Source organism: Mus caroli, unplaced genomic scaffold (assembly GCF_978045245.1).
Source record: "Mus caroli unplaced genomic scaffold, Mus_caroli_1 scaffold_7, whole genome shotgun sequence".
NCBI lineage: Eukaryota > Metazoa > Chordata > Mammalia > Rodentia > Muridae > Mus > Mus caroli.
The window spans coordinates 26,026,827-26,087,774 of NW_028227262.1; the positions used below are offsets into that span (position 1 = coordinate 26,026,827).

The 60,948-nt window shown below is 45.6% G+C and overlaps 3 protein-coding genes across 3 annotated transcripts in view; 1 reads left to right on the plus strand and 2 right to left on the minus strand.

Annotated features, from left to right (window-relative positions):
* Necap1 (NECAP endocytosis associated 1) overlaps positions 1-5,239 on the minus strand; it is a 14,420-nt gene extending 9,181 nt beyond the window's left edge. Inside the window, exon 1 of the mRNA XM_021164978.3 lies at positions 5,115-5,239. Within this exon, the coding sequence (XP_021020637.2) occupies positions 5,115-5,209 (95 nt within the window). The 5' untranslated portion in view covers positions 5,210-5,239. The remainder of the gene's footprint in view (positions 1-5,114) is intronic.
* Positions 5,240-21,479: 16,240 nt separating this feature from the next.
* Positions 21,480-29,778, plus strand: C3ar1 (complement C3a receptor 1). The gene is made up of 2 exons (XM_021165848.2): positions 21,480-21,655; positions 26,300-29,778. The coding sequence occupies exon 2, from the start codon at positions 26,308-26,310 to the stop codon at positions 27,739-27,741; it is 1,434 nt and encodes a 477-aa protein (XP_021021507.2). The 5' UTR covers positions 21,480-21,655; positions 26,300-26,307; the 3' UTR covers positions 27,742-29,778.
* Positions 29,779-32,103: 2,325 nt separating this feature from the next.
* Positions 32,104-59,575, minus strand: Foxj2 (forkhead box J2). Its single transcript, XM_085839961.1, has 11 exons — positions 58,503-59,575; positions 50,843-51,189; positions 47,766-47,840; positions 46,304-46,372; positions 46,008-46,148; positions 45,428-45,623; positions 41,059-41,442; positions 40,590-40,691; positions 39,605-39,814; positions 38,732-38,830; positions 32,104-34,673 (listed from the first exon to the last, which is right to left on the minus strand). The coding sequence occupies exons 2-11, from the start codon at positions 51,173-51,175 to the stop codon at positions 34,585-34,587; spliced, it is 1,698 nt and encodes a 565-aa protein (XP_085696087.1). The 5' UTR covers positions 51,176-51,189; positions 58,503-59,575; the 3' UTR covers positions 32,104-34,584.
* Between the last annotated feature and the right edge of the window lie 1,373 nt (positions 59,576-60,948).

Consider the following 60,948-nt stretch of genomic DNA (forward strand, 5'->3'; position numbering starts at 1 on the left):
GATGCAGGCACACCTCTGATTCAGTCACCCTACTGTACATAGTAAGCCCATTTCAAAAACCAAAATTCTAAAACTGTACTTTCTCCTACAGTGGTACTCTCCTGCCTAGAGGGTGTTACTTAATGATGCTTCATTACTGAGGGAACAGCAAAGTGCATCTGCGGCTCCCAATCACTAACTATGGCTTATCACTCACTGACTCCAGCCAGTATCCACACTGTAGGTACTGATGAAGTGGCAGGCACTACTCTAGATGGCTGGGCTGTAACAGCGAACAAACCGCTCTTCCCCTCTGAACGTTTACAACAGAAGGAAACATACACAACAGCGGTACCTCAGGTTATTTGGTTAAGGTGAGAGGGAAATACAGAGGCAGGTAAGCAGTCGAGGAGGACAGGGGGACAGGTTACAGGTTCAAGGGTAACCAGGAAGCTGAGGGCGAAGCTCAGAGGTCAAAGCTTGTTTAGCAAGCACCACGCCCTAGGGTTCACACACACACACACACACACACAAGGAGGAGAAGTCAAGGTCGGCCTCACCAAGAATGTGAATGTTAGGCAAAAATGTAGAGCAAACGGTAGCACAAAGGTTGTAAAGATAACCACCAGCTTTTAGACTGGATCTGAGGACTGCTCCATAGGAAGGAATCCAGGCCTGGCCCTGGAAACATGGCCAGCAGCTCGAGAAGAACGTGGTGGCAGTTTCCTTTGGGTGCCTGAGAGGAACGTGCTCTAAGCACAGTGCGAACAAAGGTGCTGAGGTGAGAGCATGCTTGCTGTCCGGGTCTAAGGACGAGGAAGCTGCTGTTCTTGCAAGAAGCCAAAATGGCTCATTGGTTAAGAGCACTGACTACTCTTCCCAAGATCCTGAGTTCAAATCCCAGCTACCACATGGTGGCTCACAACCATCTGTAATGAGATTTGATGCCCTCTGCTGGAGTGTCTGAAGACAGCTACAGTGTACTCACATAATAAATAAATAAATCTTACACACACACACACACACACACACACACACACACAAAGAAGCCAGCTGGGAAGCAAAAGAAAGGCAGACTACGTAGGCCCTTGCAAGCCATCCAAAGCCTGGCCATTCCTAACTAAGTGAAAACTGGCTAGGCCAGGTTTTAGACAGGTCTGCGACTCAGCCATCCCTGTACTTTACAGCCATGACTTTGTCTGCTGTGAGGAAGAGATGGAGGGCTGTGATGGCAGAAGCAGGGCACTTAGTTAAGAACCACTTCAGTGAGTCATGAGAGGGGCTCGGTGGAGACAGGAGCACAAGCTACTAACAAGATTGTGGACTCTAGAGTAAAGGCAGCAGGATTTTCTAATGAGGTGTGGGCCAGGAGCAAGAGAGGTCAGGGAGAGCTCCAAGCTTCTTAAGACCTGAGCAACAAGGTACCAACGACTAAACTAAGGAAAGCTTGTTGTGGACACTACCTGGGAGGATGGAGGTTGAATTCTGAATATGCTGAATTTCAGGTGTCTAATAGGTGTTTTCAAGGAAAGATGAGGAGCAGACAGCTGAGAAAGTAAGAACAGGGTTCAGGAAAAACATCTAAAATGCAAACACCACTGTCACAATAATAATTTATCTCTTATGAACCTGAAGACTTCAAAGTGTGGTGCGCATGCCTAAAATCCTTTGGAAGTTAAAAGCAAGATCAGAGGGAGAGGGAGGCTTGCCTCAGCTACAACATTAAGGCCCTGCCTCAAAACAAAAATACAAAAACAAACAAATAAAAAAAAACGACCAATACTTGCTGGGAAGAAAAGTAAAAAGAGAAAGTTTAACAAGATACTATGTTAAAAGAAAATCAAGCAAAAACATAGGTTTTTGTCTCTGTAGTGTTTAGGATCAAACCCAGGTCCTTGAGTGTGCTAGCTCAGCCCCTACCACTTAGCCCACAGCCCCAGCCGAGCTTCTCAACAGGACCGTAAGATAAATGCTTTCATCTCCTTCTCTCTTGATGTTCTGCCTTCAAAGACTATAAGTACCTGAATCTAATCCGGAGTAGAACATTTTACACGTCCTCATGAATTAACTTTTAAAATAAATGTGCTTGCTTGCTTATTTTGGGGGGGTTGGGGGTACATGTAAGCCATGATACACACGTGGAAATCAGATGACAACTTATGGGCAGGTAGGTATCTCATCATTTTTATCTTTTGTATCTTGTCCTTAAATAGCAAACAAATTTTCAATCAATAAATGATACGTGGCAGCAGTTTCCTTCATCCTTGATTCTTAATCCCTCTCCCTCTCCAAAACCAAGACTAAAGAATTCTTGAATTTGCTGGTCTCCAAACAACACTAAAACCTAACCTCACTGGCCAGGTGTGGTGGTGAAAGCACTGAGTCCCAACAGTTGGGCAGCACATCTCCAGGAGTTTGGAGCCGCAGGACTCTACTGTGAGACCCTGTGTAAAGCATACATAAAACCTACCTCACAAGTTTTCATTTACCTAACCAGGTGAATGTATCTTGCATGCTAAGAATAAATATGTTTATTTCCGAAGATGAGAAGATTAAAGTTCAGTAAGTGACTTTCCTACAAAATAAAAGGTTAAATGTATTTGCTTTTATGTTATTGGGGGGAGGGGCAAAGGTTTTCTTTTTTTTTTTTTTTAATTTATTTATGCATGTGTACAGGTGATTGTCAAGGCCAGACAGTATCAGATCCCCTGGAACTGGAGTTACAGCAGTTTTGAACCTCCCACTGTATGTGCTGGAAATGGAACCTAGGCCCTCTACAAAGAGCAGCAGTGCTCTTAACCACTGAGCCATCTCTGCAGTCCAGTTCTTGTTTCAGAGGTTCAGACAGAGCCTCCTGCAGCCAAGGATGGCCTTACTGATCCTGATCCGCAAATACCTCCATCTCTCAAGTGCTGAGATCAGAGGTACGTGTCACCACTCACCGCTGCAAACTTCATTTTTGACTTTTCAGTCACTATACTGTAAGAGTGGGTAACGATAGGATGCCCCTTGGATAATAAGAAATATCAAAATAAGCATAGGAAACAGAAAAATTAAGAAACTGCTTTAATGGGATGCTGTAGTGACCTGATAAGAGGATAAAAACTATGAAATAAATGAGACTGTAGACAGAGGCAGGGAGGCTTGAAGTAAAAGAAAAATAGAAGACTTCAATGGACCTTAACCCCTAGAGAGACTCCTTTACTTAGCAGTTCAGCCACTGCTAGCTTATGTGATTGGGTTGGCTGGATAATCCAATATCTTCTTGTTGAATGTATTATCCATGTATGTGTATGTATGTGAGCCATGCCATAACACATATGTGGCAGGCAGAAGACAATATGTAAAGTCACTGCTTTCTTCCCTTTCCATGGATTTGGGAGATCATATGCTGGTTTTTCAGCCCTCACAGTAAGCACTTTACCTGAGATGGGCTCCAATTTCTTTTTCCAGTGAGCATTTGCTGAGTGCCTACTATGTGCAAGACACTATGCTGGTCCTTCCAGTCCCCACAGATACAGTTTAACAAGACTTCATTCAGGCTGTTCATTCTATCCTGGAGATCAGAAGACTGGACATTAAAGCAGAGATAGAGATGAACATAAAGTGCTATGGAAGTCCACAGAGAGCTGGCCTGAACCCAAGACTCAGGTAGAGTGATGTGTAAGCTAAATCATAACATGGTACCTATGACTACCATCATGCTGAGTTTCAGTCATGGTCAATGTGAATGGCAGCTCCTTTACCAAAAGATATACAACTCGTAGGGCCCACTGCACAGGTCTGTACAAAACAACTCATCAATGCTGAATGACCCTCTGGTTAGGAAGCGAAATGGAGATGTGGAGAAGGTAACTTTCCAGCAAGAGAAAAACCATGAAGGTATGTCAGTCAGAAAAGGGGTACTACTAGTACTGTATTTTTATAACGCTTTAGTTAGCCTACATTCTTTTATTTAACTCTAAAAAAAAAAAAAAAAAAAAAAACCTGTGAAGGGGTTGGGGAAATGGCTCAGTAGTTAAGAACACTTGTTGCTCCTGCAGAAGTTGTTGCCAGCACCCAGATGATGGTTCACCAACATCAGTGACTCCAGTTCCTGGAGATCTGATGTCTCACAACATCACTCTGACCTCTGTGAGCACAAGGTCTACACACTCATACAGACAGACAAAACACCCATACACATACCTATAAAACAAATAAAAACCTGTGAGGTACACAAGGCGTGCACAGTCTTCTTACAGTACTTCTCCTGTTTTACAAATGAGAACCCTTAAGGCCTGGAGAAGAAAAAGATTGATTGGCTCATAAATTACACAGCTATTTAGTGTCGAGGGCTCAGACCTAAAGAGTTTTCAACACAAATCCCAGTGAATTCTCTTTGAACTCCTTAACATCCTACAACAGCCCAAAACCTCAATCACTGGATTACAAGGTTGTCAGGCCTTACAAGAGGAAAAAAAAAAAAAAATGCTGCACTGACTCTGGAAAAGCTAGAAGAGAGGTGACTGGATTGATAGGAAGGCAGAAATCCCTACATAATCAATGGGGGAGGGGGGGGGGGTTTACACACACACACAAAATGAAAAGACGCAATAGCTCATCACTGGAATACGGGATCTTAACGTGTGCCTACTGCACACCCCCCCCCCCAAAAAAAAAAAAACCCTAAAGGATGATGACACTTGGCGAGAATGACAACAGTATCAATTATAATAAATCATCCAAACAGTGAACAGCAAAACTACCATTCCCGACAAGTGTCAGGAGGGATCAGAAGCGCGGGGGAGGAGGAGCGTGCCGTGTGCGTGTGCGGACGCGCGCGTGGAGGATTACAAGCCAAAGGTCGCAGCAAGAGTAACAGATGGAGCAGGCATGAATGGATTGCGGATGACGAGGAGCAGACGATGTCTCGGGGGGGATGGGGAGGAGAGGTGGAAAGACGCATGACGGCAGGAAGAAAAGAAAACAAAATCAGAGTTCCAGCAAAACAGAAAAGTAGACGGAGCCGCCGGCAGCCGGGGTGGCAGGCTAACTAAGGGACCTCTACGGCGGCAGCGGCTCGAGCCGATGGCTGCTGCCCAAGGACACAACCGTCACCCCGGCGGGCGCCGGCTGCAAATCCCCCTGGGTACCTGTAACCGCGGTTGGAGGCCCGCGGCGGAATCCGGTAGACGCTGACGTCGGGCTTCACACACAGCACAGACTCATATTCCAGCTCGGTCGCCATCTTGGCTCCGCTAGCGCCGCGGGGGCGGGGCACGGGTGGGGGCGGGCTGAGACGCCGACGGCTTCCTCCGCGTCACTTCCGCTCGGGTACAGCTTCGAGGTTAACCTCTAGGTGGCGCAAAACCTGTTACGATCTGGAAACGCAGATGCGCCTGGCTCGCCATCTTGAGTAACGGCAAAGACGGGCTCAGTGGTTTAGAGCACTTGCCTAACAAGGCCTCGGGTTGGGCTCTTTCCCCAGCGAAAAATTAAAAATAAAAATTCAGTTCTCTTTTACCTACCTTCAAACGGTAACCAGAAAAAAAAAAAGTCACTGAATATACGAAAATAAAACAGAGGTTGGACAAAATGAATCTCTGCTTTCTCATTCTGTTCTCAAAAGCAAGTGTCCAATGCATAATCTATTAAGTGCTACCATGGGGTTGTTTTATTTTGTTTTGGTTTTTGCAATTTTGGAGGTTTTGTTGGTGACTTCTCCATATTAAAATGACCTGATTACAGTGCTAAATGCTATCTAACATCCCTCAGCATTAGTAGCCCAGCTGGCTACACATCACGATGAGTACTAAACAGCTGCTCTATCCACAAATATGTTCTTTGTGCACTCGCAAATAAATGTAAGCTTACAACAGTGTAACTTAGAAACGTTTTAGATGGCACTGACTTCAAGTGGCAAAACCAAGTCTGATCTTATCTTGTCCCCCCAAAACACCAGTAGCAGCCTCTTTCATTGCATTCTATCGACTGGTTGACTTATGCTCCTGATTGGTCTGCTTTGCCTAGAAAAGTCAGTTCTTAAAGTCAATAAGAATTAGATGTGGCTGGTAAGGATGTAGAGACTGGCTACGGTTGCCAGGACTATAAATTGATCCAACACTGCTTTGAAGGGACATTTAGCAGAACTCTCCAAATATTAAGTGAGTGTAGCCTTTAACAGTTCCACTAGCTTTTTGTTTGTTCATGTTTGTTTATTTGGAGACAGAGTTTCAATGTAGTCCAGGCTGGCCCTCATCTCATTATGTACTAAAGAATGACTTTGAACTTCTAATCCTCCTGCCACCATAGTATTAGAATTACAGGCATGTGTCACCATACTCTTTTCTTTTTTCTTTTTTTTTTTCTTTTCTTTTTTTCAGTGTTTTGGATCATATCCAGGGTTTCGTGAGAACTAGGCAAGCATTCTATCAACTTAGCTACATCCCCAACCAAAAACTTTTTTTTCTGTCATATACTTCTCCAACACATGTTATAAAGAGAATGCATACACTGTGGATGGAGACATAAAAGAGAAAACAGACAGAAAAATGGTCTTTTTCTAAACCTATGATCTCAGCGGAAGCCTCGGTCATGTTACTATACCACATTGAACTCTTTCGTTTCCTCTTTCTGTATCAGCAGTGCTGACAATCGCTTACTGAGGCCCCAGCCCCTGGTTCACCTTTCAAGTGCTCTGTATTTTTTTCTCTCCAAATCCGGTCATCCTAGAGACTTCTGGTTTCACATAGTTAGCTCTCCCTAATCTTACACTCCTTCTTGCCACATGTAAGGCATGATATACGATAACCACTTGCAGCTTATTCCAAGAATTTTTAGTTTGTTTATTATTTTAAAACCAACAAACATAATACGGGATATTAGCAAAATAATGAGGAAATACACACTGGCCTCTTCTACACGTGCAGCACGCCATTTTCCATGGTCTTACAGAGTCCTCTCTGATTTAGATGGCCATATTATCCTATTTTTCCTGGTGGTGGTTTGTTTGTGGCAGCATCTCATTCTCTAGGCCAGGCTTCTTCTGTTTCTGCTTCCTAAGTGCTATTACAGGTGCAAACACACTCACCTCCATACTTACTTCTACTTCTGAACACGTATGTCCACATATGTTTCTCACTTACTCCTTAGTAAGATCTTGAAGTCTAATTTAAATATCACTGTCTCTGGGATTTGTTCCTCATCTTCTGTTTGCTTGCTTGTTTGTTTTTAATGTACGAGTGCTTGTCTATGGGTACCACAGAGACCAGAGGAAAGCACTGGATTTCCTCAAGGTGGAGTTACAGATGACGATGCTTGGAACCAAACCCAGGTTACATGGCATGGCTTGGCTTTTCCCTTCTTTCCTCCTTTATTCCCCTTTGAGCATCAGCTGAGGTTTTACAGCTCCCCTGCTCTGATGTTTTTCTTTTAAACCAATAATACCGTCCTGTGCTTCCATCTGAGTCAGCCCTTAAATTCTTATATTATGAGGTACCCTAAAGGAGTTCCCAGTTGCCCCCATATCACTGGTCTTCAGCACAATTTCTAGTATATCATAAGAATTGTAGATATATTTGTATTATATCATCATTACAACCTGATTAGCATTTGTTCAAATCTCAATCAAAATAATTAAGAATGCCTTGACTGTGACATTAATCCCAGCACCCAGGAAGCCCAAGCCAGCAGAACTTGATGAGTTTAAGGCCGACCTGGGCTACATAGTGAACACCTGTCTGGTTGGGGAATGGGGGGATGTTAGGGTGCCTTAACTAGAATTCACTTCTACCCACCACTGGAGGACAGTAGCTTACATAGCTCACAGGTTCAGATTAGCTGCTGAAAAAAAAAAAAAATCTCTCTTCTGTGTGACTTCCCAACTGTATGTGATTTAGCCAAGTTGTAGGAAAACACTTTTCTTGGAAACAATGTCACCTTGCCCATTTCAAACTGTGATTACTTTTAATGCAATGTAACCATGAAAATGAGTCGCATATTTATTTACTTTTTCAATCATCTTTACCCACACACAAAAAGTTATTTTTAACAAGTTTATAAATTCTGACTTACACCTTTGTCCAGAACAACATTATCAATGGTATTTATTAGGGTATAATATTCCTAACTCTTGAGGCTGGAGAGATGGCTAAGCAGTTAAGAGCTACTTTTCCAGATAGACCCAGGTTCAATTCCCACCACCCAGATGGCAGTTCACAGCTGTCTGTAACCCAATTCCAGGGGATCCAACACCCTCACACAGACACACATGCAGGCAAAACACCAAAGCTCATAAGATAAAAATAAACCATTTAAAAAGAGAAAGAAAAAACTTCCCAACACCTGATACTGTTTTATTTAAAATAAAAATTATGATAAGATTTGAATCACTGTTTGTATATATTTCCTAGCTCAAATGGCCCTGAGTGGCATTTAGTATAAATCTTGCATCTTATATGGAAAAGACTTGCATATTGGTCATAACAATTTATTTGTCTAAAAACATAGTTTGGTGAAGCAGCCAGGGTCAGAATCTCATATGTCATAATTGGTTGTTGTTGTTGTTGTTGTTGTTGTTGCTGTTGCTGCTGCTGTTGCTGCTGTTGTTGTTGTTATTGTTGTTGTTTTTTGAGACAGGGTTTCTCTGTTTAGCCCTGGCTGTCCTGGAGCTTGTTCTGTAGACCAAACTGGCCTCACAGAGGATTCTCAGAGATCCATCTGCCTCTGCTTCCTGAGTGCTGGGATCAAAGGCATGTGCCACCACACCTGACTTGTCTCATAATTTTTGAAGTAATATTTTTTACCACATGGCACTATGCCATCTGGGCAGCACACAAGATGCTAGTTACAGGATCGTATACATAAACTTTTCATGTAAAATAAGCCAAAAGTTATTTCTCAAGTATAAAAAGTGTAGAGTCTGTTTCCAAGGTGTTGCCGGATCCTCTGAAGTTGGCAGTCACGTTAACCAACACAACATTCTATGTGCAGACTTAGCTACACATAGAAAACTTAGAAGGGGACACACAGCCAGCGTCGGTAACCAACTGGGAAACACATTTGAAAAGAGACCATGAAAACGAAACTTAACTCCTCTTTAAGCATGTCTGCACAGGATCTTTATGGTATACGTGTACTAGATGTATAATTCCAAATACTTTTAGTAGAAACCTGGACCTGCAAGATGAATGAGTGGCTACCTCACCTACCATGCAAGTCCAATGACCTAAGTTCGACCCTTAGAGCCCACAGTAGACAGATGCAGACAATGACAGCCAGCCCTGTGCTTCACAGCACAGCCGAAACAAGAGAGACCCTGCCTCAGAAAGGTGGAAAGAGAGAAGCAACTCTTGAAAGCTGTCCTTTGACCTTGCCACACAGGGAAGGTCAAATTAAAATTCAACACATGAACAAGTCAACAAGTACATGTAGGAAACAGGACATCAGCCCTAGCATAGGTCCATGTAATGGAAATTAAACAGTGGAGAGTGTCAGCCATTGACCTAAATGTAGCCACTCTTACTTCTTACACACCAACATTGTGCTGTAGTTACTGAGTCAGGTTAAACTAGCCCAGCCTGCAACTCTCAGTTGATAATCTCTAAATCTGAGGAGTAATTTGTTTGTTTGCAACATCCTGAGCAGCACATGGGGAACTGAGAAGTATTTAGCCAGGAGCTCAAAATGACCTTGAGTCCCAGTCCTTTGAGTCAAACCCATCTTTGCCTATGTGGAGAAAAACGAGATCAGGTCATTAAAAAGCCGAAGACTCTGTCTCAGTTGGGGACACTGGCTTAAAGTCGAAAATGAGAAGTTAGGATTCTGTTTCCTGACGATTTCAGGAAAACCCATCCTCTTGCTCTGCCGCAGCGACTGCAAAGGATGATTCAGACCCAGGAGGCTTGAGACTGTGATTCACCCTCTAAGAATCCCCATAACAAAAACGTGAGGCATGTCTCAAGCGCTAGCTGCAATTAGAAGAGTAAGGCACTAAACCTAGCATTTGCTTTTCACACCAACTGTAGCCATTCCTTACTATGCCATGAAACTGGTGGAGTCAGAGTAAGGGTGCGTCATTAAGAAAATATGTCTTTCCAGAGTAATGCTTGCTGCATGAACAGTCTTACACGCTGTGGTTCAGAGCTTTGATTATCAGGAAAATTCTTTTAAATGTTCTTACCACATTTGTTTATGCAAGTGTGTGCCCACATGTGTATGTGTGTGCTGGGCCTTAAGTGCGGAGGTCAGAGGATAACTTGTGGGGAATTACTTCTCTCCTTCCTCCATGTGGGTTCTGGGGATCAAACTCAATTTGTCAGACTCGGCAGCAAGTGGCCTTACCCACTGAGCTACCATGCCAGTCCTACAATAGAGTTTCTTTAAAGGTATCTGTTAAACAGAGGTTTTGAGACAAAGGCTAAGATGTTGTGGACCAGGAGGCCCCCCACCCTTCTCTTCCAGACAGGAGCTCCCATTTGCAAAAGCCCACTGAGATAGGCCTCAAAAACCACTCAGGCAATACCCCAGCACATTACCACATCCCCTCCCTTCCTCTATAAAAAGTCCCTACCCCAATGCAGGCATGTGACTTTCCTGACCACCCGTGTGATCAGTGAATCCTATGGCTGAGAGATTAAGAGCACTGGATGCTCTATCAAAGGATCCTGGATTCAATTCCTAGTACCTACATAGTGGCTCATACTCCCTCTTACGGATTCTGCAGGCCCCAGGTACACAGTGATATGCAGATGATAGAACCTAGTGGGGAAACCCCCACTCAATTCCCGATTCGGAGTGCACCCAAAAAAATCACGAAGGACCATCTTGATGTAATTACATGAGGTCGTTTAATTACGGAGCTCCGGACCGTCACGCATCCCACACAGGAGATAACGGATGTCGGCCACGAGGCTCGAAAGCTAGGGGTTTTTATGGGGTAAGAGGCTTAGGGGTGTGGAATTCAGCATAGCAACACACTATTGGCAACATCAGCAGAAAAATTACATGTATGTGCAGGGTGTCAGAGTTCTGTGAGTTGCTGACTCAGTTCAGATAGCCCTGTTATGTCTTCACATTCCCCTTTATCTTATGGTCAAGATGTTCCCAGGAATGTTTTAACTACGGGGCATACCCAGGTTTGTTTTTCTTTTTCCTCAGCCCCAGGCAGCCTCTAGGCTCACAAACAACCAGCAATTTCTGAGTACTTTATATGACTTACAGGTCTTGGAATTTCATCTTTCTTTCACAGACAGCCCAGATGCCAGTGTAGCTGTTATCCCAGGGGCCAGCCTCCATCTTCACCTGGCAGCAGAACCAGGCAAAGTCATCCATATGGTACTGGCTTGAGAGCATGAAAAACGCACGATTTGGGGGCTTGTGGAGATTTGCTGCACAGTTTCAGAGTAGCTGAGGCCAGACAGTGAATAGGAGGATCAGAGTCTGTCAGGCAGAACTAGGGGGACATTTTTAAAGACAAGTTCTCTATGTAGCCTGGAAATCACTGTGTAGCCCAGGCTGGTCTTGAGTTCACAAGGATTCTTCCTCCTGACTCTGCCTCCTAAGTGCAGGATTAAAGTTGTATGCCACCACACCCGGCTCCACTAAAATGTCTTATTTATGATGATGCTAACGCTTTTGTTTTGTTTTGTTTGCTCTTTTATTTAATTATTTTAATTTTTGAACAATTTTATTCATCAATTTGTGCTACCACTAGGTTTCACTATAATTGTATAGAAAACTAAACTGTTAATACTTTTGTTTTGTTTTGTTTTGTTTTGTTTTGTTTTGTTTTGTTTTGTTTTGTTTTTCGAGACAGGGTTCCTCTGTATAGCTCTGACTGTCCTGGAACTCACTTTGTAGACCAGGCTGGCCTCGAACTCAGAAATCCGCCTGCCTCGGCCTCCCGAGTGCTGGGATTAAAGGCGTGCTCCACCGTGCCTGGCTAAACTGTTAACACTTTGGGAAGGAAAGAGATAGACTTTCTAATCTGCATCCTTAAGGGATATGGGTTTTAACTAAACCCCATTAGTCACTGATTTTACTAAAAGGATGCAATTAACTTTGGGGAAAATAACAGTCCACGAAATACTGACAACAAGATAATGATTTTGAATTAATAATCAACTTCTTTGATTAATTTTAACACTCATAAGTAACATAAACTGTGTGCCTACGTGCTGGCTGTTTTCAGCAATTCGCGTGTATTTATTAATTTATTCCTCATAACCCTATGGTGTGCATAATAAGTATCCGCTGAATCTATCATTATCCATTCTGGATATTTGGAACCACTGGAGATATTCCGGAGGGGTGTTTAATATGAGGACTTGGTTACAAAAGGCACCCAAAGTCTACAAGAATAAGAAGGGAGAATGGTATTTTCAAAGCATCAGTAGCTGCTTCTTTAGAATTGGAAGTGGAGAGTGGGGTGGGGGCAGTCAACCTGGAATGGGTGAGCATAACCTTGTGTTGGAGACTTGCTGCCCCTCAGCAGGGATCTGGGAGCTGCTGGCCAGCTGCTGGAAGAAGCAGTAATTCTGCTAGAGCCCACAGTTGCCACCAGGTGTCACTTCACTGTAGGCACCCACAGAAGTGCCCGCTGAAGTCTGTTTATTTTTTAGTCTTTGTATCTTTATTCATTTATAGTGTGTTTCTTTTTATTTTTTCAAATTATTTTATTTTACATTGTGGGTGTTTTGCATGCATGTATGTCTACACACCAGTGCATGACCCAAAGGTCAGAAGAAGGCATCTGATTCCCATGGAACTGGAGATACAGAAGGTTTTGAGACGCCATGTGGGTTCTGGGAATTAAACCTGGGTTCTCTGGAAGAACAGCCAGTGCTCTTAACCTCTGAGCCATCTCTCCAGTCCCTGTTATGTATTTCTATGTGGTACAGGGAATCAGACCCATGCAGATTTGCCTTGCAAATGCTTGTAACTGCTCTTCCACTGAGCTATACCTAAACCCTATTTTACTTGGTTTTGTTTGCCAGATCTCATGTATCTCAGACTGGCCCCAAACTACCTATATAGCCAACTTTAGGTCCTCCGGCCTTTACCCACTGGGATTATAGGTATAGTGAATCACCCTTGGCTCTTTTTGTCTGGTTTTTGGTTCTGGGTTGTTTTTTGGTTGGTTGGTTGGTTGGTTGGTTGGTTTGGCTTGGTTTTTTTGCAGTCTTGTTTTTATCAAACAGGGTTTCTCTGTATATCCCTGGCTGTCCTGAAACTCATTCTGTATACCAGGCTGACATCAAACTCACAGAAATTTACTTGCCTCTACCTACCATGTGCTGGGATTAAAGGCATGACTCTTCAAGCCACCAAGCTTGGCTCATTCTTTTACTTTTAAAACAGATTTACAAGCTAGAGGTATTGGCATATGCTTATAGAGACACAAAGGATTTGAGGCTCATAGTCATCATTGGCTACATAAGCCAGGCCCTCCTTGGGATGCATCAAGAGCTTATCTCAACACACACACACACACACACACACACACACACACCTGCATTCAGGCTGAAGCAAGATCACAAGTCCAAGGCCAAAGACCAGATATGGAGTCTGTCTTGACAAAACAAACAGGCAAACAAGAGGCGAGCATTTCTAGGGGTTTCACAGGTGACCAGGAAGAGGATGGTAGGCTTGCTGTGGACAGCTCTCAGACACATTCTTGTTTCACAGGACAGGAAATGAAAGAGAACTAACTGCACAGCCTACGACACTGAGTGATGGGGCTGCCTAGCTTCTCTCCCTACCATGAGTTCTTAGGCTCCCTGCATCAGCCAAATCACCTTATTCAAACCACTCTCTGAAGTCCACACCCAAAGGCTTACACACACACACACACATACACACACACACACACACACACACACACACATACACACACACACACACATACACACACACACACACACATACACACACACACACACATACACACACACACACACACACACACATACACACACACACACATACACACACACACACACACACACACACACACACGGTAATCATCCACTCTGTTTAATTGTATGCCTAAATAATAGCAAAAAGAAAAAAGCGTCTAGGTCGAGCATCTAGGTCAGTGTCAAGTAGCCATTACCATAGCTGGAAGTCATATCCCATCTCCTAACCCCTAGTCTCCTGTTCTTTTCTCTTCCAGTTTTGATCGCTTTCCATGTTGCTCCTTGTGAATCAGCCACAGTACCGTAGGCCGTCCACAGTCTTTGCACTGCTATGTTTGATTTAGAAGATAGATTACTCCATACAAGCTCATCCATCTACTCACTTCTCACATTCAAATCTAGAGTGTATTTGCTTTTGATTTTCAGAGAAAACAGGCTACGAAGACTATGATTAATTTAATTCTTTTCTGGGAGAATGAACTGTACTTAGCGCTCTAGCACTGACAATGTGAAGTTAATTGATAACTCCTAAAAGGTATTAATGTGACTCTGTGTGTACGTTCAAATTTTCATTTCTCCTCTTCTCCACGCCCCCCCCCCAAAAAAACCCATCTGGTCTCTGCTCTGGAATTTAAATTTGGATATTCAAAAGAAAAGAAAACAGAACCAAACAACATAACTTCCCCAGGGTTCTTCACAGTTTACCACAAAGCAGATAGAAGCATGAAAATCATCAAAAACAGGAACATTTCACAAGGCAGTCTCAATAATTTGCTTACTGAGGCTAGGGATGTGGCTCAGTGGTGAAAGAGTTGCTCAACACATACAAGACTGTGGGTTCCACCCTCAGCACTACAAAAACAAAAATAGTAATGTCTTATACTTGGAAAGTAATAGAAAGAGGACCTAGAATTCAGTCATCCTTGGCTACAAAGGCCAAGCTGGGATACAAGAAATCTCACTTCAAAGCAAAGGGGAACAAAGTTTCTTAAGCAGAGCATGGTGGTAGACATGTAAAATTGCAGCTACTTACTGAGAGCTCATGACCAACCTGAGAAACAAAGTAACGGCCAGACTGATACTAACAGTAATAATAATAAAGTAATAATTTCCTTAATTATCTGAAAAAACGAAACTGGAAGCTCCCGTGTTTTGAATTGCTGCATGTTCTTTTTAAAGATGTATTTATCTTTTGTCTCATGTATATGAGTGTTTTACCTGCATGTATGTCATACGTGCACAGTACTGTTGAAAGCCAGAGGAGGGCGACAGATACCATGGAACAGTAGTTACAGAAGATTGTGTGCTGCTGTGTGGGTGCTGGAAACTGAACCTGGGTCCTCTGCAAAAACAGCAAGTGCACTTAACTGCCAAGCCATCTCTCCAGTCTCTGTTTCATAGTCTTTAAAAAACCATAAATCAATAAAGCTGTCTCTGCTCCAGAAACCATTGTAAGGAGTCATATTTATTAACTCTTCGTATTATGTTCAGAAATCATTTTACTGTTTGACAGACAGCTAGTCTTTCCTACATTAATGCTCCCAAAGTATATTGCGCAGCCCGAGAGACCCCTCCTACAGTGTAGTTAAAGGCTCTCTTGGAGCTTCAGCATCTCCCACAATGAAGCTAGGGGTATCAAAAGCAGAGTCAGAGAACACAGTTATGGTAATGAAGCAGTAGCTTCCTCTTGTTTGTTAGTGGGTTTAACTGTGCAGCCTCTACTGGCATCCAACTCACCGTCCCATGCATCACCCTCCCAAACAGTGTGATTACCCACAGGGATAGGTTTGCCCACTATCCCTGTGTAGAAAAAGATACTCTCAGCACTGTTTCTGGGAGTAAAAACTGGTGACATTCTAGTAGAAATTTTCATATCTTTCAAAAATTATGGATCTAGAGATACAATGGCTCAGCATTTAACAGCACTTGCGGATCTTGCAAAGGACCTGGATTTGGTTCCCAGCACCCACATGTAACTTCAGATCCAGAGGAGTCAACATCTTCTTCTGGCCTTTGAGGGAAACAGGCACAGATACTGTGTGCAAAACACACTTCATTGACTTGAGGCGTCTCAGGAATCTCAGGTGTTAGCTGAACAGGTCTTATCAGGAGAAAGGAAATTGATCTTCTAATCTAATTGAGGCTATGTGACACTCCTCAGGTAGAACCAATGTGTGGCCTTAGAATTCCCCAGACAAGGTCAAAGAAAGAGAAACCCCTGCTAGTAAAGGGAGTCTCCCACATTATGCCGAGCCCAGAGGCTATCAGGTCGTGATGGACTTCAACCTTAATTAGCAGAGTTTTCCCACAAAACCACGTCTCATAAAACAAACCAAGCAGAAAGTGGTTGATTTCTTGTATAACAGTCACACCACCATTACATATCTTGCCACACTGGTCATCATTGTAGTTCACAGGGCTCACAGCTGGGTAAAATTATTGATGGCCATCTCCCCACCTCCCAACAACCTACGTAGCACCTTCCAGTGTTAGGAAAGCTAGCCAGCAATGAGGAAGCTTGCCGGTCAGTACCAACTTGATTTCTCCATGTTCTGTAGCCAATGTGGTGTCTTCAACAAGGGAGTCTTCCCATCAGGTACCAGAGAGCTACTGAGAACAATAGCAATTGCTTGTACATACCTGGTACTATAAATGTGTTCGAGAACCCATAGTTGGGAAGCACACAGCGTCTGGGATTAGACCTATTAAATGGACATAATATCAAACCTCCCTCTAAGTTCTTATCTGCCTATAGATCAGTAAAACTCCCAGTCCTCATCAGAGAACTTTCTTTGTGCAGTATATGGAGGTTAATGCAGAAGCTCACAATAGTCAAAGCACAGACAATCAGTGTCGTGGAGAGCTCAGTCACACATAGAACATTTATATCACCTCGCATCCTCTCCCCAAGGCTCAGGGACCATCACAGAAGACAGGCCAGAAAGACTGTAAGAGCCAGAGGTATGGGAGGGCAAGACCAAAACAGTATCTTCTGGGCAGACAGGAGTTCAGCACACATGCGCTCCCAGCAGCTGTGGCTGCCTGAACAAGATCCAGTCAGCCAAAAGAGGGCATCAGATCCCCTGAAATAGGAACAGCATTGTGAACTGCACTGGGAATTGAACCCAGGTCCTCTGTGAGAACAGACAGTGCTCTTAACACTTGAGCCATCTCTCCAAGTCCTGGAAGAAATTTTAAAGTATGGTTTATCCTGGTATGGAAAAATAAGTGAAAGAAATATGATTTAGAAACAAGTTTTATTCACTTTTTGTTGTTGTGATAAAGCACTATGACCAGGGCAATTTACAAAAGGAAGAGTATATTTTAGGCTCAGGGTTCTAGGGGGTTAGAATCCATGATAGAACAAAGATGGCAGATGGTAGTTAGCTGAAGCAGAAGCTGAGAGCTCACCTCTCTAACTACCAACAGGGAGTGGAGAAAGTTATTCCAAATGGAGTCTTTTTGAAACCTCAAAGCCCACTCTCCAGTCACCCACTTCCTCCATCAAAGTCACACCCCCAAAGTCCTCCCCAAAAGACCCCCAAAGTCCTCCCCAAAAGGCCACTAAGTGGGGACCAAGTATTCAAATGCCCTCAACTTAAAGGGGACAAAACATTCAGACAAAAACATGGAAGACGTTAGAGAAATGGCTGAGTAGGTTACTAAACAATCTTGAAGAGCAAAGTTTGGGTCCCAACTCTTGTATGAAAAGCTGGGCCTATCCCTGCACACACCTGTAATCCTAAAGAGTCTGGGGATAATAGAATTCTGGGGCTTGCAGGGTGCACAGCCTAGCTTCCGGTTCACTGACAGACCCAGACTCAAAAACAGTGAGTAGAGAGTTACGGAGCCAAATGCCTGACACCCAACATTTTCCTCTAGTCTCTCCAAGCACACCCAGAGGCACACACAGCCACGCACACACACATACATACACACATATCTCACACACATGTGCACATTCACTCTCGAATGCACACCCACCCAAATAAAAATTTAAAAGATTAAAAACTACATGAAGTGGAAGTCCATGTGCGTGTTTGTATGGTATGTAAATGTTGCTTGTTGTGTTTGTATTTATTAAAAAGGTAGAGAAGTCATGCTGGTTGAGTTATGAGCTCACGTTGCTCTTGAAGAGGACCTGGGTTCAAGTCCCAGCACCTACACCCACCAGTTCACAGTTACCTGTGACTCCGATTCCATGAAGATCTGGCGCCCTCTTTTGGGCACCTCCTTAAGCACTTTCACTCACAAGCACAAATTCACACAGATGCCCACAAATAGACAATTAAAATTAAGATAAATCTCTGAGCCCCAACATTTGGAAGGCAGAGGCAGTCAGATTTCTGAATTCAAGGCTAACCTAGTCTATAGAGTGAGTTTTCTCTACACAGGGCTACACAGAAAAATACTGTCTCAAAAAAAGAAAAAAAAAAAAGATAAATCTAGGAGCTGGAGAGATGGTTTAGCAGCTAAGAGCACTACCCTCTCTCAGAGAAGACCCAGGTTCAATTCCCAGCACTCACATGGTGGCTCAGAACCTTCTATATCTGTAGATACAGAGGATCCAATATGCTCTTCTGGGCACCAGGTACATACAGACAAAACCTCCAAACATTAAAAAAATAAAATTTAATTTTAAAATATTAAATAAAATAAATCTTAAAAAAAATTTTTGGTGTTCAGAAACTTTAGTGTTTAGTTTAATCCTTCTAATTTAATATTTCACCATGGTAATGAATTGCCTCTACAATAGATATTTTATGTGAATATATATAAACATGTATGAATATCCACACAATGTAATCCTATTTTCATATGCCTTCTCAATACCTTCATTATTCAATGTTTCCAAATATTGGAGGGGAAAACACACACACACACACATACATAAATAATGAAACTGTATAGGGACACAGGAATAAATTCTGATATGTTCAGTGGACAGTCAAGCCATAAAAATCACACATCAATTATGTTACATTTTGTTAAAAAACTACTTTTAAGAAAAAGCATATTTGCTGTATTTAGAAAAAAAATCAAGAAGATTGACACTAACCTATTAAAAATGGTTATTCTAGAAGGAGAATAGAAAATTTTAAACATTTTTATTCTTATATATTTACTCTATATTTTAGTATTATCTCAATTTATCTATATGTCCATACTATTTTAAGTAGATAAAAATAACAATAAAAATAACTTAGTGGGTATTATTCAACTCTTGCTCTCTCCTTTTAAAGATTTCCAGTCTCTCAGACATTCCACATTATTTGATTAAAAGAAACCGGGCAAAGTTAAACAAGTTTGAACTTCCTGAACGTTCTGAGTTGATCAGTGTGAAGTGGAGCCTCTGCCACAGACAAAAATAAGCCTTATTTGTATATATGTATGTATGCATACATGCATGCATGTATGTGTGTAAGCGAACGAAAGGACAAGTCTTTGTCTATCTGTTTCTTTGTTTGCTTGAATAAGTATCTCATTTTGTAGCTTCGGCTGCCTGGAACCCGTGATCCTCCTGCCTCAGCATCCCAGTGCCGGTCTTACAGATGTGGGTGACCTGCCTGGTTGACCTGAGAGAATTCTTTACTTTAGGAATGCCTGTAGGGCCTCTCCTTCACCTGATGAAATGCAGCCCCAGGGCTGCAGGCTAGGGTCAGGAGCCTGCCACACTATCTCCCACCCTAGCCCTGAGCACAGCTTGCTCCATCCAGAGCCTCTGTCACCCTCCCCTCAAGCCTTGTAATCACTTAGGGGCTTGTTTATGGCTCACTTCTCTGGAACTACTTCCTTCGAACTTTCTTCCTAGATTCCCACAAGTGAACACATCTATATCCATTGCATTCCATTTTATTTCTATTTATATACAAAGTATGTTTGTGTTGTAGGGTGTGTGTGTGTGTGTGTGTGTGTGTGTGTGTGTGTGTGTATGTGTGTATGTGTGTGTGTCATCAGAGATTAGAACACAGTTAACTCATTCTCATTTTGGCATAGCACAGTTTATCCATGTATCAAACATAGAGCAATACTATTTAAGATTAATTAAATGTATTTTTACAGCATTCCTCCTCAAAACCCCCTTAAGTGGAAATTTCTAGTTTCTTTGGAAAGTTAGTTCTGTCAAATGATGTTTTGCTGGGGTGCACAGGTGAAAGGATGTCCTGCTAAAGTAAACATGTGAGAAAATGTTTTCCTGAAGCAGACGACAGTGAAAGGAAGTTTGATATAGCAGACACGTGAAAGGACACTTGAGGAAAGAGTGTAAATATGACCCCACAGACAGTGGGGCACGAGCACTGAGCCTTGGTTTGGTTTGCTCTGTCTCCCCATTCTTCATTCACCTTATACAGCGTGGTTGGGCTCAACTCGTGGTAATGCAGCCATTGAGAGAAACTCACCCAAGAACTTCGGTTTCCTGCGGCTGCTTGCCACTTTAGCAGCCTTGCCTCAGACCAGTTGGCATTCATGCCGGGTGTCTGCTGGTGGAGAGGACTGGATTGAAGCTGCTAGCTCATGTGTGGCATCTGCCTGCCTAGAGGACTGGTCTACAACTGCTGAGTTGTATTTGGTGAACTGCTGAGAAAGAAAACGGGGATCGCCCCCCCCCCAAGGACTATTGCTGGACAGGTCCACTTCCACCATATCCTAATAATTTCTCTTCCACTCTCTCTGCTGGGTGGTAGGTTAGAGAAGAGATTGAACCTTATTAGTAAAAGTAGGTTGCAAAAAATTTATGCTACACCTCCCAACCCAACTCAGCCATCTTTTTGTTGTTGTTCTTAAATGTGTTATTTGTTCTTTAACAAGTACATATACATTCGACGTATTTTGATCATAGCCATCTCCCGTCATCACACACAGACACAGACACACACACACAGTTTTTTCCTGTCCTGGGGATTAAACACAGGACCTAGGACATAGTAGACACGTGCTCATCCATGATCTATGTCCCTAGATCTTTTATTACTTTTTTTGTCTTGGGATAAGGTCTTGCTAACTTTCTCAAGTTGGTCTTAAAACCACTCTGTAGAGGCTGGAAAGATGGCTTAATAGTTGAGTTCCCAGCACCAAATGAGTGACTGACAAATCGATAACTTCAATTCCAGGGACCTCCCCATGCCCTTTTCTGGCATCCATGGGTAGCAGGCACAAATATGTGTACACACAAATAGAGAGGTAGGGGGAAGAACTCCTACACATAAAAGAAAATAAATAGATCTTTTAAACACCCCGTTTTATGGGGCTGGAGAAATGGCTCGGAGGTTCAGAACAGTTCCCAGCACCCACATTAGATTCCAGTTCCAAGAAATCTAGCATCCTTTCTTGGCCTCTGTGAGCAACCATATATGGCACACACATACTTATATAAAGATAAAATAAAGCAAATTTAAAGGGAAAAAATAAAACCTCACTCTGTAACACAGACAAGCCTCAAATTTTTGCCTGCCTGCATCTCAGCATCTCGTAGCTAGGGTGACAGGTTCCTGCAGGAAATATCTGTGTCCTGATCAGCCTCCTCCACCCACCCTCCTCTGTCCTTCTGCTTTTCTTATCTACACTGGCTAAGTTTAAGAGGTGACTCATGGAAAGGTCCTTCCTGTGCAGTCAGATAGCAGTCATGATCCTGAGTTCCCTTTACCCAGGGAAAAGTCAGTGCTCAGCAGCTCGTCCAATGCACTTCACTACTTCATTTTGGCTGGACCAGACAGGATTTGTTAGTGGCTTGCAGATCATCAGTCCTGGAGCCTTTGGATTCCATCTCACTGTGCTTGGTAAGAAAACATAGAGGAGCCTCATAGTTCATGCTTGGTCTAGCCTGCTGATTATGTACAATGCCTTCAAGTTCCTTATCTTCTGTTTCCTTCTATTCTTTTCCCTAAAACTTTTATTTTTTTGAGAGCCTTACATATAGCCTTGGCTGGTCGGGAACTCACTACATAGACTGGGCTAGCCTTAAACTCACAGAGCTATATCTCCTTCTCCTGGGATTAAAGGTGTACACAATAATATCTAGTTCTTTCCCTAACTTTTTTTTTTTTTTTTTTTTTTTTTTTTTTTTTTTTGGTTTTTCGAGACAGGGTTTCTCTGTATAGCCCTGGCTGTCCTGGAACTCACTTTGTAGACCAGGCTGGCCTCGAACTCAGAAATCCGCCTGCCTCTGCCTCCCAACTTTCCCAAACTTTTATTTCTCCTGTCTTATCTCCATGTCTACTTTTATCTTTGTGTAAATACTATACATTCTATTTATCTTGGCTTTTAATATTTTCATTCTGAAAATAATAATTAATGTATGTTATTTATTCCCCTAGGTTATAGATCATGTTTTCTTCCCTTAGTTTTGTTTCTGCAATCACATGTACACACATTTATATATATATATATATATATATATATATATCCATATGTGGATTCTTCTTCTGTTGCTCTCTGTAACTCTCCCGTTCTTTGAGCTATTCCTTATCAAAATAGCTGGTTCTATCATTCCATAATTATTATTTGATATCTAAATCTACTTTTTACTCATCATAAATAAATTTTAGTTTCAGGATTTTTTTTAATTACTCTGGCCAACTCAATCCTGAAATCTTTATAAAAAACTTAAACATAGAAGGCTTTGGTTTGGTTTGGTTTTGGGGGGGGGGTTGCTCAGAACTTGGGGAAATGTAATGTGGTCTTGTCCTGGATGACTTTTAGGGTCTGACCTTTCAAGGAAGATCATTTGTGATATTTAAACTGTTCCTCACAGCATGGAACTCAGTTGCTCTTATATAGGAATGTTTTCCTTTCAACTTCTGTTATTTTAAGTTGCTATGTCCACTTTATTATCAAGACCACAGTTTCTCAGTTATGTGATCCCTGTAGTAAAAAAGAACAGTAACCTAGGAGTTATTAGGTGAGTAGCCGGGACTCTCCCCGGCTGTGGTCACGTGAAAGCCGTGTCATCTCTAGCATCTCAGCATCAAAAGCTACACAGCGAGGGATGTCTGTGGGTTGCTCTGTTCCTAGCAGTCTCTGGGTGGGCTTTGCTCTCAGCATCTTAGGATGGTATGCATTGAGGTTGGAATGGGACACTAGATCCGAGTTCTTGCCATTCACATAAGGGAATGAATGGTAGGACTTGAAAAAGACAGAGAGACGAGAGTGGGTATCGTTTCTCCTTTTCTTCTTATTCTGTTGGCTCGTTATCTTAACTTCTGCTTACCACATAAGACTCGTCACAGACTTTTGTCAAGTTCAGCAGAATCGCTTCCAAATGTCCCAGCTTCCATTTAAAAACAAGCAAACCAAAACTCAAATCAAATCAACTAAATAAAGATGGAGGAGGCTGAAGAGATGATCAGTGGTTGGGAGCAGTGCCTGCTCTTCCAGAACCCTGCTCTATCAGGGTTCAAGTCCCAGCACCTACATGGCAGCTCACAACTGTCTGTAACTCCAGTTCCAGGAAATCTGACACCATCCCACAGACACGCATGCAAGCAAAACACCAACACACATAAAATGAAAATTAATCATTTTTAAAAATATAAACTGTTACTACATCCAGTAATATTTAGGAATTTAAAATCAAGAGAGAAATTTAGAAGAGACAGCATAGGAATTAAGAAGCCATATGGGAAAAAAATAAAATGGCTAAAGACTAATATTTTTAATGTAATTGAAAATGAAAAAAATTAAACCCGAAAGGTAAGCATCCCCCTGGCCGTGGGGGTACATGCGTTGTAATCCCAACATTTGGTAAACTGAGGCAGAAGAGCTCCAGTTTGAGGCCAGCCTGGTCTATATAATCTAATTTCATCTCAGAAAAAAAAAAAAAACCAAAAGAAAAAAAGTGACCATTGATCCATATGCTAAGTCATGTGGAATAGGCATTTATAAACAGGTCTTGTCTTTACCATCACACAGTTTAGGGCCACTATAAAAATTACAACCTAAGATCAAATGTGCCTCCTCATAGAACATATAAGAAAAGATTCAACCACGCACTTCTACATTCATGTACATGAGTCAGCAAACACACGTACAAGTGAGAGACCAAAGAATCAGTTTCTTCGAGGATTGTAAGAGACTGTTTTAGATAAAGTACGTTGAGGTTAACCTTGAGGAGTAAGTATTTTAATGGGTAGAATTTTAGTGCAGAGCATGGAAGAAGCCATTCTAGGGGCATATTTCTAAATGGAAACCATTCGCCTTGCTTAGGAATATAAAGCTGCATTGATCTGAAGGGATGAGATGTGGGAAGAAAGGATACATTTGTCCGAGTGCTCAGAACTAGGGAAGGATATCACCGGCCAGGAGGACAGACTGCTGAGAACTTCATTGTAGAAGATAAATAAGTCCATCTGGCTTTGAGTTCTAGATGCAATTTTAGCAGAAGAATAAGAGCAGAAGACAAAATAACCCCAAACCATGAAGAAGAGAATTAAGAATGATTGTTCAAGATGGGCTTGGTGACACACACCTTTAAGCCCCTCTCCCAGGTGGCAGAGGCAAGTGAATCCCCAAGTTTGAGGCCAGCCTGGTCTACAGAGCGAATTTCAGGAAAGTCAGGGCTACACCGAGAAACCCTGTCTCAAACAAACAAACCAAAAAGAATGACTGGTCAGAACAATAAGCGCCCAAAGTTGGAAAAAAAAATTGGATGAAAACTTGGTATTCCTTACATTGAATCTTCCTTAAGTTAAAAGTTAAAAGTGGGGACTTGAGTTGAAACAGCAAGTTTAGAGAGTACTATGGGCTAGGTCCACAACTGCCACCCTTGGTGGCTTTCTTGTAAACTTGCTACTAGCCAGAGTTTCTGGAAAGAGGAACCTTGATTGAGAAAGTGCCTCCATCAGATGGGCTTGTTGACAAGGCTGTGGGTCATTTTCTTGATTAACATTGACTTGGGAGGGTCCAGCCCAGTGTTCTCTCTGGGCAGGTCCTGGGATATTGAAGAACGCAGTGTGGGTAGGCATGAGATGCTACTCAGTGAATAGCATTCCTCTGTGGCCTCTGCTTCAGTTTCTGCCTTCGGGTCCCCCCCTGCCTTGGCTCTGACCTGGAATATGTAGGAAATAAACCCTTTCCTGTCCAAGTTGCTTTTTGGTCAGTCTTTATCACAGCAATAGAAAGCAGAGAATATACTATTTAAATGCCCTAAAGGTAAAAGCAATCCAATGTCTATAGCTAGATCACTTGATAAACAAAATATGCTTCACACACACACACACACACACACACACACACACACACACGCTAAAATATCAATTTCAGATGGGCAGTGGTGGTGCACACCTTTAATCCTAGCCCACGGGAGGCAGAGGCAGGCAGATCTCTATGAGTTTAGGGTCAGCCTAGTTTACAGAGCAAGTTCTAGGACAGCCAAGGCTACACAGAGAAACCCTGTCCTGAAAAACAAAACAAATATACATATGTGTGTGCATATGCATGCATATATTTTTTTTATTAGATGAGAACATTTTGGAAGTCAGTTGCATTCAAAGTGACTAGGGCAAGTACTGCTGAACTGTGCACTGGAAATGGTCAATTAAAAAGGTTGACTTTATGCTACATTTGTATTTTATCACCATCAATTTTTAAATATGCATGATATAATTGAAACCCACTAAATTTTGTTTTTAAAATGTATATATACATGCAAAAGATGAATGAAGGAATCCTTGAGGGCCAGCTAATAACTGCATGCTAAAACTAAGTCCCAAAAGTCACCCTCTGATCTCCATACACACATGTGCACGCACACTTAGTTAACTAATTAATGAAAATATGCAGTTGTCAGCTTTTATATGCTATTGTTGGTGTGCTAAAGTTTTGTAAAGTCCTCCAATGATGCCAGATTAGGGAGAGTCTGCCCACAAGTTTTTGTATATTTTCTCACACTGAGGCATCTATTCAGTTTGGGCAGCAGACACTGAGCAGACGTAGCACGGCAATGCTTGGTAGCAATGCCTGTCAGGCCAGCACTCAGAAGACGGAGGCAGGAGAATCATAGCTTCCAGTCAGCCTCTTCTACAATATAGTCAGTTGGAAGTCAGCCAGCTTAGACAACATGGAGAGCCTATGCCGAAAGCCACTGGGTAAGCCTGAATCTCAGTAGCAGAGAGCTGCCCAGTGTGCGTACTGAAAAAAAAACCTCAAACAACAGAAGTAGGGAGGTGTAAAATAAAGTGTGGGAGGTGGAATTTAAGCTGATGTGGACTTCCAAATAAAGTTACCTTTTAGATACCTATTTAAATCAATAGTATAGACCTGAAACTGTCTATCAGAAAATGTGTCTATTCTGAGGAAAGAGTGCTAACAAGTTTCTGTGAGGGGGCCTCTGGCTTTGAGAGGGTGCACCATCACATAAGACTCCTAAAACTACATATTTTTATAAATTCACCATGAGCTTTAACATCTTCTTCATCATTTCACAGACTGAGCCATGGAGTCTTTCACTGCTGACACCAATTCAACTGACCTACACTCACGGCCTATGTTTCAACCCCAAGACATTGCCTCCATGGTCATTCTTGGTCTCACTTGTTTATTGGGACTGCTAGGCAATGGGCTGGTGCTATGGGTAGCTGGCATAAAGATGAAGACGACCGTGAACACAGTCTGGTTCCTCCATCTCACCCTGGCCGATTTCCTCTGCTGCCTCTCCTTGCCCTTCTCCTTGGCTCACCTGATTCTCCGAGGACACTGGCCCTATGGCTTGTTCCTGTGCAAACTTATTCCATCCATCATTATTCTCAACATGTTTGCCAGTGTCTTCCTGCTTACTGCCATTAGCCTGGACCGATGTCTGATAGTACATAAGCCAATCTGGTGCCAGAATCATCGAAACGTGAGAACAGCCTTCGCCATCTGTGGATGTGTCTGGGTGGTAGCCTTTGTGATGTGTGTACCCGTATTTGTATACCGTGATCTGTTCATTATGGACAATCGCAGTATATGTAGATATAATTTTGATTCCTCCGGGTCATATGATTATTGGGACTACATGTACAAACTAAGTCTACCAGAAAGCAATTCTACTGATAACTCCACTGCTCAGCTAACTGGACATATGAATGACAGGTCAGCTCCTTCCTCTGTACAGGCAAGGGATCACCTTTGGACAGTTACCACTGCCCTCCAGTCACAACCATTCCTAACAGCTCCTGAAGACTCATTCTCTCTAGATTCAGCAAACCAACAACCCCATTATGGTGGAAAGCCTCCTAATGTGCTCACAGCCGCCGTACCCAGCGGGTTTCCTGTTGAAGATCATAAATCCAATACACTGAACGCTGACGCTTTTCTCTCTGCTCACACAGAACTTTTCCCTACTGCTTCTAGTGGTCATTTATACCCCTATGATTTCCAGGGGGATTATGTTGACCAATTCACGTATAACAATCATGTGCCGACACCGCTGATGACAATAACCATCACAAGGCTGGTGGTGGGCTTCCTGGTGCCGTTTTTCATCATGGTAATTTGTTACAGCCTCATCGTCTTCAGAATGCGAAAAACCAACTTCACCAAGTCTCGGAACAAAACCTTTCGGGTGGCCATAGCTGTGATCACTGTCTTTTTTATCTGCTGGACTCCATACCATCTTGTCGGAGTCTTGCTATTAATTACTGATCCAGAAAGTTCCTTGGGGGAAGCTGTGATGTCCTGGGACCACATGTCCATTGCTTTAGCATCTGCCAATAGTTGCTTCAACCCTTTCCTGTATGCCCTCTTGGGGAAAGACTTTAGGAAGAAAGCAAGACAGTCCATAAAGGGCATTCTGGAAGCAGCCTTCAGCGAAGAGCTCACGCACTCTACCAGCTGTACTCAAGACAAAGCCTCTTCAAAAAGAAACAATATGAGTACAGATGTGTGAAGATGTGGCCCTGAGGACCTAAGCAGAAGTTCTCAGGTGAACACTGGTGATGCATGACATGTGAGCAGGACACTTTAGACAATCTGGCGACTCTCAGAGAAAGGTCTCTTATTGACATCAGCATCATTTGAAAACATTAAAGATGCAAAATTTCAAGCCCCATCCCAGATGTGTTAACTCAGAATCTCTGGCCCATGGGACCAGTGTTTTAACAGGCCTTCTTGTTTCCATCAGTGTTAAGTTTTACCTCATTTGGCTTACTCTGTTCCCATCCCTGATTACACCATGTGCAATGAATAACTTTTTCATCTGTTTTCAGTATTCTTTTTTTTCCCTTAGCATCATCTAAACTTCTAGTTTGCATGGAAGGCTACTCTTATTGTCCTGAATGGAAGATATTCATTTATTGTACAGTTTTGTGGTGGTAACAAGTGATTTTTAAGTGGGGAAAGAGACACAGTAAGAAAAGGTCTATGAAAGCAAGGAGTGATGAGTTAGACTTTGACAGAACACGGTGCCAAATGCCACCTACTAGCAACCTGAGATAATTCCAGTGTTCATGATTACCCCCAAGTGAGCACAGATACACATAAACACTTTCCTACTCCTGGAGTGTTTTGGAAGTTGTAGCTTGGAGCTCTCTCTTCTCTGTGTATTCTGCTTGTTCATAGAGCCATCTATGTCCCATTTCTTTTTTGTTTGTTGGTTTGGCTTCTTGTGTTGGTTGGTTGGTTGGTTGGTTGGTTGGTTGATTGGTTGGTTTACTGTTTTTTCAAGACAGTAGCCCTGGCTGTCCTGAAACTCATTCTGTAGACCAAACTGGCCTGAAACTCAGAGATCAGTGTGCCTCTGCCTCCAAGGAGTTTTCTTAGGCTCCTGAATTCCTTCTGTTTTCCACACAGGGTCTTGCCATCTCCTGCTGGGATTAGGAGTGTGCAGGTGTGCAGTATGTACCTGGCCCCATCGTCTTCAGCTTTTTACATTAGACTTTGTAGCTCACATAGAATAAAACAATATCCTAGTGGGATGATGGGTGGAACTCCAGGATCAATGCATGCTTTGACAGCAATATCAAAAGATTTTAAACATGAATCTAGGTATCTTACATGACAAAAGTGTCAGGCACACTCTCTTTTTTCTTTTCTTTTCTTTTTTTTCAAATTAATGTTTGCCTGGACCATGATAATATAAAGTACTGTATGCAGCCAATTTTAAAGGAACTAATTAAAAATGAAATACAAAGGGGCGGTTTCTCCAGTGCCCAGTAGTTCCCATCTCTCCCTACTTTGCAAGAATTTTAGCTGTTCCTTCTGATATTTACCATGGTGTGCCTAAAACACCTGCTTATGCTGCTGATCTTTGTAGATAGGAAGAAAAGACTGTCTTGATTTTTATTTACTTTACCTACATTTTCATCCAGCATCCCAGTGTTGACTGGTATCATACATTAATCTGTTCGTGATCATTTTTCTCTTCCTTTTGTTGTCGGTTTTGCTTGCCTTTGTGCCAGAGTCTCAGTGTAGCACACACAATCTAGCCTCAGACTCCCAGGTCTCTTGTTATAGTAACCAGATGAGCACCACCACCATCCCCACCCCCAGCTGACTACACAATTTTCCTGTCAATACATTTCAATAGCATACAGCTTTTCTCTGTCCTCTCATTTTTTATGCTGACATATATTAATTGTACATATTAATAAGGTTCCACATGACTGATCCATCCATGCACACAACATTCACACTTTCACCCCCAGCCTCTTCTTTATCATTATTCTACTTACTGGTTGACTTTAAAAAAAAAAAAAAAAAAAAAGTCTGAAGAATCCCATGCTGGCCTCAAAATCACTATGCAACCAAAAATGAGTTTGAAATTCAAATCCTCCTGCCTCCCATGGGCTGGGATTATAGGCATGGAGCACTATGCCCAGTCTTATGTGGTACTGGGACTCAAAACCAGGGCTTCATGCATAGTCGTTAAGCATCCTACCAACTAAGCTACTCCCCCCCCACCACCCCCAGCCTGCTCAGGTTGACATTTCTGGCCCTCATATATGAGACTATGTGATGCTTATGTGTCCATTCACATCCATTCTGTTAAAACCAGGATTTCACTCATTGTTATGGCTGAATAACACTGCATTGTGTGTGTACATGCACACACATGTGTGTACATGTGTATGTGCACGTATGTGTAGTAAGTGCCATTATCCACCCAACTACCAACCAATGCCTAAACAGATTCTATATATCTTAGCTATTATACATAGTACTACATTCAACCTTTAGTTTAAAAAAAGAAAACCAGCAGCTCCCACCATAATCTATTATGTGGATACTTTCCATGTGTTAAATCCCTGGAAAGTCAAGCTTGTTTGTACAGATAGGCATGTCTAAGATGAACGAGTTAATCTACAAAGACGGAAGATGGAATGTAGTTTAGTCTTGTGATACATGTATTCAGTTGTCAAGAGAAGGGCCTTAGGCTACAACTGTTGTATGAACAATTATGCGGAAATTTCAAATCCCTAAAAGATCTTGTTTACTACGAGGTAATTCTGGGCATAAGACTGTAGTTCTGCCTTTCCAGTATGAGCTGTTTACATATTCCCTATGAATAAATGCTTTTATCTACACGGTCAGAAACTCAGAGATTCTTTTCATTCTTACATTATATGTGTATGAGCATTTTGCCCACGTGTGTGTCTGTGCACTGCATGCATGCCTGGTGCCAATGGGGGTCAGAAGGTGTTGGATCCCTTAGAACTGGAGATACAGATGGTTGTGAATCAATATGTGGGTGCTGGGAACCCAATCCTGGTCCTCTGCAAGAGCAGAAAGTGTTCATCATAACAACAGGAGCCATTTCACTACCTGGGGTCTTTTCTGGCACTCGGGGAGCTCTACACGGGAGCACTGCAAACCCAATAGGCAGCAAATGGACCTCATGGTGAGTGACTGCAGAGCTACTATGGCAGGAATGTCAGCCTTCTGGTCCTCTGAGGCTCTGGATGTCTGAGTATCCATCCTTGGGTTATGTGAAGGACAGCAGGCTGTAAAGTCTTGGCATGATGTGAAGCCTGAAAGTACAGTAACTGTGGCAATAACTGATTTCTTCCAAGAGCTCCACTTATTTTGGGATTATGCACTGAATGGAGTTTTATAATTGTATCCCCAGATTTTAAAACTCTGAGGAGTGCCTTTACCAATGTTACACTTTCATCTCTAGAAGGTCTGAGGTAAAGGCCCAACCTCTCCCCTACTGTGTAGTGTCCTGAATTTTTTAATTTGATAATATACACAAAAAGTTTTTAAAATGAAATAAAATTTAGATAATGTATTTTGATCATATTCTCTCTCCTCTCCTAATTCTAAGATCCTCCCCTACCTCCCTACCAACCCAAGTTCATGTTTTCCCTCAAAAAAAAAAAAAAAAATAGCATGACAAAAGACAAAAATCAAAACAGACACACAGATCAAAAAAAATTATATATATATCTCAATGAGCCAGAAATATACAAAAACAAAAGGCACATATTTTAAAAAGTCAAAACTAAAAAAAAAAAAATCATGAAATCTGTTTTGTGTTGACCAACTATTCCTGGGCATAGGGACTGCCCTGGAGTGTGGTTTATATACCCAGTAACACTCCATTGGAGAAAAGTGATTTTTTCCCCTTTTTTAGCAATTTCAATTACAAATAGCTTCTTAGATAAGGGTGGAACTTTGTGTCCACTCTTTAAACTAACATGCAAACAAGGTGGACGTGCTCCACCTACCAACCTTCCAACAAAATTCACTACACTTAATAGAATTTTAAACACAAAATGTTACATATGCATCTAATTCTAAGTAAACCCAGTGACAGGGATAGGTGAGGGGTTGTATTTTGAATAGAAACGGCCCCCACAGACTCAAGTGTTTAAGTGGCACTATTAGGAGGTGTGGCCTTGTTGGAGGAAGTGTGTCACTGTGGAGGCGGGGCTTTGAGGTCCTACATGCTCAGGCTATGGCCTGTGTGAAACACATACAGTCTTCTCCTTGCTGCATGAGTACCAAGATGTAGAACTCCGAGTCCTTCTCCAGCCCCATGTCTGCCTGCATGCTGCCATGCTCCCTGCCATGACTCTAACGGGCTAAACCTCTGAAACTTAAGCCAGCCCCAATTAAATGTCTTCCTTTATAAGAGTTGCTGTGGTCATGGTGCCTCTTTACAGCAGTAAACCATAACGAAGACAGGGGTTGACAGGGTGCTAACGAGAACACCCTGTTTCACATTTCTCCTCTCCCAACCTGGCAAAAAGAAACTAGAGAGAAGTGCCAATAACATAAAAACTAGAAACGTTCTTTTCTTTTTTTTTTTTATTAAGAAAGCATGCAAAAAAACAAAAACAAAAACAAAACAAAACAAAAAAACCAAACAAGTCGTGAGCCCATACACCCCCTTCCCAGCCTGCACCAATGCAAAGCATTATGGGTGGTATAAAGAACTCAGCAAACCAGAAACATGGGGTTGAGGAGAGGAAGCCTAGGATAGGTGGAGCAACACAAATGACTTCTCCTTTGTCCTGCGCCTCTGCTGTCTCCCCTATTTCCTCTTTCAGGCAGTGACCCCACAACTGTGCAAATATCACCCAAGACAACGGCAAGGACTATACTTCATGTCCAGCAACACCGGACCAACAAAATAAAAGTAGTTCCCTTTCCACGTCACGGAGGGCACGGGAAACGGAGGCCCAGAGGGGATCAGGTTTAAACTGCCCCATTCTGCAAGCCTGACCCTGGAGAGCTAGAACCTCAGGGGGCCTAAAGCCACCCTCCAGTCTCCAGCCCACGGTAGCTGCTCTGGCTGCCCACCAGGGAGACTGGTTCTCAAGACATGGAGAAGCCGGGGCAGCTGGAATATGACTCAGCCTACGCTCCCCAACCTCGGACAGATCTGGCCAGGAAAGGTGTTTAGAAGAAGAGGTGGTAATCTGCAGGGAGAGACCTCGAGAAAACCAAAGGGAAGCTGTGGAGAATACACCTGAATGGGAGGCATAGCAAGAGATGCCTAGTAGGGCACCTGGCAAAGGTGTGTGCCTCCTCTAGGGAAACACCCCCTTCCCTAGGTGGGAACTACTGTGTCATACACGGGCCCCACCAGTACATCGCACACTGCTGGAGGAAACTTTTTCTTATACTCCCTTTTTTTTTTTCCTTACAAAGAAATAAAGTGCTCTTTAGTGAACTGCCCCATCTTGCCCCTTTACTTAGCTTCACTGGACTTCACCAGTCTCATACATAAGCCCCCTTCTAAAGAAAGGAAAGGGATTCATGAGGGGAAGTGAGAATGGGAAGCCCAGTGTTTTGGAAATCATGGATAAATAAAAGCATATGAACAAAAGTCATGGAGATTGGCCCTGTCAACACTATACGTTTTGTCTGTTTCAGAAAATTTAGTGAAAATAAGGTGGAAGTGAGATTTCCCTCTCTCGGATCAAATTCAACCACACCCTCACCAGGACCTCTGCAGCAATAAATCATGGCTGCTCATTGATAATGGAGACTCCCCACTCTGTGCCTAGGAGTGCTCCTTGCCCTCGCTGCGCCCTGTCTCTGTATAATTCATCTCCCTCTTACAGGGAAATGTAATTATTCATTGCCTGTCAAAATCAAAAGCTTCCACCCCACCCACAGGGACTTCAAGAGAAGCATCTCCCTGTGCAGTTAAACAAATGACAGGTTCCCACCCACGTCTCTGCCAGTTCCCTCTCTTCTCCCCACCCTCCCGTCAGCAGTATCACAGGTATGAGTCTGCTGTGACAGGAGGGGAAGAGGTTTCCACAGCATGTCTATGACATGAAGAAACTAGGAGTGAGAATGCCTTCCTTTTGTCTTTTGAGAATCCCAGAAAACGGGAGAACAAAAAATAAAACAGGTAGATGATTTGGACAAACAGCTTTAGGAAGACAAAAAAGTATACGCTGAAGGAGAAGAGATGATGGAAGGTCATTTATATATGCAGAATAGCCAGCTAACTCTCAGAAAGAATTCCTTTTCCAAAGCCAAAATGCCTTAAATTGAAATTGTTTCCAAGAAGTTGAACCGAGGATGGACAGTGGTCTTCATGCTCGAGCGGACAAGCTAACCTCCTCAGAGCATCAACCAGGAAGACGCCAGGGATGCTTTGACATGGCAGTGCACACCCAACCTCAGGCTGGGTTATACCCATCACTGCTCCATGGCATTCTACTGAACCCAGCTCTCCAAGTCCACCCATCATGGGCATGAGGACTGCCGGAAAAAGTAAAGATCGGATGTATAACGGGAGAGCTCAGAGGACACAATTAGCACCATTGAGTAAAACTGCAACGTCATGGTTGCCAAGCAGTGTCTTAGCCTCCCCTCTACTTACTGTGGCCTCTCCAGGCCAGCCTGAAACAGACAGGAACAGAACACAATTCAGAGCTGAAAGGTGGGATCAGCACTGAGTTTCTCAGAGAGAAAGGTGAACTAGCAGTTGAAGGCTTTCCTGACAGCTATCACGGCCTCATCTTGAGACCTGAAGATTTCAAATGGGCAAGGGGAGGGCAAAGCCCAGGGTAAGAGGGCAGCAGACTGGGCAGTATGTAACCAATAATAATAATAATATAATTAGAATAATAATGAACTAGGAGGGAAACAAAGGATGAGGAGGAAAAGAGGATTATCCTCGGCAGCATCTTGCGGTGGCGTCTCTGACAGAGAGAACAGAAAGAAGCTATATATCTATATACAGGTTTGGGGAGGATGGCCGGGGACTGTTCTTCCCCCGTGGCCAGAATTCACCACCAGGCCTTGGGCTGATGTCCACTGTGATTCATTAAGTGATCAAGTCCCAGTCGAAGTCATCGGTGATCTCCTCATTGGCACCAGGAGGTGGGACAGGTGGCCGGGGAACCATGTGGTGTGCTGTCAAGAAGAAAGACAGGTCATAAAATAAGTTGGAGGAGAAGTAAGTTCCAACAGTCTAGATGGGAAGTGAGTGCTCTTCTGCCCCAATGACACCAAGAAGGAAGCTGGAGATAACACCGGTACAGTCAGCCTACAGTCCAGTCAGTCAGCCTACAGTCCAGGCAGTCAGCCTACAGTCCAGTCAGTCAGCCTACAGTCCAATCAGTCAGCCTACAGTCTAGGCAGTCAGCCTACAGTCCAGGCAGTCAGCCTACAGTCCAGGCAGTCAGCCTACAGTCCAGGCAGTCAGCCTACAGTCCAATCAGTCAGCCTACAGTCCAATCAGTCAGCCTACAGTCCAGGCAGTCAGCCTACAGTCTAGGCAGTCAGCCTACAGTCCAGGCAGTCAGCCTACAGTCCAGGCAGTCAGCCTACAGTCCAGGCAGTCAGCCTACAGTCCAGTCAGTCAGCCTACAGTCCAATCAGTCAGCCTACAGTCCAATCAGTCAGCCTACAGTCCAGGCAGTCAGCCTACAGTCCAGTCAGTCAGCCTACAGTCCAGTCAGTCAGCCTACAGTCCAGGCAGTCAGCCTACAGTCCAGTCAGTCAGCCTACAGTCCAGTCAGTCAGCCTACAGTCCAGTCAGTCAGCCTACAGTCCAGTCAGTCAGCCTACAGTCCAGTCAGTCAGCCTACAGTCCAGTCAGTCAGCCTACAGTCCAGGCAGTCAGCCTACAGTCCAATCAGTCAGCCTACAGTCCAATCAGTCAGCCTACAGTCCAGGCAGTCAGCCTACAGTCCAGGCAGTCAGCCTACAGTCCAGGCAGTCAGCCTACAGTCCAGGCAGTCAGCCTACAGTCCAATCAGTCAGCCTACAGTCCAGTCAGTCAGCCTACAGTCCAGGCAGTCAGCCTACAGTCCAGGCAGTCAGCCTACAGTCCAGGCAGTCAGCCTACAGTCCAGGCAGTCAGCCTACAGTCCAATCAGTCAGCCTACAGTCCAATCAGTCAGCCTACAGTCCAATCAGTCAGCCTACAGTCCAATCAGTCAGCCTACAGTCCAGGCAGTCAGCCTACAGTCCAGGCAGTCAGCCTACAGTCCAGGCAGTCAGCCTACAGTCCAATCAGTCAGCCTACAGTCCAATCAGTCAGCCTACAGTCCAATCAGTCAGCCTACAGTCCAATCAGTCAGCCTACAGTCCAGTCAGTCAGCCTACAGTCCAGGCAGTCAGCCTACAGTCCAGGCAGTCAGCCTACAGTCCAGGCAGTCAGCCTACAGTCCAATCAGTCAGCCTACAGTCCAGTCAGTCAGCCTACAGTCCAGGCAGTCAGCCTACAGTCCAGGCAGTCAGCCTACAGTCCAGGCAGTCAGCCTACAGTCCAATCAGTCAGCCTACAGTCCAGTCAGTCAGCCTACAGTCCAGGCAGTCAGCCTACAGTCCAGACAGTCAGCCTACAGTCCAGGCAGTCAGCCTACAGTCCAGTCAGTCAGCCTACAGTCCAGGCAGTCAGCCTACAGTCCAGTCAGTCAGCCTACAGTCCAGGCAGTCAGCCTACAGTCCAGTCAGTCAGCCTACAGTCCAATCAGTCAGCCTACAGTCCAGTCAGTCAGCCTACAGTCCAGGCAGTCAGCCTACAGTCCAGTCAGCCTACAGTCCAGTCAGTCAGCCTACAGTCCAGGCAGTCAGCCTACAGTCCAGTCAGCCTACAGTCCAGTCAGCCTACAGTCCAGTCAGTCAGCCTACAGTCCAGGCAGTCAGCCTACAGTCCAGTCAGTCAGCTTACAGTCCAGGCAGTCAGCCTACAGTCCAGTCAGTCAGCCTACAGTCCAGGCAGTCAGCCTACAGTCCAGTCAGTCAGCCTACAGTCCAGGCAGTCAGCCTACAGTCCAGTCAGTCAGCCTACAGTCCAGGCAGTCAGCCTACAGTCCAGTCAGCCTACAGTCCAGTCAGTCAGCCTACAGTCCAGGCAGTCAGCCTACAGTCCAGGCAGTCAGCCTACAGTCCAGTCAGTCAGCCTACAGTCCAGTCAGTCAGCCTACAGTCCAGGCAGTCAGCCTACAGTCCAATCAGTCAGCCTACAGTCCAGGCAGTCAGCCTACAGTCCAGGCAGTCAGCCTACAGTCCAGTCAGTCAGCCTACAGTCCAGTCAGTCAGCCTACAGTCCAGTTAGTCTACAGTTTTTTTTAACTTTAAAGAATTTTGTTTATCTTATGCATATGAGTATTTTTTAAAAAATTGTTCTCTTATACATTATATCTTGACTATAGTTACCCTTCCCTTCCCTCCCTCCAACTTCTCTCTCCCCAGATCAACTCCTCCTGTTTCCTTTCAGAGAAAAAGAAAAGAGAAAGAAAGGAAGAGAGAAAGGAAAGGAGGGAGGGAGGGAGGGAGGGAGGGAGGGAGGGAGGGAGGGAGGGAGGGAGGGAGCCTCCTAGGGATATTCACCAAACTCGGCCTAACAAGATACAATAAGACTGGACACACGCCCTCATATCGAGGCTGGACGTAGAACCCAGTATGAGGAAAAGAATCCCAAGTGCAGGCAAAGGAGTCAGAGATGCTCCCCCGCCCCCCCCCCCCCCACACACACGTACTGTTGGGAGTCTCACAGGAATACCAAGCTACACAAACATAAGGGAAATGCAGAAGACCTAGCTCAGACCCACACAGGGTCGCTGTCTGTTGCTCCAGTCTCTGTGAGCTCCTATGAGCCCTGCTTAGTTGATTCTGTGGGCTGTGTTCTCGTAGTATCCTCATGATGTCCTCTACCCTTCTGGTACCTATAACCCTTCCTCCTTCATCTTCACAGGGTCTGCCTGCCTAGTGTTTGCCTGTGGGTCTCTGCAGCTGTTCCCATCAGATGTTGGATGACACCCCTCTGATGACAACTGGGTTACAGCCTTCAGTTCTTTCTGTGGCAGACTACCAGTTCAGTGACATCCCAGGAAACACACTGAAGAGCGTGGTGATCTAGCACACTCCTGTCACTAAACCCCATGTTTGTGAAGACTATCTAACAGTGATAAAATAGCTTAATTGGGTGATATTATATGAAGGACACCACCCTCAAAGCTGAAGAGACTTGTGATCAGAGAAGAGGGCAACAGTGAATTCCTAAAATACATTTGAACCTGAGGGATCTGTTCCTTCGCACTGTCTACAGTGGTCCAGTGTCTCCCTGCACTCTGCCTCCCTTCCATCAAAGACAACTCAAGCCCCCGCCCAGGAAGCAAGTCAGCGGCACAGCACCTGCCCAGCATGCGAGAGACCCTAAGTTCAACCCAACACTGCGAAAGACAAATACAGACCCAAAACAACAGCAGCATACAAACAGAACAATACGCTGACCCCAGATGCCTGATGCTAGTGATCAAGTGACAGGAAAACAGACATGGCCGTTTATGTGAAGCACTCATTTCATTTGCCTGTCTTCCCTCTAGGTTCCAAAGCTGGGCACAAATATCCCTCACAGCTATCTTTCACTTACATTCATAATCTTCCTTTCAGTATTGTAGCTGCAGGATATATATTTTTTAATGTTTAAAAATCATTTTATTGAATGTGTATGTGTGTTTTGCCTGCATGTGTATCTGTGCATCACATTCATGAAGGCCAGCAGAGCCCAGTGGAGGGTGGCAGATTCCTGGAATTAGAGTTCTAGACCACTGTAAGCCACATAAACCATGTGTGTACTGGGAATGAAACCCTGGTCCTCTGAGAAAACGGCTAGTGCTCCTGACCACTGAGCCATCTCTCCAGTTCCACAAAGTCCCAAGCTAGGGGTGTAGCTCAGAGGTAAAGCCCTTGTGTAGTACGTGTGAGGTCCTGGCTCCATTCCCAGCACCACCTAACAAAGTGAATGTAATTAAATAAAAGTGCCTTCCTTAGTCTCACCTATGCACACCTCCCTCCTGGAGGGTAGCTCATCTCATCCTGCAGTCTTGGGGACCATGATACATCACCCATTCTAGCAGGTACAGGAAGAAGGGCAGAGAGAAGATGCCAGGGGAAAGCAAAACACCAAGAGGTGCGTGTGCTTGTATGTCCCAAGTGCAGGCACACTCCCCAGCTCTTACCTGGGCGGTTGTATCCTGCTGAGTCCTGGGTGGAGATCGGGTACATCGGTGCTGGGCCAGGGTAGAGATGGGAAGCTTGTGGGTGCCCGTAAGAATTCACTACCAAAGCAAAACAAAAGTCACTTTACTGGTGGATTACTGGGGTCAACAAAGCAGGAAGGGAAAACATGTCCCTTTGTCCCTCAGTCTCTGTCTCTCTTCTTGTCTTGTTTTATAGATCCTACATGCAGGAAGCATTCTACAAAAGCTACCAGTCCTCAGATCTTAGGGTGGGAAGGGATGGATCAAAGATAAGAGAACCACCAGAAGCATGACCATCAAGTCCCCGTTTCCCTGGCTTGAGTGGGATGCGGGTGATGATTACTACTGGGACAATTTAGAATAAGGACTTCCTTTAACAAGTCACCTCCCGGGCTGGTGAGATGGCTCAGTGGTTAAGAGCACCCGACTGCTCTTCCGAAGGTCCGGAGTTCAAATCCCAGCAACCACATGGTGGCTCCGTAACGAGATATGACTCCCTTTTCTGGAGTGTCTGAAGATAGCTACAGTGTACTTACATATAATAAATAAATCTTTAAAAAAAAAAAAAAAAGAATTTAAAAAAAAAAAAAAAAAAACAAGTCACCTCCCTTTAAAAAGGTAATTCTGATCTTCCAAATTGAGGTGTGAAAGGATCCTAGTCTGGGCTTCTGCAACAATTCTTTAGGCCTACCTACAGGACTTTATTGATTCAATAGGTGTTCAGTCAACAAGCTGGTCCCAGGACCCAGCCGGGTCACCGCCTAAGAAGACGGATTGGGTATTTCTCTTTCCCCTTCCCTTCACCCTTCACTCACTTCAGTCTCCACTTCTCTGGCAACTTTTGTGTCATACCTTGGTTCATGGATGGCTCCGGTTTGCCACTGGTGAGGGCACAGGAGTCAGTGATGCGGGAAGGGGCAGGTGGTCGGTGGGAGCCCCCTTGTGGGGGCATGTGACCAGTCTGGGTGAGGAAGTGGTTGAGGGAGTCACACAAGTTGGCGATATGATGCTGGTCGAGGGTCCAGTTCCTCTGCTCTGCCTGCCGTAGGCTCTCCATGAGCTCTAGGGACAAGAACACCAGCCATGGGAACCCTGAGTGAGGAGCTGCCAAAGCCCGCACCGCACCTGCCCCTGGTGCCAGGTCTCCTCACATCTTGTACCTCTAATACTATGGATTAACGATAGTGATTTACACCTTTTCTTTCTTTGCTTCTATAAGCATTTATTGAAATATGATATGATAACAAGAATCATTGAGTGTGCCAGTTTTTAATTAGGATTTTCTCCTCTAGGACTGCCTACATTAACCCTATTCTGTACTGACACTTTCGGAACAAGCCTACTCATTTCACTCCAGCTAAGGATGCTTCTTGCCAAGTTTGACACTGCTTTCTTTGTTTCGTAAGGAGAATCCTAACGCGACCACCAGAGGCCACGAGTTACTTCTATTACAGGTTCACCTTTCAACTCCCCATTCGATTTGTTCCTTGCCAAATTCTTATTTTAATTTGCATCTCCTTGGTGAATAAAAAAATGTTCAAAGTGACTTAATGAATTCACTCTCATCTCTCTGCCAGGAAGCAAAACTACAGAACGGCGATCCAGAGTCTCTGAATTCTCAAGAGCCTTCCTCATCCCCAAAAGATGACTAGCATAAAGCATTGTAATATTTGAATAATAGCAAAATTCTGAGTCAAATCTAAAAATACTGATGATATATCTATCTTGTGTAACATGCAGATGTGATGAAATTCTGTCCCAAACCTACTTGGCCATACACGTGGGTTCTAGCACATCCCCACCTCTTCCCTCCAGAAGTGGTCCTTAAAGTGCTAACCTGAGAACTGGGACTGCTCGATGCTGGACCAGTTGAGCCGGTTCACCATTTTGAAGCTTTCCTTTAAGGAGTCAATATTGGAGCACCAGTCAGGAGGAAAGGCTGTGAAGAGAGGGGTGGGTGGTGAGACAGGAAGAGCAGTCAACACATGCAAGCTGCATCAGCACCAGAGCTGTGGACACTCTCTCACTTGAAATGCAGGAGTGGGAAGGTGACCTATCTGTTAGCACCACAGGCAGAGATGCAAAATAATCTTAGTCCATCTGCCAGTATGGACTGGGAACAATGAAATCCCCAACCTCAATCCTCCAGAGTATGAGGCTTTATGTAGTAACTTCCACCAGCTGAGATGAAGTAAGAAGGCAAGAGATTGACTCTAGAAGACCGACTGTTAACTTTTTCGCCCACGGTACCTCCGTACCAGTCAGGAAACAGTGCACTCCTGCCCCTCTGTACCCTTCTTACTCACCAAAGCCAGTGCTGTTGATGGGTGCCTGGCTCTGCGCCTGTGGCTGTGGTGGCTGCTGGGCAGGGTGGGAGTGGGGGTGGTGCTGATGAGGGTGGTAGCCTCCGTGCTGCAGTGGGGGAGGATGCATGGCCATCCCAGTCGGGGGGCCATAGCCTTCAGCGCCCGCTTGTTTTCCCCCTGGTGTAGTACACCCATCAGGGCTTGGGGTGTGCAGTGGAGGGGCACCCCCTACACTTGAGGGGCCCTGAGTGGGTGCCTGCTGCTGCTGGGGTTGTGGTTGCTGGGGTGGTGGCTGCGGCTGTGGTGGTGGCTGCTGCTGTTGCTGCTGCTGGTACACGTAGTAGTTGTTAGAAGGTGGCATGTCTCCCAGGAGTGAGGAAAAGCCTGCAGGGAGGACAGGAAGCAGGCAAATGATTGGGGCCACATGGTTTCCCTAAATGACATCTTCTTTCAGGATGAGAGCTCAGGCAGGAGAGTTGAAAGGATGCAAGCTTATTCTGTGACCGCAAGAACCATGTGTCCCTTCTGGTAGATAACAGCTCGGAAAAAGCAGTTAGGTTAGGGGAAAGTTCTGCCCCACTGGAGACCACGGAAATATTAATAAGGAAATTTTAAAACCTCACTGGTGACAATTCATGCTACTTTTAGGGGATTTAGATGTAGGGCTGGAATCGGTTTCAAAGGAACTCACCTAGCAAGTGAAACTTAAAACTTAAACTCTAACTAAAACACAGCTATTGGGCAGTCACTGTTTGTTCCACCTGAGTGTTCCTCGGTCCTCTAATGTTCTGCCTTCTTGTGTTCAGTACCTAGGGAATGCAGCTTGGGTGGGAAGCAGCATACGGACAGATTAATCTCTCAAGCCAGCTGGGCAAGGAAGAGCTAACTTGTGTCCAACCTGCAGCCCCCAGGTCGAATGATGCAGCTCAGGATATCTATGAATAGAGCCAACACAAAATCATACACTCTCAACCACTAAACCATCTCTCCAAATCACTAAGTCTCTTTAAAAAATTATGAGATTTTTTTAAGATTTACTTATTATGTATATAATGTTCTCCCTGCATGTACGCTTGCATGCCAGAAGAGCGCATCAGACCTCATTCTAGATGATTGAGAGCCACCATGTTGCTGCTGGGAATTGAACTCAGGACCTCTGGAAGAGCAGTCAGTGCTCTTAACCTCTAAGCCATCCGTGGTGTTTTCCTACATTTTGTTTTCTGTAACTTAATCACACAGTTCTCATGTATGAACTCTGAGGGTGACATTATGCTGTAATGTCAAAATGCTGGACAAGCCTGGAGCTGGCTGTCGCTAGAAATCTGAGTAAATGTCCACAATGTCCTCACCTCACACAGTCTAATTTCTGACTTTGTTTCTGGCACTCTCTCCAGGTCCCCTCCCTCCAGTCAATTAGCAATATGAGATGTATTAATCTCTCAAGCAAATGCTAACACCTTAGGCTGCACTCTTGAGATCGATCCTTTAGGTTATATAAAAAAGAAAGTAATTGCTGGCCACAGAGCCCAGTGTCCACACTCCTAACATTTAGGAGGCCAAGGTGGGAGAATCATCCAGGCCCAGCACTCAGGAGGCAGAAACAGGAGGATCTCTAAGTTGGAGGCCAGCTTGTGCTACAGAGACCTTGTTAAGAGGAAAGGAAAAGAGAAAGACTGAAACAGGAAAGGAGGATGGCAGAAGAGGCCTGGGAGGAGAAAGGAGGAGAAGAAGGAACTTGTAACAGACCAAATCAGTGTTCACGTTTTCTCTCAGTTGGGATGATAGACCTCAGAGAGAAGAGTTAATGTGACTGAGGCCCTATATCCCTCATCACTCCGGCTGGCCCACGCTGCCTACACAGGACTACCAAGTAGATCACAAGGCTATCACATGAACTCTCAGCCCCACCACAACGTCTACATGAACTGGGGCTGGAAAGAAGGCTCAGTTGGGTAAAGTGCTTGCTATGAGATTGTGAGAACCAGAGTTCAGATCTCCAGCGTTCACGTAAGCGCTAGGTAGGTGTGCAGTCCACCTGGAATCCCAGAGCCCAGGGGGCAGAGACAAGAGGACTCTAGAGCAAGGTGACTAGCTGGACGTGCCTAATGGGCAAGCTCTGGGTTCAACTGAGCAACCCTGCATAAGGTGGAGTGCGGCTGAAGAAAACATTTGAACTGACCTCAGGCCTCCAAAGGCAAACATATCTACACATTCACACAGACAATTGGACAGACACACACACACACAAACATGCAAACACACATGCAAAATTGTGTGCCTCTGTGGAAGCATGTGCATGTGTGTGTGTGTGTGTGTGTGTGTGTGTGTGTGTGCGCGCAAGCATACATGTGTATGGTATGTTTGTGTGGTTAGTTTTTTGTCAACTTAACAAAAGTTAGGGTCATCTAGAAAGACAGAACATCAATTGTTCAATTGAGAAAATGCATCCATCACACTGGGTGGTAGATGGGGTGGGGGGCGACATTTTCTTGATTGATGATTGATATGGGAGGACCCAGACCACTGTGGGAAATGCCAACCCTGGGCAGGTGGTTAAGAAAGCAGGCTGAAGCTCAGCATGGTGGCACACATCTTTAATCCCAGGACTCAGGAAGTAAAGACAGGCAGATCTCTATGAGTTCAAGGCCACCCTGATCTACATAGTAAGTTCCAGGACAGCCAGGACTACACAGAGAAACCATGAAACTCAAGAAAAGAGAGTAGGCTGCACAGCCATGAGGAATAAGGTGGCAAGCAGCCTACCCCATGGCCTCTGATCAGTTCCTGCCCCTCTTTCCTCTCTAGGGTCACTCAGTCATGGTTGTTACCACAGCAACAGAAAGCGAACTAGAATACTACACAGATGTGATCACTGCAGAGGGCTGAGCCACATCATCTCTCAGAAAGCCACCCAATGAGGACTTTAAGTCATTCTCAGTAACTGTGGAAATTTGCAAATGGGGCAGATATTGGCTGCTGTTGGGAAAGTACTATTAACTGTGTTAGGTGTGGTGATGGTGTGGTGAAAAGCTACAGGAGAGGCTCTCATCACTCTGTGATGCTTCCTGAAGCTGCACTTGTAGAGAATGACATGAGGCCTGGGAAATTCGCTCAACTATTTCCAGTTGGAACCAAGTTCAGTGGCAGGTCAAATAAGCTGAGTAAAATAAAGGTAAGTGACGGAGGCCAGGGGTTGTTCCTCATCTGTTTGCAATGTTTTATAATAAAAACTAACAAAAAATATACTAGCTTGAATCCCAGCACTCAGGAGGCAGAGACAGGCATGGCTCTGAGTTCAAGGCCAGGCTGGTCTACTTAGTGAGGTTCAGGACAGATAACGCTACCCAGCAAGACCCTGACTCAAAAAGGAAAAACTAAGACAGGATAGAGCAGTAGGAGCTGGAAGTGGGGTTCAGCTGGCAGCCTTAGTCGTAGCTGAGCACTTGCTCCCCCTGTATGAGCCCTGGTTCCATCTCCAGTGCTAAACCAGGTGTGAGAGCAGTCGGCACCAGACAAGGATCACTCAAAGTCATCCTTGGCTACATAGCAAGCGCAAAGCCAGCCTGGGATATCTGTACTTCTCTCTCACCCTAACTAACTAACTAACTGAAAGAGAAAATTAAGTTGTTCTTATTATAAAGCATAAGGGTTCTTGGGGAGAGGGTGCCACTACTGTCCCCTAGTGGTCATACTCTGAATGACTCGCTCACAGCCCTGAACTCATTACCCCTGAACTAGAGGTGTAGCCCAGTGGTAGAGCACTCTAACACACACAGCCGCTGGGTCAGATCCCCAGGATTGGGGTGGAGGACGTGAGGGAAATCGCTGCCTTTGTATTGTCCTCTAATTCGTTTTCTGAAGATAATACCCTCGTGTGCCTCTGAGTCAGCTGTCTGGACCAAATAGTTTAGTCCTCTGGCCAGTTTCATATATTAAAACAAGAAATTGGGAGCTGGCAAGATGGCATGTTCAGGTAAGTGCATCTGCTGCCAAACCCAATGCAAGTTTGTTCCCTGGAACTTGTGCATTGTAACATTTTTTAAAGAATACACACGCGCGCACACACACACACACACACACACACACACAGAGAGAGAGAGAGAGAGAGAGAGAGAGAATGTAATCTCAAAAAAAACCAAAAGACAGAAAATATGGAGAGAAGAGAACATTACCACTTGACAGTATAAGAAACTTTCAGTCCCAGCAACCAGAAGGGGGAGACAAGCAGATCTCTGTACGTTCAAAGTCAGCCTGGTCTACCTAGCAAGTTCCAGACCAGCCAAGGCTACATAGAGGGACCCTGTGTCAAAGAAAAAGAGGAAAGAAAAAGAAAACAAGGATGTCCCCGCCTGTCCCACTGCAGACTCACCGTGCTGGGAGGAGGAGGACCGCTCCAGCATGGACTTGTAGAGGTTGCGGAAGGACCAGCTTAGGTCCTGAAAGTTGATCTCTGAGTAGGAGAATTTGAAGTCATGGTTGGTGTTGTAGAGGGGAGGGGCGCCCTCTGTGCTCTCCTGGCCTGGGGCCCCTGCTGCCACTGCTCCACCATCCACAGACCCTGGGCCCTGCAAAAAAACAGGTAAGAACGGTGACCTAAGTCCCTTCTAAGCAGCATAGCCCACCAGGGTCAGGTCTGTCCTCTTCAGCATCTCCAGCTGGCCAATGACACAGCATCACCTACTCTTCCTGCTCTCGTTGGCTCATCTTGAACCTGGCTTCTTACCCATCACTCTCCATTTCTTTTCTACAAGCCCTTCCCTAGTGCACCTCCATGCCTCTCTGCACCTCCTTCCTTCTGGCTGGGTTTTCCTCCTTTGCTTTTTCCTTCTTTCCCAATCTATCCGCCTAGCACGTGACAGGTCCTCAATATGCAACTGTGAACAGTGTGATCTCCCAACCCACTGAACCATCCGTCCAATCACCCTATGCTTGTCATCTCAGCTTCCTACCTGGCTGTAGTTGGCCACGGAGGAGGGGCTCTGCAGTGACATCTGAGGAGTCCCCTCGTGAGAGAGTGAGGCTTCTCCACTCCCTGGAACACCTCCCCGGGGGCTTTTGCTGGCTTCCTGCTCTGGGGAGTCTTGGGATAGCTGAGAATTGTGAAAGAAGAGAAAAGCTGTATGCAGGGGTGAGACACCCACCCATGAGCCAGCTTGTAGCCCCAACTCGCTGGTGCTAACCCGCATTTAGTCACAGAAATGACTAAAATCCAAGAAAGAGCTCTCCCAAAGAAGAGAAGACTTACGTCATCATCTGGAGGGTGTCTTCTCTTCCGGGAAATGTCAGGGCAGGTGTCAATTGTCCAATAGGAGCCCTGGAAGGGGAACCCAACCCCACGGGAAAGAGAAGCATTACCTATAAAGTTCCTGTTGGAAAGAGTCTCTAATAGCAGTCATGCTTAAAATGGGGTGGGGCTTGGGAATGTAGCTCAGTGGTAGAGTGTTTGCCTAGCCTGGAAAACACCTGGTGTTGGATTCCCCAGGACAAAATAGAAGAGAGGAGGAAGGAAGGAAGATCAAAAGCAAGAGAAAAGAGAAAACGGAAAGGGAAGGAGGGGAGAGAGAAGAAGCCAGGCTGGACATCCAGATGGAATCCCAAGGGAGCTGAGTGCTAGCGAGGAGTAAATCTGCCCTCAAAGGTCACAAAGCAGTCCAAACACTAGCTTCAAACGTTCCAAAGGGGCAGAAGACTAATGTCAGAGACTATGTCAGAGAGCTGAGAAAGGCCAGAAAGCCCGATCCTTTCCCCTACGACCTGAGGCAAAAGTGCCTTAAGCGTTAGCATCTGTCAAATGGGAAGAACCTCTCCCTTCTCCCTTTAAGGTAAGGCCCGAGACCACATAGAAAAGCTTCCGAAAGGTTAGCAAGCAAACTGGGGATGTTGGCACACACCAGTAATCCAGCACTCAGGAGGGACTAAGGCAGGAGAATGACAAGTTCAAGGCCAGTCTGGGCTACACAGTAAACAAAACAAAACTAAGCCAACATTTTACATGTAAAAACAAGTGCTTCTCAAAAGAAAGGGGGTCTCGCCAGCCTGGGCTACAGAGTGTGAGAATCTATCTCAAAAAAATTAAAAGGCTGGGCATAAGTGCATGCCTTTGCTATTTGTTTAGTTTTGTTTTTTTTAATTTTTTGAGACAGAGTCTCTCTCTAAGGCCCTGGCTGTCCTGGAACTCTTTATGAAGACCACGCTGGCCTCATATGCCCACAAATCCACTTGTCTCTGCCTCCTGAGTGCTGGGATTAAAGATGTGTAATACCACACCTAGTCTGATGTATGTCCTTAATCCCACCACTTGAATCTCTGAATTGGGGTTAGCCTGGTCTACATATTAAGTTCCAGGTCAGCCAGGTCTACATAGTGAGAAGAAAGAAAGAAAGAAAGAAAGAAAGAAAGAAAGAAAGAAAGAAAGAAAGAAAGAAAGAAAGAAAGAAAGAAAGAAAGAAAGAAAAGGAGACAGAGAAGAATCTCAAAAACAACTCCATCATAAACATTCCTATTAAAACAAAAAGATTTCATAGTCTTCCTTAGTCTCCCACTCTAGGAAAGGCCCAGCAGCTTGGCAGCCATGCTCTTCCTCTGAGGAAAACACAACGATGCTTCTAAAGCTAACATGGTTTCCTCTCTGGTCATCAGCACAGCCACCGGACTCTGAGTGTCACCTCTCCTTCCCCCTCCCTTTGATTCCTGCAACAGCAACTCACCTTCCCAGGGTCATCCCGAGGTCTGGGCACCTTCCGGAAACACTTGTTAAGGGAAAGGTTGTGTCGAATGGAATTCTGGGGAAGCAAAGAAGCAAGTTAGGTCTGAGCATTGGGTATGCCCCAATGTTTCCCAAAAGGACACAGAAGAACATAGTTCCAGGGCCCATGCAGCACCTCAGCACTGTACTGCGGGAGGGAGGGGTGCACAGAGAGCAGAGGGGTGAGGGAAGAAAACCACTGAAGTCAGAGGTGACGGTGACCAAGTGATCATGAAAAGTTAACTTTACAGCTTTCAGCCTTCCTGCCAAATTGACAACACATATATAAATGCCTCAAGCCAGGAGGAGCTCTGAATTTGAGCTAAGCCTGATGATAGCAAGTTCCAGGACAGCCAGAGTCACACGGTAAAACCCTGTCTCAAAAAATAAACAATAACCAGACATGGTACCCCACACCTGTAGGCTCAGCACTTAGGAAACAGAAGCAGGAGAGTGGCCACAAGTTGGAAGCCCGCCTGGTCTACATCACAGTGAGTTCGAGGACAGCCAGGACTGCATAAAAAGACCATTTCTCTAAATAAGCCATGTGTAGTGCATGCCTTTAATAATCCCAGCTCCCAGGAAGAAGAGGCCAGTGAATCTCTGTGAGTTTGAGTTGAGGCCATTCTGTTTTACACAGTGAGTCCCAGGACAACCGGAGCTACATGGTGAGATTGGATACAGTGGGGGAAGGCTGCTGATGAGCTCATGAGATGATTCAGGGGTGCATAGTGCTTGCCACACAACCCTGGGGTACCTGAGCTCAACCCCTGAAACCCACATAGATGGAAGGGAAAGAATCAACCCTATGAAGTTATCACTTCACCTCCACATGCACATTGTGGTGCACACACACACACACACAAGGCATACATACACACAATAACCATAATAAATTTTAAGTAGGAGCTAGGGAGATGGTTCAGTGGATAGAGTTTGACACAGAGTGTGAGGTCCTCACGTCTCTAGAAGCCACATTAACGAGGTGTGGCTGGCCACACCTGTAATCCCCGAGTTTTTAGGATTAGATATGAGGTAGACATAAGAATCCCTGGAAGATTATCCTAGCCAGTCTGGCCCAGCCTCAAACCTGCTAGAAGACGAACAGCATACCCTAGGCTGTCCTCTAACTTCCACAGCCACATGTGGTATGCATGCACTCACGCTTGCACACACATCCTAAACATGCATATCAACAAATAAACACCTCAAGGTCCTATCTACCCCATTTCTCAATTCCTTATGAAAAGCAGAAGAGCAGGATTTTACACTGTTTACATACATTAGACAAGGCAAAACTCATGCGTATTCTATGGGGAGACAGCTCAGTGAGTAAGGCTCACGAGTGTGAGGGATAAGTTAAATCTCCGGCACCTACATAAAGGCCTGGTCCGTCATGCCAGTGTTAAGCACTGGGAACACTGTTGTCCTACAGCAAATGGGCGGCAGACACAAGACAGTGCCCAGAAGCTCACAGGCCAACGGGCCTGCTATACACAGTAGTTAACAACATTAGAGACCCTGTCTCAAACAAGGTAGAAAGCAAGGACCTACACCTGAAGTTGTCTGTCTTCTGACCACTACACGGGCTTGGAGCACACAACCTTATGGCATTCTTCCACCCTCACTAACAGGCAAGACTCGTAAACGCATACAACAAAGACTAAAACAAAAGAAACCTCAGGAGTGAAACAAAAGCACACACAACCTTCATTTTCTCAGTAACACTCAGAACGGCATCTGGGGAAAGGGAAAGCCGCAGTGCGCATGTGTTGGTGCGCAGAGAGCTGTAGCCTAGAGGGGCACAATTTACTACCGGAAGACTGAAAGCTTTCAACAGCCTCAGTTCATCATCTGGTTTGAAAGTCAGCTGGTGATTTACGGAGTGAGAAAACCACACTTAATCCCCATTCCTACTCAACAGTTGGCAAATGAGTGACTGTTCCAAATGATTACAACGAAGCCTGGCTTGGCAGTGCATACCTGCCATCCTAAGCATAGGGAGGTCAAGACAGGAGAATCAGTAGTTCAAGGTCAGCTTCAGCCACATCGTGAGTTCCCGGCCAGGCCAGCCTGAGCCACACATGACATTGTCACAAAATAGACAGACAGACTGCCAGACAGACAGATCTTTGTGGTTTGTGTGTTTTGGTTTGGGGGGGGGGTGTTTTGTTTGTTTGTTTGTTTTGGTCGGGGGAGGGTCTCACTATATATAGCTCTGGCTGAATTGGAACTTGCTATGTAGACCAGGCTGGCCTTGAACTCAGAGATCCACCTGCTATACTTCCAAAGTGCTGGGGTTAAAGGTGTGTGTCACTACACCTGGCTAAAAATATATATATATTTTAATATGAACCTTCTTTCTCCTCTTCAAAGAAGACTCCTATGGTCTCCATCTAACAACCTCATTACCTGCTAGTGAACCAGCTACTGGTAACGATCCTAAGTATTCTTTGTTCCTTAGTATACAATGCTTCAGAAGACAATGACTATCTGCAAGGGAGCTATAGAATTTGATGAGTTTCCTACCAAAGGAGGAGTCATACCTTGGCTTGCTCAATGACTTGAACAGAGCAGAGTGGCAAGAAAGACATGAAATCAAAGACTGCCGTTTTGGGGAACCAGACAATGAGAGAGTGTGGTAACAACAGCATCCTGCCACTTCACTATATTTAATGCTTGGCATCTCTAGTGTTTCCGTGATAAAGCTTTTTTTTGTTTGTTTGTTTGTTTTTGTTTTTGAGACAGGGTCCCTCTGTATAGCCCTGGCTGTCCTGGAACTCACTCTGTAGACCAGGCTGGCCTCGAACTCAGAAATCCGCCTGCCTCTGCCTCCCGAGTGCTGGGATTAAAGGCCATGATAAAGTTTGTGAAGCTGATGAACTCTAAAGTAAGTAGAAGCAGAGGTAGAAGATAAGGGATCTTGAGTTTATGTATCCCTGAGACAAGTCAGAGTGAACCAGACTAGGTTATAGGAAGAAACAAAAGCAGAGGTTGCTAAAGGCTAGGTATGAGCCCGGCTCACAGAAACAGTCCCACCTTCCAACCGATGCCAGCGTTCTTGTAATAGGGGAAGTTGTCGCAGATCCAGCGGTAAATCTCACTGAGAGTCATCTTCTTAGCTGGGGAGGAGTTGATGGCGTAGGTGATGAGGGTGGCGTAGCTGTACCGTGGCTTGCCATCTTGGTGGACCGCTGCCTCATCTTTGCTGAGGGTGGCATTAGGATCTGTGGGCGAGCCTGGGGAGCACTTCCGGGCACCCCCTGGAGGACCAGCTTGAGAAGCGCTCCCAAGCTTCTCAATAGTGGCTCTGAGAGTCAGCTGTGGCAGCCAGTCTATGGAGGTGAGGCTACTCTCCAGGTCGGAGGCCATCGTACTTCTGGGTTCTGCAGAGAAAGACAAAGTAGGAAGGCAGATGAATCTCCTCTGTTAACTCCACTTCTTAAACAGATGTATTTATTAGTATATGTAAGTACACTGTAGCTGTCTTCAGACACACAAGAAGGAGGCGTCAGATCTCATTACCGCTGGTTGTGAACCACCATGTGGTTGCTGGGATTTGAACTGAGCCATCTCACCAGCCCTATTAACTCCACTTCTAATGTGGAGGGCAAGCAGCCTCTTTCCATTTAAATTCCCATTTAGTAACCCTCTCCTGAGATGACCAAGTGCAAGTACCAGTCATCTGCCAGATGATGGAGTGTTATTTATTTATTTATTTATTTTTAATTCTAGACAGGGTTTCTCTGTGTACCCCTGGCTGTCCTGGAACTTGCTCTGTAGACCAGGCTGGCCTCAACCTCACAGAGATCTCTCTGCCTCCCAAGTACTGGGATTAAAGACATGCACCACTGCCAGAGTGTTTCTTAATGGAGAGTATGACTATGTAGTCTCTCCCTTCACAAAAGATCAGATAGCAAACCCCACAAAAAATGAACTATTCCCTCAATTCTTTTTATAACCTGTCAACACAATTTTCTGTGTAGCCCTGGCTGTCCTGGAACTCACTTTGTAGACCAGGCTGGCCTCGAACTCAGAAACCCGCTTGCCTCTGCCTCCCGAGTGCTGAGATTAAAGGCGTGCACCACCACGCCCAGCTGCAACACAATATTTTTAAACTCAATATAAGAATAATTTTAAAAAGCAACCCCACTTAGCAGGTAAAATTAGCCAATGTCTATTCTCCAATTACATGACACTTGTATGTTTATATATAGCATCCACAAGTACACAGCAATAGCACATGGAAAGACGGAGCAAACATGAGTATGCACTAATGAAGCACACACTGACACTCTTAAAGCTGTTTCATACTAAACTCTTAAAGCTGTTTCATACTAAACACGAGCACTCAGCTATCACACACATGCCTAACATAAAGCAAATTAAACATAGCCCAAGTGCAGATTCTAACAAGTGACCAGGTCTGGAAGCACAGGTCTGTAATCTCAAAGACTCCAGAGGCTGAGGCAGCAGGATCACAATTTCAAGGTCTGCCTGGGCTACACAGTGAGGTCATAGGCAGCCTGGGCAATTTAGTGAGACCCTGTCTCAAATAAAAAGTAAAATCAGGGGTAAGAGATAGCTCAGCAGTTTAGAGCACTCATTGCTCTTACAGAGGATTCCGCTTCTGTTCCCAGCTCCCACGTTTGGCTCATAGCTACCTATACACTCCAATTCTAGGGAATCCAATACCTTGTCTGACCTCTTAGAGCATGATGCGCCCGCGCGCACACGCGCGCACACACACACACACACACACACACGATACACATACATACATACACACACATACATGCAGGCAAAACACTTAATGTGACTCGGCATAGAGTACTTGCCTGAGTCCCTGGATTCAGTCACCAGCACCACAGTAAACAAACAAATGATGACAACCAGCATCAGCAAGGTACAAGACGGACGCGTGGACAATGGCACGCGCACAGAGATCACAACATATACACGGCATACATTACCAACAGAGCACAAAGTCACACAGAAGAGACAGCTCCTAAGTACACCGCTGCCCTCACACCTTTAAAGCTCCCGCTAGCTCGCTCCAGCCCACAGACACCAGCACCAGGAAGAAGTCATCAACAAGGCCCTCCCACCTCCCAGGCCTGCTGGGCTTTACCGAGCCAGGGAGACACCCAGCTGTGTGCACACCGGTAACAATCAGATAGCCTGGCTAAAAATAGCCTCCGTAGGGCTAAGAGCTGGCTCCCCTTCCCCGCCCTTCTCCTCCCTCCTTCCTTCCCAGCCAGGCACGCAGGCTGGCTGCACCTCCATGCAAACTCCTAGAGCTTCGATTCCGCCCACGCCTGATGTTTGCCAGCCCTGCCGCCAACCAAACTGCCTAGGCTCTCACCACCGGGGAGGTGTGACAAGTTAGTGGAGGAGAGTGACAGTATGGCGGGGTCTAGTGAGGCTAACAGGAACTCCCCCCCAACCTCCACCCCCAAGTAGCCATTTGGCACTTCCTCGGAAGTTTGAAGCTGGCAAACCCCTTAAAGCCCTTGCTGTGTAACAGGTTTGTGCCTGCACAGCCGCCAGATTCCAGCGAGCATTTCTTGCTCAGTCCCACCAGGGCAGTACTCTGCACGAACCAAGACTACCCCCCTCAGAACTTAGCATGCCGGTGAGTAGTACCCTATCTGCCAATCTCTAGCCAAAAGACCCATGACCAGACCACACCAGACCAGACACTTGCAAGGATGCAGACTCACACACTTGGCAAGCCCCAACACTTGTCTCAAACAGGACCCCTAGCGTCTCTCTTAACGCCCCCCCCCCACACACACACACTGTGACATACCTTTCAGGCGTTCACTTTCTCATCCTAAACTGTGGTTTCCACACAGACACTTGCCCTTTCCCTACAGCCCAGAATTCTCATTCACTCCCCTCCTGACCAGGTCCCACCCTTGAAATCAACCTGTGCTCACATGTACCTGGCCCAGTGCTCCCAACCAGCAACACACCTAGTCTACAAAGCTGCAGGAAACATCTTCCTTGCCTCAAGGGTCTAGGAAGCAAGAGCCTTAACTACACCTCAAGAGTTGTTTGGGCATAGAAAAACAAAGGGGCCATGCCATGTCTGTAACTGGCACCAAGCAAGCCTACCCATTCAGCCTTAGCTCTCTCACCAGAGCCATCCTTTCCAACCTAATGTCACCACCTTGCCCAAACCATGAACATGGAAACTTGGGAAACAATGGGGACACGTCATCTTTCCAGGAAGCCACACACCTTCTAGCTTTTTGCTGTGTCAAAACACCCTGGCCTCTGGACTACAGCAGGGAGCACGCAAGCGGTGTCCGTCTGTTCCATAGGTGGGTTCTTTAAGATCAACAGTGATATGCCAATAAGCAAATTCCTAAGGACTGGGGTCATTCCAGGAAGAGACCTGGAAAGATGTGTTACCCTGTTCCCTAGTCAGTCAGCCACTGCCCTCCCCAGCTCTGTGTGTGTGTGTGTGTGTGTGTGTGTGTGTGTGTGTGCATGCATGCGTGTAATGAGTCTACACTGTCCGTGCTGGTCCCAAACTGGGCTCAAGCAATCCTCCTGCATCAGCTTCCCAGATAACTGGGTCAAGAGACATCAGTCCCTTAACCTCCATTATCTCCCAGAAAAGAACCCCAGGACACCTCATCTTTAGAGCCAGAAAATTTCAGTTATTTCCTCTGAAATACTCTTGACCCTAACCTGAACTGTGGGGGTGGATTTGAAGTGTGTAGAGGCCCATTTGACACTTGCCAACCACCAGGTATTTCTAAAAGGGAAACACACACACAGACCTGCCTCTTGCTAGCTGTCCTGCACCCTTGCTCCACATGACACTGAGAGACACTAACCTTTCTCCACGACTCCTTCCCCAAGAGGGCAGCCCTCCAAATGCAAAGCTCAGTGCTCAGAATACATTCCAGCATAAACCCTACAGAGTTCACGGGGCCTGGTCCTCCTGGTCTCTCAGCACTCGACTCCTTAGCCTGGCCCACGTTCTTACCTCCTCACTTCCCCGTTCGTAGAGGGCAGTGGCGATTGACTGAGCTTCCTCTCTCCTATTCCCAACCCCAGATCTGACTCATTACATGCCCTTAGCTATCCCTTGCTCCCTGGTGAAGTCTTGATGCCTCAGTTTCCCCCTCCAGTAAAAGAGATGAAGTCACAGCCCCTACCAAAGTTTTGTCCCTGGAGGGACAGGAATGAAGCTAATGAGCTCGTAGCTGCCACACATTCCATGATCCCCAAAATAATGGCACAAGGCTAATGCCCAGGGCTATTATTAGAAAAGCAAACAAGAGGTAGTTCCATTTCTCGGGCCAGCCAACCTAGTTACCCAGACCTCTCTCTCCAGGTGGGCCTCGTGCCACTGGCCTAGGCAGAACCTGAGTCAGGCCACATTCTTCTCTGCAAGCTGGAAGGAAACACACAGAATCTGGGAAAGGCAGCCAAAGGGCAGACTCCATCACATCCACGGGACAGCTAATGACGACTACAGTGCTGTGGGAAGGCAGCAAACAAAACAGAGCCAAACACAAAGTCTTCTTGAGGCATGACCAGCCAATGGGACGGGACCTGTGAGATCCTCGAGAACCTGTGCTGTTTACTGCCCATGTTACCCAAACAGCTAGTAACTGTTCTCCACATGGTACCCAAGTCTGGTACCCAGGAGTAAACCTCCTGAGGGGCACATCATGCCAAAACTAACAGCCTCCCTCATGATCGGCCAGGCTGCCTGGCTTTCAACTCAGCTCTCATAGAGGAGTCATTTTAGCTTCTCAGTATCTTAATTTCTATCTCTGTAAAAATAAAATAAAAATTCTAACAAGTTAGCTATGGTGACTCAAGTTTGTTCTGGTAGCACTCTGGGAGGCTAAAGCAGGAAGACTGCCATGAGTTTGAGCCAGCCTGAGCTAAGGCTAGCCATGGCTATATAGTGAGACACTATCACTCACACACAAAAACAATCTAAAAAGTTTTTAAAAAAAATTTGTTGTTGTAGTTGGTTTTGAGACAGGGTTTCTCTACACAGATGTCCTGCAACCCACTATGTAGACCAGGCTAGCCCTGACCTCAGAGATCCACCTGCTTTTGCCTCCAATTGCTAGGATTAAAAGAGTATGCCACCACCACCCAGCTTAGAATTCTTTTAAATGAAGGTTAACTGTTCCTACAAGAGCTGTGAGGATTAGCTAATGTTTTTTAGTATGTTTAAAGCATTTAGTAAGTGAACCTTTGTTTTTGAATGAAGAAAAAAAGACTATCTGTATGTATGGCTCAGTTTGTGTACCATGCAGGTGCAGCCCATAGTTCACTGCCCAACACCAAAATGTTTTAATGGAAAGAGAATAGGTCCCAGAGAGATGGCTCAGCAGTTACAGACACTGGCTGCTCTTCCAGAAGACTTGAATTCAATTCCCAGCACCCACATGGCGGCTCACATCCATCTGCAACCTTAATCCCATGAGATCTGATGCCCTTCTCTGGTGTGCCTATGCACAGAGAAAATACTCATATATACATAAAATACAAGAGAAATAAATCTTTCAAGAAAAGAAGAGAACGTCAAAAAAAAATTATAGCAGATCGCAGAGACAGCATCATACATGCAGTGATCATATTGCCGAGTCTGAAGCAAGCCTGCAGTGGCTGTCAGGACATCAGAATTTCAAACATTTCCCTTGAGTTCATCAGCCCAGTACTGACTGAGATCGGGAAGCCTCAGAGGACGTAGAAAAGGGGAAAATATCATCACCTGTCTTTTGGGGGATTTCAGTGCAGTCATAAGATACAGTCTGGAAAACAATACACTCCAAAGCACAGTTAATGCAAGCAGCCCCTCACTGATTACTGAGAGGCCAGAGAGTTACAGAACTTGTCCCAGCAGAGCCAGCTGAATGAGTGGTCTGCCTGGAGCAGCGACACCACAGCCCACACTGTGCCACTCAGAAGCTGCACCCCTGCATCTGATAAAGTGCTTTGTAAGGAACAGACCACTGCCGCGGCTGGCACACCTCTTTCAAAAGTGGGAGAGGCTGTTCTAGACATGGAAGTAAAGGACAGGACTGTCATCTTTTAAGACTGGAGGCACCCACGATGAAACTTTCCTACCAGTCCTGGAAGAAAACAGGTTCAACCTGGGAAAGGCCTGCCAAGGAGCTTGGGGTGACTCCAAGAGTGGGTCACGGGAATTCCCCCTGGTGGGTGAGGGGGAAGGCTAGGCTTTCTCCCAACTGGTTGTCTGCACCCTCATCTCTTCTTGGTTTTGGCAGAGAGTCTCCTGCTTCTCCAGGCCTGCCAGAAATGATTCTAAGGGATCAAAGCACAGTCTAAAAAGTCCACCAGGATAATCTTCTCCATGTACGTACTCAAAACACAGACAGCAAGCCACAGTCATTCCCACTGAGGAACATGTACATCATTCTACAGCCCAGCCATTGAACCTGTGGACCACAGTCCTGTTTCTGCGCATCACCACGACAGGTATCTTCCAAGGATCGAGTGGACAGGCAAAGACTTGGATAACACAGGCAATCCACCCGTGGCCCATATAGGGAGGCAGAGACTGAAAACCCAAGGGGAGGAAGCTCCACACAGAAGAAGAGGCATGGTCCAACCACCAGACAGGAAGTGCAGGTCCCGAGCTAGTGACCTCAGATGAAAAATCAGAGCTCTGCTACAAATGCCACTCTGGCTCAACCAGGAAGATTTCTTAGCACGTCTTCTCCTGCTCTTTCTAAATATTTTTTATTTTGAGGATTCCCTGTAGTAGGAAGAAAATTTTCAACACAAGGTTCCTGGGACCCAGAACTAAACAAAAGAGCAAGAAGGGAGATGATGAGACCAGTAGGTGTTTTTCTGGAGGAAACTCTAAAATAAACTCCTCAGAGGTCCCTGGTGGACAGCTTGTGCAGATAGAGGGACAGGTGAAGGAAGCTAGGAAGCACCTTCCTCTCTTCCTCCATTCGGCTGATTTTTTTCCTGAGCACCGGCCAGCGAATGGCAGGACACATAAGGGGACTAAGGCAGATTTGGTATCTAGGAAGACTCCAGCCCACCAAGGTGCACTGCCCTGACAGTTCCTTCTCATCCCAGGACATGTGCATTCGAATTTCCCTTTGGATTTTACACAGAGAGGCAGATATCCAGCCTGAAGTAGGGTTGTCAAAAGGGGGCCTCCCTCCTGGTATCCAAGACAGAGTGGGCGGGGACCTGTCGCCAGTCAGGCAAGCAGTCATTGTAATAGACTAGAAAGAAGACGTCTGTTGAATATTAAACTGACTTAGGCATGCCCTGGACGATACAATACAATCCATAAAATGCCCCCACGACTGCACGTCATTTACTGCAGGTCCAGTCACCAGAGGACAAGACCCAAAGATGGACAGTGCTGTAGGATTCTGATTGTGCTGTGTCCTGAATTACTAACACCATGGAGTCCTGAAAACGCACCTGTTGTCTGTTCTCAGTCCAGAGCATCAGCTTCTCCAGGGACTGCAAATGACCCAACCCTTTGGACTCCCAAATCTTAAAAGGCCATTTCTCGGAGTCTCTGAAGCAACATGTGGGTTCCAGTGCAGAAGTTCCATCGAAAGACATTTCCCAGGGGTCTTCTTCCCTTCGAATGAACCCTAAGCTCCACCATTTCCTCTCCCCACACCCCCTGGTGTCTAAAGACTACAGAACAGAAAGCACTAACCTGTCTCCAAGGTTCCCCCCGCTGCTGGAGGAAACCACCTGGTACAGAAGTTTGAGGTTGCAGGGATTCCCCTCTTCAGAGGCAGGTGACAGGTGGCATCCTCAGTGACTCTTCCAGTGCCTGGCGGAGCCTCCCAGGCTGGAGCAGGGAACTGAGTCCCCGGAGGAAGAGGAGCCGAAGGAGGAGGAGGGGGAGAGGGAGGACCTACCTGGGGAAGATGGCACACCCCCCACACCCTGCCTGCTACCCTAGGGAGGAGGGGAGGAGCCTCTCCCAGCCAGGAGTTGTCTCCTCCCCTTTGGGGGAATCCCCCTCCCCCCCAAACTGGATCTTTCAGGGGCTGAGGGCTCTTTCTGTCAGTTGGAGATCTGAGCGGAGGGGCTCTGCCCCGGTCCACCGTCTAGGTGCACGGAAGTTGAGGGGCGAGGTCTTCTACTCTCCAGCAAACTGGAACCAATTCCTGGCGGTTCCCTGGAGGGTCCTGGCTTGTGCGTATCAGGACGCCTCTCCGCGGTAAGTCTCGGGTGGGATGCAGGGGTGCCTACTCCACAGGCATGGCTCCCTTTCTCTCTGCCTCAAAAGTCCCAAACTGTCTGGAGTGCGCTGAGGCGTGAGGGAGGTCTCACTCCGGGTCCTTCAGGTCTCACTACCCTTCCCGACTTCTGGAGGTCTCCGCTGAAGCCACCGTGGGAGGGACAGCCGCGTGCCCTGCGGCGATCTCTTCTGGCTGTCCGGGGAGTAGGGAGGGTCCTCCCTCCCAGGAGAGAGGGAGCAGGTCTCGGCACAGGGTGTCCCAAGGGTGGGGTCCTCGCACTCCCGCTCCCGCCCGGCCGGCCGGCCGGCCTGGGCAGCAGGGTCCCGGAGGCCGCGGTCCCGGCTCCCGTCACCCGCTGCCGGGCGGCAGCGCCTCCCGGGTCACGTCCCCCGTCCGCCGCGCTTCCCGGCGCGTGGGGATCCCCGCGCTGCCACCTCTGAGGCTCCAGCCGGTCGGGGCTCCCAGGAGCCGGCAGGCGGACGGAGCGCGTCGGGGCTCGGCTCGGGCTCGGCTCAGCTCCGCTGCAGGCCCCGGCTCCTCCCCGGCCTCGGCGCCGCGCTCCGCGCCCCTCCCCCTCCCGCCGCCGCGGCCGCCGCCTCCCGGCGCGGGTTAAGGAGGAGCGCGGAGCCCCGCAGCCCACGGGTCGCTAGCGATGCCAGCGTCCACGCTAAGGGCCACACACACCTCTTATTGTGCTGTGGTCTACGCCTAAGACAAGTATTCCCAGTTTTCTCAGAAACGCATTTGATGGCTCCTCTCTTTCTCTTCCAGACAGCTTATAAAGGGTTATAGGGCCGGGCGTGAAGTTAAAGTTTACTCTTATCCTGGAGGTCAGTGAAAGATTGGATCGAGGATGTATAAAAAGATAAATGAGTCTGTTATAGAGAAATGAGCATCGGGAAATGGGGTCTTGCGTTAGTTTCGGCTCTGCAAACTTGTGCAAGGCCCTAGTTTCTAGAAGCATAGCCGGTGAAGAAGGGACTATGACACTCTGGCCTGCCTACTAATATGGATGTCGCAGTCACCAAAGGAAATGATTTACGAGATGCTTTTTAAAACGGTCCACTATACAAAGGGTTCAAAGCATGATTATTCATTTATTTTGGCATGCCTATAAAATGTCATTCTTTTTACCTTTGTGCTATAGTCAAGTAACATTTCTATAGACTGTGTTATCCTGAGTGCCACAGGGAGATAGAATGGGCTCTCAGCACATCCCTCTACTTCTTACAGAATAATCTCCATCCTGGGACAGGAAATAGAACTAGGGTAGCCCATCTCTTACCTCTCCAGTCATGCTATTCCAGTACAAACTCTTAGGTATATCACCCTCTGGCTTACTTTTCTCCAATTGTGTTCTATTATAAAATGATAAGGCAAAAGAAATTGTTCACTTGATATTTGAATTGCTCAAAAAGATGACAGTTTGATGACTCCCTGTAGAAAGTGATGTCATTTGTCTTCTGGCTAAATATACACTACTGCCATTTCCTTACATACTTGTACATATAACCACATTACCCATACAACGTCTGCATTAAGGCTTCACACTCTTCGTGTGTTATCACACTTGATTCTTCTGGTAATTCCATGCAGCAGTATCAGGCCTTTAGAGTGTAACTACAGCTTGAAGATATTGTTTGTGTCTGAGTTCGTGTAATTCACACCATTATGTAATTTGTAGTGTTACTTTGTGTCTGGTGTTGAACCCAAATGGCCTTAGAGCCAGGGTCTAAACCTCTAGTACATCGTTGGCTTGAACTGGGAAAACATGTCATTCTCACATTGCCAGTCAGTGAGCCCCCCAACAAAGCCTCTTTCCTCCCCACACTTCCAGTATCCATGTGAAAAGATTCATTTCCTCCAGCCTAGTGGCACCCACTTGTGAGTATCTTGAGTTCAAGAGCAGCT

What these genes read in the sequence shown, in the direction of transcription:
- C3ar1 (XM_021165848.2), top strand. Translation starts at nt 26,308, where the DNA reads ATGGAGTCTTTCACTGCTGACACCAATTCAACTGACCTACACTCACGG.
- Foxj2 (XM_085839961.1), bottom strand. Translation starts at nt 51,175, where the DNA reads ATGGCCTCCGACCTGGAGAGTAGCCTCACCTCCATAGACTGGCTGCCA. An exon ending in CCGTGGCCAACTACAGCCAG is followed by an intron (nt 45,624 to 46,007) that starts GTAGGAAGCTGA and finishes GTTTTTTTGCAG; the next exon opens with GGCCCAGGGTCTGTGGATGG. An exon ending in GGAGCCATCCATGAACCAAG is followed by an intron (nt 38,831 to 39,604) that starts GTATGACACAAA and finishes TTGCTTTGGTAG; the next exon opens with TGAATTCTTACGGGCACCCA.